Source organism: Paramormyrops kingsleyae, unplaced genomic scaffold, assembly GCF_048594095.1.
Source record: "Paramormyrops kingsleyae isolate MSU_618 unplaced genomic scaffold, PKINGS_0.4 ups71, whole genome shotgun sequence".
Lineage (NCBI taxonomy): Eukaryota > Metazoa > Chordata > Actinopteri > Osteoglossiformes > Mormyridae > Paramormyrops > Paramormyrops kingsleyae.
In genome coordinates, this window is record NW_027326009.1 from 24,012 (window position 1) to 96,100 (window position 72,089).

The following is a 72,089-nucleotide window of genomic DNA, read 5'->3' on the forward strand; positions in this document are numbered from 1 at the left end:
GCTTCTCCATGCCATACAGAATAGGGAAGCACTGGAGGCAGTGTGTGGCTCAGTGGGTTAAGCCTCTGTGGCTGTGATTGGAAAGTCACTGGTTCAAGCCCAACCTCAGCATGTCTGTGGCTGCTTTAAATGAGGCCCTTAACCCCCAGCTTCCTGGGCACTGCCATGGGTGGCTGCCCTTCACAGCCAGGTTCCCCTTTGCCTAAGGAGAGCAGTTTGGGGGAAGGATAAAGAGAATCTTTCCACAGGCATCAATGAAGTATCTATTGTTAGAGGCTCCTTTTCTATCTGAGCATATCCTTGCTCAGTTTGCATGAGTGCTCTGCTCCCAAAAGCCACTGGTTTCCTGCATTGTATCACAGCTGCACCCAAACTGGTGTCTGAAGCATCACACTGGAGAATCAAGTCTTCCTTGGGATCATAATATTTCAGTACCGGTGCATTCACAATGGACTCTCTGATTTTGGAGAATGCAGCATCCTGAATGTCTGTCCACTCCCACAAACTGCCTTCATGGGTCAATTGTCGCAGAGGCTCACACTGGTCTGAACGGTGGCTGCAAAACTTGGCTAAGAAATTTACCATTTTTAGGAGTCTTTGCCCCCCTGCTTTGGGCATCTGCTGGATTGCTTTGCCTTTTTCTGGATCAATTTGAAGTCCATCCACTGTCAGTAAATATCCTATGAATGGAACAGCGTCTGTCTCAGTCTTAGTTTACATTTAGCTTGATGTTTTCCTCAGTACATCTGTCTATAAATTACGTCAGTGTTCTGTCACGATCTTTCTCTGCCAGTTCCATTGTGTCTCCCTCACCTGTGATTGAAATGCCATCTGTAATCACATGAACTCCCTCCAAGCCGTTCCAGGGCTCAGTCATCTTTGGAAAATCTCTGGAGCAGTGCTGATGCCCATAGGTATGCACAGCCACCTGTACCTGCCACAAGGGGGCGAGAAAGTGGTCGGGTAGCTGAAGTTTTCCTCCAGCTTGACATGCCAACAGCCATTTCTGATGTCACACACTGAAAAGCTTCTTTAGATCTAGCAAGATGTCATCAATGGTAGGGAGAGGAAAATGGTTCCTCTTCAGTGCTTTATTCAGTGGTTTAGGGTCTGTACACACGCTGAGCTCACCGTTTCGCTTCTTTGTGAATTCTGCTCTAAAATAGCTGTTAATTACTACAGGAATTTTGGTGGTAATGTCTATTAAAGAATGTTTACAAATATCATAAATTGGATTAAAGAAGTAACTGGAGCAGTTGAATAGTTCTGCAGTCTCTGTCATTCAATTCAATTCAATTTTATTTATATAGCGCATTATCACAACATTACATTGTCTCAATGATCTTTACATTTCTGCCTCGTAAGGACCCCCCATTGAGTAAGCCAAAGGCAATGGTGGCAAGGAAAAACTCCCTAAGAGGAAGAAACCTTGGGAGGAACCAGACCCAAAGGGGGAGCCCATCCTCCAGGGGCCAGCAGATGAGTCAAACAAACAAGATGAAATGACTAAGCTAATACAGACAAGATGAAATGACTAAGCTAATACAGGGGTTGAAATATATGTCTCAATGCAGCGGCCGACCGGTGCAGGCACGTGGTGCTTGATGCACGATGGCAGGATTAATAGACACACAGCCGCAGGGTGGATGGCGAGGCATCGTGTTGAGCCAAGGGCAGGCAGGTTGGAGGGTAGGTGCCGGAGGTGGAGGTAGTTGTCTTGCAGGCCGCAGAGGCATAAACTCTTCAACGACATTGTGCTCCATGGAGCACACCCCAGAAGGGGTGAGGGAGGAAGTAAGAATAATTGTGTATTAGCCAGAGTTGAGGAAACCAGAGGCAGTGCAAGCAAAACGATCGAGTGCAATATTCGTCTAGGCTCCGGCAGATCTGGGTATAGCAGCATGAGAAATAGGGAGAGACAGGCGGGAACACAGGCATGGGGACTCCCTGAACATCAGCACTCTAGTGTAGAGCCAGAGTGACAGCACTGACGCCTCAGTTTATCCAAAGCCAATGACACCGATCCCCACCCAGCTCTTCACCTCATACTGTTAGTCTGACTGGGAGTGAGAGACTAGCTGGAACCAGAACTAGGTTTCCTATACGCTAAGCTATACAAGTGCGTTTTTAATCTAGACTTGAAAAGCGAGAGTGTGCCTGAATCCCGCACATCCGCCGGGAGACCATTCCACAGCTGCGGAGCTCTGTAAGAGAATGCTCTGCAGCCTGCCGTAGCCCTGTCTACTTCAGGAACTAATAGATATCCTGCTCCTTGTGAACGAAGCAGGCGAGGAGGGTTGTAAGGGACCAGAAGATCATTGAGATATTGTGGTGCAAGGCCATTCAGAGTTTTGTAAGTCAATAGTAATAATTTGTAGTCAATCCTAAACTTGACCGGTAGCCAGTGCAGGGAAGTATGTAACTGGGGGGAAACGGAAAGCCCCAAAAAATCATATTATAAGTAGGCACTGTAATAGGCCTACCCTTTGTTGTCTGTATTTAAACGCCAGGAGTATTAGGAATAAAATTCATGATTTAGAGGCTCTTATCTCATCAGACTCTTATGATATTATAGCAATAACTGAAACGTGGTTGAGTGATAAGGATGGACAAGAATATAATATGGATGGTTACACATTGTTCCGTAAAGACCGTATAGGTAAGAAGGGAGGTGGTGTTGCAGTATATGTAAAGGAAAACTTGCAGGCAAGGGAGCTTACTGATATAAGTAAAAGTACGGAAGCTATATGGGTAAAATTAGATGCTACAAACTCAAATAGCCTAATTGTCGGTGTTTGTTACAGAGCACCCAATGTAGCTGTTGAGGAAAGCAGATTGTTATACAGTGATATTAGGATTATGAGCAATAAAAATGATGTGGTAGTTATGGGTGATTTTAATCTACCGGGGATGCAGTGGGACATTGTTGCTGGCTCTTCTGAAAATGAACTTGACATGGTGGGATTAGTACAGGATTGTTTTTTTACTCAGTTTGTTAACACCCCTACCAGGGGAGATGCCATTCTTGATCTTGTTTTGTCTAATAACCAGGACAGGATTGGTAAATTAGATGTTTTAGAACCACTTGACAGTAGCGATCATAACATGGTTAAATTTGAGGTTAAGTTTAGTGCCCGAAGAGCAAAGTCCAAATCAAAAATATATAATGTTAGGAAGGCTAACTTCAATTGTATGAGATTAAAACTAGAAACTGTGAACTGGATGGAGTTAATTAACAAAACTGTTGAAGAGGCATGGGGATTTTTTAAAAGCACATTATTGCAAGTACAAGAGGACTTCATACCTGTTTCTAACAAGAATAAATCAAGGAAATTGCAACCTAGGTGGTTTAATAGGGACATAAAGTATAAAGTAAGGAGGAAAAGGGCTTTGTTCCAGAGATGGAAAATAACTGATGATGACATAATAAAGCAAGAGTATCTAAATCTACAGGCTGAGTTAAAAAATGACATTAGACGAGCTAAAAGGAATGTCGAAAGGAAGATCGCATTGGAGGCTAAGGATGACGTTAAAAGTTTCTTCCAGTATTTTAACTCTAAAAGAGCTCTAAAAGCTGAAATCACTAATCTGCAGGATAGTAAGGGTCTTATAATTGAAAACGACATTGACATAGTAAATGAGTTCAATGATAGTTTTGCACGGGTATTCACTGTTGAGGACACTAGTAACTTACCAGTTCTTATTACTAATCCAACATCGTCTATAACTAATATATATATAACTGAAGCTGATGTTTTGCAAAGCCTAGCTAAGCTCAAAATAAATAAATCACAGGGCCCTGATGGCATCTTACCTATAGTGTTAAAAGAGATGAGGGATATTATTTGCCAACCCTTAACATTACTGTTTCAAAAATCCTTATCTGAAGGTGTGGTACCTTCTGATTGGAAGCATGCCAACATACTGTCACGCCCATTTTCAAAAAAGGGGATAGAAGTAATTTGTCAAACTATAGGCCAATCAGTCTAACTTGTATAACTGGTAAAGTTATGGAGGCTATAATCAAAGAGAAAATGGTAGATTACCTGGACTCAAATAACATTTTGAGGGATAGCCAGCATGGATTTAGGAGAGGTAGATCCTGTTTAACAAATCTGTTGGAGTTTTTTGAGGAAGCTACTCAGGAAGTTGATGATAAGAAGGCCTATGATGTCATCTATTTAGATTTCCAAAAGGCTTTTGATGTTGTTCCCCACAAGAGGCTCTCACTTAAACTCAAAGCGACAGGTATTTTAGGAACTGTAGCGACTTGGATTGATAACTGGTTAACGGATAGGAAGCAGCGAGTAGTTATAAGAGGCTCGATGTCACAGTGGGCCTGCGTTCATAGTGGGGTACCGCAGGGTTCAATTTTAGGACCACTTTTGTTCCTTATTTACATAAATGATATAGACACCAATATATACAGTAAACTGGTGAAATTTGCAGATGACACCAAGGTGGGTGGTGTAGCAGATACTGAACTAGCGGCTCAGCAGCTACAGCGGGATCTTAATTTAATTAGTGACTGGGCTGACACCTGGCAGATGAAATTTAACATAGACAAATGTAAGGTACTCCATGTAGGGAGCAGAAATATAAAGTACAGGTATTTTATGGGACCTACTGAAATAAAGGTAGCTGATTATGAGAAAGACCTTGGTGTGTATGTAGATGCTTCCATGTCTCATTCTCGCCAGTGCGGGGAAGCAATAAAAAAGGCCAATAGGATGTTGGGGTATATCTCCAGGTGTGTGGAGTTTAAGTCAAGGGAGGTAATGCTAAGATTATACAATTCCTTGGTGAGACCTCACCTAGAATATTGTGTACAGGTTTGGTCACCATATCTTAAAAAGGACATAGCGGCCTTAGAAAAGGTGCAGCGTAGGGCCACAAGAATGATTCCTGGTCTTAGAGGAATGTCATACGAGGAAAGGTTATTTGAGCTAAATCTGTTCAGCCTCAAGCAAAGGAGACTGAGGGGGGACATGATTCAGGTCTATAAGATTCTAACAGGTTTGGATGCTGTTCAACCGAATAGTTACTTCAGCATTAGTTCAAATACAAGAACTCGTGGCCATAGGTGGAAATTAGCGGGAGAACATTTCAAACTGGATTTAAGGAAACACTTCTTTACACAGCGTGTAGTCAGAGTATGGAATAGTCTTCCTGATAACGTAGTGCAAGCTGAATCCTTGGGTTCCTTTAAATCAGAGCTAGATAAGATTTTAACAACTCTGAGCTATTAGTTAAGTTCTCCCCAAGCGAGCTCGATGGGCCGAATGGCCTCCTCTCGTTTGTATATTTCTTATGTTCTTATGTTCTTATGTTCTTAAGACAGGATAGGGCTAATGTGATCAAATTTTTTAGTTTTTGTTAGAACTCTGGCAGCTGCATTTTGTACTAACTGAAGTTTATGTAGGGATCCAGATGGACAACCCGAAAGGAGGGCATTGCAGTAGTCCAATCTAGAAGTTATAAAGGCATGTATTAGTTTTTCTGCATCTTGAAAGGACAGCAACTTCCGAAGCTTGGCTATGTTCCGTAGATGATAAAATGCCGTACTGGTAATGCTATTTATGTGAGCACTGAAGCAGAGGTCGGAGTCTACCAGGACACCAAGATTTCTGACCACTGTTTTAAATTGAGTAGGGAGGCCGCTAGGGTTGGGGTTTACAAACTTATTGCGGGCCTCCTTAGGACCGATTAAAAGAACCTCAGTTTTTTCAGTATTTAACATGAGGAAATTCCTTGCCATCCAACAACGGATGTCTAGCAGACAGTCGGCTAAAGAAGAGAGCTGGGATGCGTCACTAGGTTTAACAGATATATACAATTGTGTATCATCAGCATAACAATGAAAATTAACACTGTAATTTCTAATTATGTTACCAAGCGGTAGCATATATAGATTGAACAGTAGGGGGCCCAGCACTGATCCCTGCGGGACACCATATCTTACTTTAGTGGCTATGAATGACTCATTTTTTACATGGACAAACTGGTAACGATCAGTGAAATACGAACGAAACCACAGTAGTGCTATCCCTTTAATGTCAATCAATGTTTCCAACCGGTCCAAAAGAATATTATGGTCTACAGTATCGAATGCTGCAGTTAGATCCAGTAAGAATAATAGCGATATACAGCCACGGTCGGAAGCCATAAGCAAGTCGTTTATCACTTTGACTAAGGCCGTTTCTGTGCTATGATTGGGTCTGAAACCAGACTGATATAGCTCGTTAGCATTATTATCTTGAAGAAAGGAGGACAGCTGGTGAGCAACAACTTTCTCAAGAATTTTAGAAATGAAGGGAAGATTTGAGATGGGTCTATAGTTTCCTAAGTCACTAGGTTCAAGATTTGGTTTCTTTAGGATAGGTCTAATAACAGCCATTTTAAAAGATTTAGGAACATATCCAAGACTAAGAGATGAGTTTAACAAGTTTAACAATGTAGTGCTAATCAGTGGTGCAATTTCCTTAAGTCGATTGGTGGGTATTGGGTCATCAAGGCTAGTAGTGGGTTTGCAAGAGGAAATTAACTGAAGGAGTTCTGTCTGCACTACAGGAGTGAAACATTCAAAGATGTTATCATTAGTACTAATAACACTAGCACTAGCAGAGGATTGGTGGTTGTGTGCAACCGTGGGCGTGCTCGTGATGGTATGTCTAATCGTGGTTATTTTATTATTAAAAAACGCAATAAAGGCATCACTACCAAGAGCTTCTGGGACATGTGAGTTTAACATTGAACGATTCTTTGTTAACCTAGATACAGTTTCAAATAGGAATTTAGGATTGGTTTTGTTATTTTCTATTAGTTTAGAGAGATACATAGACCTAGCAGTCATTAGTGCATGTCTATACTTAGACAGGCTCTCTTTCCAGGCAAATCTAAAAACTTCTAATTTTGTTGACCGCCATTTGCGTTCTAGCTTTCGTGAAGCTTGTTTAAGTTCACGTGTACGGTTAGAGTACCAGGGGGCAGGTTTCTTATCCCTATGTTTTATTTTCTTGAGTGGTGCTACATGATCAAGAGTGGTACGAAATGATTCTACCATGTTCACGGTTACCTGTTCAAGTTCATTTACACATGACACTTCAGAGGTTAGGTTAAAGGACTGTGGGAGCTGTTCCAGAAAAGTTGCAGCGGATAATGAGGCTATGGAACGTCTAGTATCGTACCTCTGGTCTGGGGCCTTAGGGGAGTTATGTTGTATTTGAAATGTTAAAAGGTAATGATCTGAAAGTAGAGGATTCTGAGGGATAATTGATATGTGTTCTACCAGGACACCATGACTAAGAATCAGGTCTAGGGTGTGGTTACAGGCATGAGTTGGCCCAGTTACATTCTGATGTACACCGACAGAGTCAAGAATGGCAGTAAATGCTTTTGTTACTGGATCACTTTCATTTTCCATATGAATATTAAAATCACCAACAATCAAGGCCTTGTCGGTAGTAACCACCAAGCTTGTTAGCTTGTCATTGCCACGCCATGACAGAATGACTCCCTAAGCAGGATGATCCCCAGACTCTGTGACACCCCGTCTGTTGGGATTCGTGTCCTTTGCTCCTGCAGGTGACCCAGTGGTGATGGGGTCAGAGCCCCAGTCCTTGGTATCTGTTTTGGTCCCAGCACCCAGCCTCCTGCCTTGGCCCAAGCCACTGGCCTACGTACCTCAGTGGATCGTCAACAGTCCACTAATTGATCCATGGAGCGATAGTGACTGGAGGAGCCCAAGGAAGAGGAAGACCTTACTGGGCTTCTTGTAGTGACGCAGACAACCTGCCCTTACTGCTCCCTCTTGTTGCCCAGAAGGTCCGGCTCCCTGGAACTCAGCCATGGAAGGCCACTCAACACATCACTTCTCTGCGACATGGTGCCTCAAAACTCTCCACAAATTCTTCCATTGACTCCCCAAAGTGCACAGCTGCTTTGCTCGCTTTCTCTGGACATTGAAATAGGAGATGGCGGAAGGCAGCTGACCTGATATCACTAAACCCAGTTCAGGTAGTGTCCAGTCCCAGTGAAATCACTGCAGCTTCGCCCTGTGGAAGAATAATTAGTTAAAATTTGTCTATTACTATTACTAATAAACTGGTCTTTGTTCATTACTGAAAATGTAATCGAAGTTCCCTTCAAATGACTCAATATTTCTTGTAGGTGATTGTGTAATCACCTGGGTTACCCCCTTAGATACTACATCCCATAATTATCGTCATCCTGACCTTCTGTAGGCATTAATCCCATGTCAGAGTGTGTCTGCACAGCTATTTCCTTCCATTCTCTCACACAAAGTGCATCACAAAGCCTCTTTTGTTCAAACCATGGCTCCCTTGTTTAATACTACAAATTCTATTGTCATCATAAGCAAATATACATGCCTTGTGCATAGTAAATCTTTTAGTGTCCAAGCAGCATAAAGAAAAATTATGATGCATTTTATTATGAGTTTTATGCTGCATATAGTAATAATAATAGAATGACTTGCTGAAGTATTTGGTGCTAAACATTCAACCGTGTGGTTTTGTCACTTCCTGTTTAAAGTGTCCACTCCCCTTTCACTCTGCCTGCTGTGTGTGAGAATAGAAACGACAGAGATAGTGAAAGTACAGAGGATGAGGAAGTGAGGGTCAGTCTCCACAGATCTGGGCTCAGTGACACACACACACATATGGATCCTCTGATGCTCCTGTTTCTTCTCATTGCTGGGCTCACAGGTGAGTGTCTCTCATTACAGTGGTACTGAGTAGAGATCTCTCTCCTGCTGCTCACACACTGTCAGCTGCAGTTTGGAGATCATGATGTCAGTTGTGAATTATGGCAGTCTTAATAAAAACATCTTTGTCTTGGAAATTGGAAATACATATTATATTCTTAGAAATGTACCCTGAATCAGGTAATTGAAACTATATACATAATATCTAAATATACTGCATGATATATATAAAGACTGTCAGTGCAGATAAACTGCTCCTGCCTCTTGTACCCTTTGGTTTTCTATGAGGCCTGTGATTGATCTTACTGGTGTCATTTCAGCAGCACAGGTGGTTATGTGAGCAGACAGCCGGGATGCCATCAGTCATTTCTGTGTGTACAGACAGAGGGGTCTAAACACCCAGCTTCATGTATTACTGCAGAAGGTCTCAGTGCTTATCAGGGGGCAAGATCAGTGTTAGGGGTCAAGGCTAAACCTGGTTGTCTTTCACTCTGCAGCAGATTTGGAGAGCTAGTTACCCTCTAGCTGGTAGAGACTGGGGGCAGCGTGGGGGCCTCACACCTCCAGGCTTGTGGTTTCGGTATCTGGCCCAGCTTTCTGTGGGCAGTTTGCATGGTCTTCCTGTATCTATGCTGGTTTCCTCTCAGTTCTCCGGTTTCCTCCCACAGGTCAATGTCTTTCCATGTAAAGGGCAGCCAATAGCGACATTTTTGCCTCTCTAGACGGCACTTCAGTGCATTCAGTCGTGCTACATGACACCTTTCTTGATGGTGAACTGTGTGCAGGTAGGTAGGTTGGTCTATCTCTCTAATCATGTCTAATCATGCAATATCAAAGAAAAGGACAGCCCCAGACAATTGATTTAATTATTGTGATAACTCAAAAAGTATTTGACAGATCTTTGGATAATAGAGGATCCGTGACTGATTTAATTTTGTGACGAAGCGCTCCAGAATTGAAGCGGTGTCACGTAGTGATGGCACATGAAAGGACAGCCATAGGTGTAGATTCAGTGAACCTGGTTACATTGAGACAAGTCGCCCAGTGTTGGGCTTTTAATAACAATGATTGTTGCATAGGTGGGAGGAGTGTGTGGGGGATACAGGTTGTTAAGGGTAGGGGTGTGTGAGTAGAGTGGGGACATTGAGTTGGATTTTCATGCCTTATAGTCAGAAGCCCATGTCTTCTGTTGCCCTTGCCGTGGTTCCCCAAAATCTCTCTGTCTCTTTAGTTTATACAGATATTAGATATCTGACTCATACCCCTGCCATCTCAGCACTGCTGACTGTTGGCTTTGAATGTGACCATGACTGCGTCTGTGTGCAGTTTGCAGGCTTCCTCTGTTCACATTGCATTTCTCCAGCTTCCAGTGCCCTGCAATGGATTGACATGCTGTTGAAGGTTTACCTCACTTTACACTGTGTGCTTCCTGCATTAGGACCTAAATAATTATACTAATGATTAAACAGCTATGGTGAAACATACGACTCTTTCAGGCGACAGTGATACCCAACTAATGTATAGCGTTTGTTTTTAAAATGAAATGAGAACAGATTAAAAGAGAGCTGAGCATCTCGATTGACTAACATTCCCACAGTGCCTCTTCAGGAGTCCTTTTAGACACCAAGTTCTGTGGTTCCAATTAGCACCATGAAGGTGCACAATGATATTCATGGGTATCATGGTCTGCAGCCAAATCACAATTATTTAACACTTTTTCTAGATTTTACATGTCTGCAGTGTTGGAACACACAATACACACAATATATATGCGGTGGGGCAACTTTTGCCCCCACTGTCTAAAAATGGGGGCATTTGCAATATTTGGGGTCACACTTTAAAAATTGTACTTAGAGCACAAAGTTTATGTTTTATGAGAGAAGAGCCCAGATTAAAATGCATACAGTAATCAGCTCCTTGTGCCAACATGAGTAAATAAGAATAATATTCCTATCAGGGGTTTTGCGAGGATGAGACTGAAGCTTTACCCTTTGTTTCTGCTGAGAGACATGCGGCGTGACTCATTTCTCTGCGCGTACAAGTTATCTTTGATCAGCGTTCATGGTTTGAGATTCAGATCGAGCTTTAGGTAATTATTTTCGAACTGGTTGGTTGGACTTCTAAGAAATTCGAGTTCTAATGAGTTCGAGAACTGAGGTACCACTGTACTAACAAATAGAAAACACAAAATACTGTACATGTATGACGTAATTGCCAGTTTATTGGTAAAATATTTTTGTTAAAGCTTTTTAAAAATTACATAATAATATAAGTGATATAAAAACCAGTGAGAATCCAAATACTATCTACAACTTCATAGAGTATTATACTCAATGCAGCCTCTGCAAATGTTTCCGGAATGTAGCCATAGCAATTTCTTCTGATGTAGCAGCAGATCTCCATCATGATCTCCAAACTGCAGCTGACAGTCTGTGAGGAGCAGGAGAGAGATCTCTACTCAGTACCACTGTAATGAGAGACACTCACCTGTGAGCCCAGCAATGAGAAGAAACAGGAGCATCAGAGGATCCATACATGTGTGTGTCACTGAGCCCAGATCTGAGGAGACTGACAATCACTTCCTCATCCTCTGTACCTTCACTGTCATGGTCGTTTCTATTCTCACACACAGCAGGCAGAGTGATGGGGGAGTGGACACTTTAAACAGGAAGTGACAAAACCACAAGGCTGAATGTTTAGCACTTCAGCAAGACATAACATCCAACCATCCATCCATCCATCTTCTATAGCTGCTTATTCTGTGCAGGATCCTGATGGCCCACAGTCTGGGCAGCAACCACTCGCAGGGAAAACACACCATTCACACACACATGCACACCTATGGTAACTCCAATAAACCTCAGCATGTTTTTGGGCTGTGGGGGGAAACAGGAGAACCCAGAGGAAACCCCACACTGACACGGGGAGAACATGCAAGTGCAGGGGGGACAATAAAACAAAATTAAAGTCTTCAGCTTGCTTGGTTTCTTGTGTCATTCATGTGACTCACAGCTGTTTTCTACAGATACACATATAAAGTGTGAAATGAAGAGCTGAGAGGGAGAGACACTGCAGAAAGCAGTGAAAGCCAGTACATACTGTCAGAGGTTACAATCTTTACGGTGTGTGTTTCTGCGTATTTCTTATCAATTGCAGGAAAACATTTTTCATGTTGCCTTTGTCCTGCAGTTTGCAGGAATAAATATTGTAATAATATTAGGAATTTTACAAATTTGGCAATATCAAATACAGTGATACCTCGGTATACGTCCTTAACCCTCAATGGTTCCTTGGGGTGCGTTCTGCACCCCCTGCCCATTTCTATGGCTACTACCATGTTGTTATTAAAATTACAGCAGTTATCCTCTAGGACATTGTAAGTGCACCAGTTTTACATACGGTCATGCAGAAAATTATAGAAAAAGTGTTGACGTCAATTATCGCTGGCATACTTTCTTCGGGGGTGCAAAATGCACCCCAAAAAAAACTTAATTTATGACAGATGTCTGTGGAGATTCTCAGTTATCCAGGTCATGGTTATCCTAAAAAATGGGTTATGCAATAGCAACTGGACTTTGTTTTTCATAGAAGAAGTTTTGCACTCCATCCAGAGTGCTTTCTCAATTCTGACTGACTGGTTGGCATAGCAGGTTGATGAACCCTGTAGAATCCTCAAGTCGTTAGCACTAGATGGTCACCTGTGGGTTGTTGTTGTTCCCCCTGGCTTTCATGTGTTTCACTGATACCACCTGAGGCTGAGCGTGAACGACTGTGGAAGCGTTGGGCAAAGTTGAAAGAACTGCATTGTAGGTAGGTGATAGACGTCTTAGGCCACCTCCTCTGTTCAACGACGGTCGTTCATTTGAAGCAGTTGTCCTCCCGGTCCACCTACAATGCAGTTCTTTCAACTTTGCCAAGACGCTTCCAAAGTCGTTCACGCTCGGCCTCAGGTGGTATCAGTGAAACACATGAAAGCCAGGAGGAACAACAACAACCCACAGGTGACCATCTAGTGCTAACAACTTGAGGATTCCACAGGGTTCATCAACCTGCTATGCCAGTCAGTCAGAATAGAGAAAGCACTCTGGATGGAGTGCAAAACGTCTTCTATGAAAAACAAAGTCCAGTTGCTATTACATAACCCTTTTTAGGGTTAATTTATGACATTGATATGATCGACAAATTCAGTTAATTAGTGATAATTGCTACTATAATTTTTTATGTTATTATATTCTAGAACATTTTCGGATATTAAAAAAAGTCAGCCATTTTGTTTTGTTTACATTTCAACTGTTAGAAAAGATATAACACCATGGCTAGGTATTCCACAGCTGAAGCTCTTTGACACATTCTGCAAGAGGATACAGTCGGAATGTGCATTATTTGACCAGTCCCCTCTGCTGCCCCCCCCAACGCCCGCAACCCCTTTAACTGCACTATCTCACTGCATAAGCTGTGCAAGCATCATGCAGTTAACTAATAAATGTATCTTAACTTTAGTTAATTGAATTTGAGCTTGGTACCATTGAATTATATATGCCAATGAATAGGGGTGCAACTTGAACCCCAAGGACCTGGAACGTAACTTTCTGACAAGGACCCATTGAGGGTTAATCTGTTCCAGATCCTTGGACTTATACCAAACAGGATGTATACCAAACAAATTTTTCCCATAAGAAATATAAGGAAAATGATTAATCCGTTCCCATGAAAAAAAAATCCTATTGTTATTGGCATATTATATATTGATGGGGTTGTATAAAATAACTTAAACATTGCTTAATACTAAAATACATAAATATAAAAGCAATTAGATGAAACAAATGAAAAGAGAGTTATAGCGCGGGTTGTTCACTGAATGGTAGCAACTGGCGTACTGACGCTGGTGGGCAGTCGTGGCTTTGTCTTGAGAGGTAAACAAGGGAAGCGCGTGGTGTCCTGACTCATTATGACCCATACAAGTTCTAGCACATGAGTCGTATTCCAAACAAAGGCCATATACCAAACAAAATTTTCCGTGTCCAAGCAGGACGTATATCAAGTTGGACTTATTCCAAAGTGGACGTATACTGAGGTACCACTGTAATGGATAGTTGAACTTTACAAAGAATCATTGTAGCTCACTGGGTATAGAAATACATGTAAATGAAGCATGTAAGTTGATGTTATTAATGAGCTGTGTAACTTCCTTCTTTCTCACACATGAACATAAGCAGCTAAGATATTTTCAGACAGACACTTATTCTGAAAAGCAGAAATGTCGTCATACAGGATGTGAGGGTGAGACTCTGCAGAAACACTGTGTGCTGCATACAGAGGGTCTGACCTCAGGCCTTTGTTTCAGTCTTTGTTATGTTTTATACAGTTTGTTAAGTTCCACTGCAGTAGGTCCTTTTAATCTCAGTGGATCAGTAGGAAACAAGAGGCCCATTAGGATCGTGTTTCTGTGTGTGTACTCACACTTGGCCCAGTAGCCTCGCACCATGCCTGAGCAGGATTATCCCTCCTCCCACTCCCCGCTGGTCTGCGGTCACATTGCACTTAACATTTCGGGCCCCACCGCACTTGCGTCATCTTTGTATAACTTTTTGTGTTGAAGTGAAAATAGGAAACGCGCAATCGTACAGCACAGTGGAGTTTATGACTAATGTCCTTATATTGTGGCTTATTTGGGGTTGTTTTGGGCATGATGACAAACAGCCCTCATATAGATTTATCGAGTATGTAATGCAGCTATTTTTACTTATACGTGCTGCATGTATAAGAAAACAGTCCCACGTTTTACTAAATATCTAAGATTTTTGTGTTTTGCATCCAGCTGTTCCTAGACACTCTCATCAGCAGAAATTTCCAGCAAACACTGCACCTCTGCTGCAGACTAAATTGCCAGTTGCATCCTTGATGTGTCTCTAACACTGTGATGTGTATGAGTATGTGTATGAGTATGAGCATTGGTGCCTGTAATGCTGTGATGTGTAAAGGTACAGTATGTGTATGAGTATGCCTATTGGTGTCTGTAACGCTGTGATCTGTATAGGTACAGTATGTGTATGAGTATGCCTATTGGTGCCTGTAATGCTGTGATGTGTATAGGTACAGTATGTATATGAGTATGCCTATTGGTGCCTGTATCGCTGTGATGTGTATAGGTACAGTATGTATATGAGTATGCCTATTGGTGCCTGTAACACTGTGATGTGTATGGGTACAGTATGTATATGAGTATGCCTATTGGTGCCTGTAACGCTGTGATGTGTATAGGTACAGTATGTGTATGAGTATGCCTATTGGTGCCTGTAACGCTGTGAAGTGTATAGGTACAGTATGTGTATGATTATGCCTATTGGTGCCTGTAACGCTGTGATGTGTATAGGTACAGTATGTATATGAGTATGCCTATTGGTGCCTGTAACGCTGTGATGTGTATAGGTACAGTATGTGTATGAGTATGCCTATTGGTGCCTGTAATGCTGTGATGTGTATAGGTACAGTATGTGTATGATTATGCCTATTGGTGCCTGTAACGCTGTGATGTGTATAGGTACAGTATGTGTATGATTATGCCTATTGGTGCCTGTAACGCTGTGATGTGTATAGGTACAGTATGTATATGAGTATGCCTATTGGTGCCTGTAACGCTGTGATGTGTTTAGGTACAGTATGTATATGAGTATGCCTATTGGTGCCTGTAACGCTGTGATGTGTATAGGTACAGTATGTGTATGATTATGCCTATTGGTGCCTGTAACGCTGTGATGTGAATGGGTACAGTATGTGTATGAGTATGCCTATTGGTGCCTGTAACGCTGTGATGTGTATAGGTACAGTATGTGTATGAGTATGCCTATTGGTGCCTGTAACGCTGTGATGTGTATGGGTACAGTATGTGTATGAGTATGTCTATTGGTGTCTGTAACACTGTGATGTGTATAGGTACAGTATGTATATGAGTATGCCTATTGGTGCCTGTAACGCTGTGATGTGTATAGGTACAGTGTGTATATGAGTATGCCTATTGGTGCCTGTAACGCTGTGATGTGTATAGGTACAGTATGTGTATGAGTATGCCTATTGGTGCCTGTAATGCTGTGATGTGTATGGGTACAGTATGTATATGAGTATGCCTATTGGTGCCTGTAACGCTGTGATGTGTATAGGTACAGTATGTATATGAGTATGCCTATTGGTGCCTGTAACGCTGTGATGTGTATAGGTACAGTATGTATATGAGTATGCCTATTGGTGCCTGTAACGCTGTGATGTGTATAGGTACAGTATGTATATGAGTATGCCTATTGGTGCCTGTAATGCTGTGATGTGTATAGGTACAGTATGTATATGAGTATGCCTATTGGTGCCTGTATCGCTGTGATGTGTTTAGGTACAGTATGTATATGAGTATGCCTATTGCTGTCTCTAATCCAGACCCTAATGGTGTCTAGGGGGGCAGCGTGTGGCTCAGTGGCACTGAGTGTGCAGCTCAGAGGCAGACATCCCTCCTTCATCAGCTTGAGGCCTGAGGTCAGTCTCACCTTCTGTGTCATATTTTGGTTTTATTTTATCTGTATCCATTCCTCACTGGAATACCAGGGTCTCTCTCTGCTGTGCTTTCCTTACAACTTTGCTATTTGTTTTTGTAGCACTCAATATATTAGCCCCACAATACAGTTCAGATCTGCTATTCCCAAATTAATTTAATTTTAACATAACTTTTTAAATGTGTTGCTTATTGTACATTTCAATTATTTTTTATTATCTTATTTCTTGTATGCATGTTTCCATGTAATTTTATTTATATACTTTACTGTGAATGGAGAACTTGCTAATCAGTTCTCTCTAGCCTGGAAAGCACTTTGGGTCAATTCCTGTTGATTTTAAATACGCTCTACAAATAAATGACTTGCATATGGCTGCCCTCTAATGGATAAACAAAATTCAGCTACTCAAGTCAATATTAATACATTTAACCTTAGTATGTTTTATGGCATTACTGTGAGGCTTGACTGTATTTCCCTCCTCAATGATCAGTTTAATCTAGCTGGTGAAGCTGAAGGCAGAGATGGAAATTAGTTTAGTCGTGACTTCAGAAGTTACCCTGACAAGGGATTCTGTAAAATCAGAGATAGAGCTGATGGTTGGGCTGGTCATCGCCTGCTCCTTCTGACTGATGTAGGTCTGAATGTAAAGTTTCAAACTGATTAATAGGTATTAATCTGTTTTCTAATGTTCACACAAAAATAGCTTTTACAATGTGATTCTGCATTTGATTCCTCCTTGACTGGGGGGTAAAGAGAAATAACTAGCAAGAGAGACAGAGAGAAACTTTTCAAAGTTGAACTGATTGTCCAAAGCCTTTTTGTTGTCAAATTTTAAATCATCTATTACTCACTGTAATCCTTTCTATACCCACCTCTGTATGACTTCACAGAGCATCACTGCCAAAGAGTATTCTTAAATAAACTTCAGCTGGTACAAAATGCGGCAGCCAGAGTTCTCACAAACACTAAAAAATTTGATCACATCACCCTAGTCTTGTGGGGAAGATGGTGGCGCAGGAGGTAGTGCTATCGTTCGGCAACTGAAAGGTTGCAGGTTCGAGCCCTGGTTCCTCCTGACCCCATCAAAGTGTCCTTGAGCAAGACACTGAACCCCAAATTGCTCCCGGTGTGCAGGTTGGCACCTTGCATGGCAGCCTCTGCCACCGGTGTATGAATGTGTGTATGGATGGGTGAATGTGAGGCATAAATTGTAAAGTGCTTTGAGTACTCGTAAGAGTAGAAAAGCGCTATATAAATGCATTCCATTTACCAACAAAATAAGAGGGTTGCAGGTGAAAAAATTGAATGTAAAATTTGACAATTCAGGTTTTCAGCACCATGGACAGCAGCCTACTGTTGCTTAAAAGGCATTATTATGCTCACTTTCAGTTTATAATTTTATATTTATGATCTACTAGAATAGAGTATGCATGCTTCAGTGTTCAGAAAGCACATATTGTTTTCTCATAATGCACATCTCTATTCACCCTCTGTCTAATCCCTCCCCCAATGAGTCCAGTATGGTTTGATTGGTCGGTTTACCCTTCATTCCCCTGTCTTTCAGTCTGCAGACAGATCCTTGCAGGTAGGCAGACAATAAGGATTGTGTTATGAGGTGACCTCATCATGTCATGGAAGTAAGGGCTGGAATTACAATGAGGTGTTTTAGGCAGATGAGAGATGAGTGGTTTCTGTGCTGAGAGTTACTCCCTTTGCTATGTACTTTGCATCTAAAGACTTTGCAGACCGTTTACATGCAGCTGAAGCCATATAACACACTAATAGAAAGGGAAAAGCATAATAGGTCCCATTTACTGAGTGTTACAGCAATATGCAATATATTATTTTATATATAAATTTCTTTTGATGTTGACCAGAAGTTATGTGATACCTCCCCCCCCAACTTATCAGATAAGTAAGAGCTGCTGTCAGCTGAGACAAGCTGGTGTGATTCGTTTCAATTCAATATTATTCGTGTCGCGCATTTTCACAACATTACATTGTCTCAAAGCACTTTACCTTATCCCTGCCCAAAGCCCACAGAGAGCAAGCCAGTGGCAAGGAAAATCTCCCTAGAAGGAAGAAACCTTGGGAGGAACCAGATTCAAAGGGGAAGTCCATCCTGCAAGTGCTGGCAGAGGAAGTGATATGAGCAAAATGGCAAAGTCCCAGTTCACACTGTCCATATTTTAAGATTAAAATGAGTAAAAAGTGGGCGGTCCTGATTTCGTGTCTTACATCACACTGCAAGATGGTCACTGATTGGTGGGCTCTGAGAGGAAGCTGTGATCTGAAAACCACAAACCATTTACATTTCATTTTGAAATATTTAAAAAATATTAATTCAATCAGAATATTTATTAAATAAAAATAATTACGAAAATACATTAAATATATATTTAAGAATTAATAAGCAACGCAATAAGACTTTTACTTTCACTAATTAATAAACCAATATTAAACTTTGACCAGCAGGTGGCAGCAAAGCACGTGTGAAGAAGAGGCCATCAGCGGTACAAAGCACTGGCTGTACAGGTTCCAACACTGCAGACAAACCTCCCTGTTTAACTGACTCCTATGGTATGACTAGACAGATTGAGCAGGGCCGCATGAGAGAGGTCTCACTGCAGTTAGTGTAACCATTTATTTTACAACTCATCTGTCTCATTCTGCTTCATAAAGGTCACACCCCACTTCCAGCTTCCTCTGACGCAAGGAGATTCGTGCACAAATGGCTACAGCTTAAACTGAAACAATAATGATATATAAAAAGACATTTCATACAAACACAGCATAACCTTGCTGATAAAGCCTTGCGGTTTGTGCATTTATTTACACTAATAGTGGGTGTATGCTAATTATATTAACAGGATTAATAAGCGTGTATACTTAATCAGAATTCCCTAAGACCCGTGCTTTGTATCGGCCCCTCCCATTTTGACAACAACAAACTACATGTCACTGCAGGGCTTTAGAGACTAACTACTCCAATAATTGCGTAGTGATATTGAAGATAGTCATCGACTACGCCCACTAATCATGGCAGCCTTAATACATATATCAACAAAAGTTTTAATACGTATTGTCTCTGTTTACGTGATAACGAAGACCTAAATATATATTTGCTTTAAATATGTGACTCATGTTACAGAAAATATAAGTAAACCATGAGGACAGAAAAGTCGCGGAATAACAGGAATGACCGACATATAGTGCCAAACAGACAAGGTGCAAAGACTGTACTCATAGTACAAACAAAGTAAACGTAGTGCACTATGTAGGGTAAGTTGTACATTTGTTTGCACTTTGCAGCTTACCTTGCGTTGACTCTTTGTAGTACGGTCCCCACGACGGTGGTGGAAATATAAGGGGCTGGTTATCAGAGGGCATGGATTTTGTGGCAGTTTCTATATTGGCGTTGCTGGTGGAGGGAGCTGCATTTGAGGGTTTGTATTCAGCAATGGCTTGAATGCCCTGTGTATTAAGGCGAACTCGCGGACGATTACATCTCTCACACAGCATAGAATTAATAAGACTTGTTCACTGTCCTCCAGTTACTGTAATATTCTGGGAAGTTGTGATTGTTCAACTCCACTGCGCACAGTTAGGAGCAACTCCAACTCCACCTAGCAAACATACGTACGAGGTGATTGAGGTATGGAATGATTCTGACCCTGTATGGACGAATCATCCCCAAATTCTATTGCGTCCATGATTCACCCATATCATTGTGCCAAGGTTGAGCAGCACAACATGTTTTTCTAAGCCTCAGATCACAAGACCAGAGGATAGTGAGGATAGCTGAGAAGATCATTAGAGTCTCTCTTCCCTCCGTCATGGACATTCACATCACACGCTCCATCCGCAAAGCCACCAACATTGTGGATGACCCCACCCACCCCTCACATTATCTTTTCACCCTCCTAGCGTCTGGAAAAGCATTCAGGCCTTCACACCCAGACTCAGAAACATGGAGTCAGACTACTGAACTCTCAGGGACTGATCTGATACCACACACACACACACACAAACAGGTCTGTAATTATATCTTCGTGGGGACTCACCATTCATTTCTATGGGGAAAACTGTAATCCCAACATGACAACCTTAACCTCTACCCAGCCCTAACCTTAACCATAAGTAACCAAACCAAATACAAGACTTCTGGCATCTTTAGTTTTTTATTGTATTGACAGATCTTTGTGGGGACCTGAAAAATACCCCCAAAGCATCAAAATAACAGGTTTTTATCACATTGCGGGGGACATTTGGTCCCCACCATGTAATATAAACCTAATCCACACACACAAACAGACACACACACACACATGTGCGTGCACACACACACACACACAGATTAGGTATCTGAGTCTTTGTGGGGATTCTCCATTCATTTTTATGGGCATAACCCCAATCCTAACTATGGCAATCTTAATCCTTAATCCCTACAGTAGTAAGCAAGAAGTAACAGTAAGTAACCAAACAAAATACAAGACTTTTGGAATTATTATTCCTTTGATTGCATTCACAGAATTTTATAAAACTGAGTCAGTTTTTTCTTTTGGGGACCAAAAACATGTCCCTACAAAGTCAAATTAACGTGTTTTTATAACACTGTGGGGACATTTGGTCCCCACAACATAATATATACAGTACATGACCACCCACCCAAACACACATAGACACACACACACACACACACACACACAGAGACTGGCTTACCTATATAATCTATAGATTCTTGAATGAAATATCTGCAAAGCAGCTATTATGGCATGGCCTTAGGTTTGAACATGCAGTTTTTAAGGACACTGCACTAACTATAAACGAAACACTGCACTAATTCTAAAATGGTTTTATGTGAACTTTATTTAACATAGAATAAAAAAGAAATCAAACCAAAATTTAGTCTCTCGAAAAACTTGTATATGACATATCTTCGAAATTTAAAATACCAGGATACAGAATTTGAATAACAAGAACTATAGTCTTCCTTCTCAAAAGCGTGAACAACTATCTGAAGACCTACTAGTTCCTGAATTGTTGATGTTGCCTATGAAATTCGCTGAGAGTTGACGTCGCCCTACCAAAGTCGCAAAAATGCTAATTGCGTCAACCAGCTATGGAAATACAGCGGCGGTACACCCCCAATACAGTGGTATTACGCATTACCGTAATGCTGCCTAGCAAAAACATAATGTCATAAAAAAAATTACAGACAGACATTATAGACAGAGCTGCGTGGTTTCCTATTGACAAGTAGATATATGATTTGGGGACTGAAAGGCGGCTAGATATCCAATCACGCCCAGCTACAGTAAGCACAAACTGAAGATACTACTCCTGATTGGACTAGCTTCAAATTCGTCCCGCCCTGACAAAAAATTCTTTGTTTTCATTCGTTGAACATAATGTCAATACATATCTTCATACTATTCGACCAATTAAAACTCTCGGTGGTTTCCATAGAAACAAAATAATTGCAGTTTAAAGACAAACTTTCTGACAGAGAGATGGCGCAGAGGTGAGCAGCATCTCTTCTTATGTTTCTTGCTATTTCTTCAGATTATGTTTTGTTAGCATATTTAATTCTATATTTATTTTTATGTCCTGATATAGTACATGCAAATTTTGCGGCACAATATCGTTGAAATATATATATAATTAGTTGTTTAAACTGTAGATGCTGTGGCCATTATTCTAAATATGGTTGTTTACATTTAAATGGTAAGAGAATATATTTGTGTTAAACTTAAAAACAATAAGTCTTATGGTTGATATGATTGGTTATACTCATCCGGCCTGTGATAATGCATTTCATCTGAAGATGTTATTCTGAAAAGATCGCCTATACGTTTACTTTTTAAATGTCCCATGTTCTTGAAGTAAGATTAACTTTTTGCTAGGTTCGGTATCATGGTGATGTTATAGCGTATCGAAGCAGCGTCATAATTTCGCAAGCTTTACTGTATTGTGAAGCAGTTTTAGCAATTCGGTCGTTACTGCCGGAGTAGCCTCGACGCCACGAGCAGCTAATGAAGGCTCCATCTCTTTCCATAGGCATTCTTGATGAATAGCATTTAGGAAAGAAGTTGAAAAAATACCGTGCCTAGTTTGGCTTTGCGAGTATCACATATGGCTAGTTAATTATTAGTTCTTATTTATTCACCAGAATGAGAATTGCGAGAGCTGTTTCCTGGACCAACGACCAGTACTGGGGAGCCTGGGACCTGTGGGACGAGGTGATCGACTGGGGAGATAAGGAAGGTTTGGAGGAGTACTCACCAGCGACACCCCCCACTGTCCAGACTGGGGAGGTTATGGGGGGACTGGGAGGTGTGACTGACTGGTGTAAGGGAGGGGAGGGTATGAGCATGAAAGGCTCTGAGACTCTTCAGAGCAATTACGGCCTGACATCTGAAGAGTGGGAAATTTATAAGACGTACTACCTTCAGAAAAAGAAGAAGGTCAGGAAGAATAGGAGCACTCAGGGGATAGATGAGGTAAAGGGTGCGATTAGTGGGGAAAAGGTGGAGCTGGCAGAGAGGGAAAAACATGTGGGGGTGACCTCCAGTGTACAGGTGGAGGCCGCAGACCTGAATGTAGGCATTAATAAAATGCAAAATGGAAGCAAGGGGAAGCAAGGTGAGGTGGGGGTGAATGTGAAGGTGGTTAAGGTGGAGGGGGGGATAATTTCCCTGAAGGCAGAGGATACGAAAGGAAATGTGAAGGTGGAGGCTGTGCAAGTCCAAGTGTGTGAGTTTGGGCTTGCAGAAGTAAATTCTGGGGATGTAAATGTTGAGATTGTGGGGGTAGAAGTAGGGGAGGTAATTATTGAGGGTGCGGACATGGTGAGTGATGTAACCATATTGGAAATTATAGTAAATGATGTACTAGTTGAGATTATAAATAGAGAAGGAGGTCAGGAGGAAACTGGCGGTGTAGAGATAGATGTGGGTCAGGTAGAGATAGAAGAGGTAGAAGTGGTGGGGAATTAATATAAAAGTTGAGCGTGTAGAGCTCATTACATAGAGAAGAGCCAAAATACGAAAAAGATGAAGTTGTGGTTCTGCTGCTGCTGTTTAGGAAACATTAAATAATTGAAACAGTATCTAAGATAATAAATCAAGTATGATAAATTTTGAGATATGTGGAATGTTTCATAATAATGTTTAACGTTTATTAAGAAAAAAATGTATATTTCTAAGTAGATTTGTAAACTGCTCTTTAAAGTATTAATTTTCAGAATTCCAGAATTTCCAAAATCTCCAGGTAATTTAATTTGATTTCATTTTGTTTAAACTGCACACACATAAAAATGATTAGCCCTGTTATGTATTTGTGTTTTATTTATTGTTTATTTATTAAGCACCCTATCCCTCATGGATGGCATGTTGTACAGGTCACCTGTGTTCCCATAAACTTTAACTTGTCTTGCAGTCTTGTTCCCCCCACACCCTCTGCTTTTTCCCTTCCTCTGTTTCTATCTTCACTCCAGGTCCAAGACGTTTCCAGCCCACTGTCCTTGGGAAAAGCCACCATCCGTGGCCACCGCTCCGGTTTCTCTGGTTCCTGTTCCTGCCCCCGTCCATGTCCTTGCCCTGCAGGTTCCCCTTCACCCTCAGGTCCCAGGCTTGTGGTACCGACGGTGTCCCTCCCCGCCCTATGGTCCCGACAGCGCCCCACTGCCTTACCATCCTGGCGATGCCCACAGTGCCTCTCGGCCCCAACCCTGCCTTCCCCTTGGCTCGATCTGGCCCTACTGGCCTCCCGAGACCCAGCAGGGGCTCGTGTCCCAGGGTCAACGCCCTGCTTTCTGGGGACCAGCAGACCCCCTAGCTCAGTCCTGTCCCCTCCTGCCTCAGATAAGTTTTTGCCCCAAGGTCCTGTCCCACCTTTGTTCTCCCAAAGCCCATTTCCAGCTCACCCTGTAGCGCCCCCATGTTTGTTCGCTTACCCTGCCTCAGTTCCTGCCCCAGTGCCCTGTCCCACCTTGACTCCTCCTGGGCCCATGGTTCTCCCTTGTCTGTCTGTTCTTCAGCTGTCCACCCTGTGTTAGTCTGTGTGTCAGTTGTGCCCTGCGTTCCCTGTCTTTTCTGGTTTCTTGCCCGTGTTTGGTTCCTGTTAGTGCGGTGCCCCTGTCTGAGCATCATGTTTGCCCTGCTGTGTACCCAGTGTGTCTCTATGGTGTTCTGTTGTGTTTTCGTCTTGGTCCTAGTTCTCTCTTACCCGATCGTGATCCATTTCTTTACTCCTGCGTGGTCTTGTCCTGTCGGGTCAGCAGTCCATATGGCCCTTTGCCCCGCTTGTGTCCTCTATCTGGCCCCGTTAACGGCCGTTCTCGTCTTCCCCGGCTCCTGTAATCCACACGAAATGTTTCTTGTCCCGTGTTATCACTCGTCTGTGGACCTGTCCTGCTGTGTGATGTACGTTCTATCATCCTGGTTGTCCCTAGTCTGTCCCCAGTTCTCCTAGTGGTGTCCCATCTTGCCCCCAGAGTGCCCTGTGCTGGTGTTGCCCCTGCCTATCCTGGTCTGTCTCGTCCCCTAATGGTGTTCGGTCTCTGCGCCCTTGTCCCGCAGCAGTGCCCATCTGGTGTCTTGTCCTGCCCTCTTCCACTGTGTCTCCCATCTTAGTGTACGTATAGCCTGCTGTCTTCCCCGCTGTCCCATCTGCTCCCTCACATGTCCTGTAAAAAGTGTCCTTCAGTCCTGCGATCCTCAGTCCAGTCATTGATGTTGCTGCCTGCATGTGCTCCCCAGTGTGTCCTGTGTCTAGTGTTCTTGCCTGATCCTCCCTACCCTGTTTGGACCCCTTGTGGTCTGTTTCCTTTGCCCTTCCTGTAGTGTAGTTTTCTTTAATAAAGCCCCTTTTGCTTTTCCTCCATGCCTGTCTTAGCCTCTGTCCTTGCCCTCGACGTGACACCATTACAGTGTGACCAGGTAAATGCTGCTAGCTGGACACCATACTATTGTAAATGCTGCTGAAGGCTTACCTCAGTTTATCATTATTGTCATCGTCTTGAGAACAGCAGCAAAAAGTGGGAAAATGATTAAAAAGTAAAGAACACTGTTCTTCTTAAGGTAAAGTCATTATTGGAACTGAAATTAGAATAATGAAATACATTCAACAGAATGGTTGTCCATCCATCCATCTTCTGAAACTACTTTATCCCAACCAAGGTCACAGGGAGTCTATCCCAGGAACAATGGGCACAGACAGGGACCAACCCTGGGCAGTTGCCAACACACCTCAGGGCACACGCACACACAACTACAGGGCCAGTTTAGACTAATCAATCAACCTATCCTGCACACTTTTGGACCGTGGGAGGAAACTGGAGCCCCCAGTGAAAACTCACACGAACAGCGTGCAAACTCTACACAGATAGGACCCAGGACCAAACCCAGGACCTTCTCGCTGTGAGGCAGCAGCACTAACCACCGCGCCACCCTGTTGAAATGGTCGTTTGTAAAATAATACATTCAGGTTATGTTATTGTAGATCTGGAACGTGGTGTTAAAATATAGTGGTGAACTTAAGACTGCCCATTCAGTATCGCTGTTCTCCTAATGTTAGACACAACAATTTATATTAAATATTTTATATAAGACATCCGGAGGCTGCAGGGCATCGTCCAAGCAGCAGAGAAGCTCATTGGCTGCAGCCTCAACCTCAGTGATTCACTATCTGCCCCAAGAACAAAAAGGCGACCTGGCGAGATCATGCCGACCCCTCCCACCTCAGCCATAATCTCTTCCAAATTTTCTTTTATTCCCCTCAAAACTGCATTGTGGAAAAAAGGGATGAGTACAGATTGGGCAGCAACAAATATTTAACAGACATGGTGACAATGAGTGACTTTGCTATACAGCAGAGGGACAGTGTTTGCTGGAAATTTGGGCTGACAAGAGTATCCAGGAAAAACTTGATGCAACTCACAAAAACTCAAAAAAAAAAAAATATTTGGTAAAATATGGGTCTATCTTCTTATATGTGTAGCACGAATAAATAAAAATGCCTGTGTGGCATACTAGCATGGCTCTATATGATGGCCATGTGTCTGCGTGCCCAAAATGACTCCAAATCAGCCATAAAATTAGGACAGTAATCATGAGCTCCATTGTGCTGTGCAATAGCACTTTTCTTCCTTCATTTTTTTCAAAACAAAACATTGCACAGTGATGATGAAAGCATGCTCAGACCTGGAACGTTAAGCGCAATGTGGGCACAGGCGAGTTGGGGAGTGTGGAGGGGGGAACAATCATGCTCAGGCATGATATAAGGCAACCGGGCCAAATGTGAGTACACCCTAACACTGACCATTTGTCAGGCTGAGCTCTACCTGGGAGGGTCCTGGAGCAGCTACTGGAAGAGGTGGTGCAACTCTACTCACCTCATCCACCTGACAGACAACCTCAGTGCCTCAATACCTACACTGGAAGAGCAGCGTGCAAGGGAACAGCAGGCCATGAGATACAGACACCATCACGAACGGCTACATAGCCAAAGACTCCACTCGCTCACAGAGAGCGTCGCTTGTGATGAAACCCAGGGCTTCATGACGAAGCATTTGTGTTATTTGTGATTATAGCATTATGTGATGTTTCCTCTGTTTATGTTAAAGTTCAGTGGTCAGTTTAACAGATAAACCACACACAGTTCCTTAATAACTATATTTTATTCTTCAAAACAAATATAAAAATGATTATGAAAAAATATATATTCTGTGAGCTTGCTGGAAAACAGTTTGTCCAGCATGAGCCAGCCTCATCCAGAGGGCTACTCTCCTGCTGTCAGTCATCCATTGCCATGTCAGAGCCAGCCTCGTCCTGAGGGCTGCTCTCCTGCTGTCTGTCACCTTTTTCCAGCATGAGCCAGCCTCATCTAGAGGGCTGCTCTCCTGCTGTCCGTCATCCATTGCCATGTCTGAGCCTGCCTCGTCCAGAGGGCTGCTCTCCTGCTGTCCATCATCTAGTTCCAGGTCTGAGCCAGCCTCGTCCAGAGGGCTGCTCTCCTGCTGTCCGTCGTCTAGTTCCAGGTCTGAGCCAGCCTCGTCCAGAGGGCTGCTCTCCTGCTGTCCGTCGTCTAGTTCCAGGTCTGAGCCAGCCTCGTCCAGAGGGCTGCTCTCCTGCTGTCCGTCGTCTAGTTCCAGGTCTGAGCCAGCCTCGTCCAGAGGGCTGCTCTCCTGCTGTCCGTCGTCTAGTTCCAGGTCTGAGCCAGCCTCGTCCAGAGGGCTGCTCTCCTGCTGTCCGTCGTCTAGTTCCAGGTCTGAGCCAGCCTCGTCCAGAGGGCTGCTCTCCTGCTGTCTGTCATCCATTGCCATGTCTGAGCCTGCCTCGTCCAGAGGGCTGCTCTCCTGCTTTCTGTCATCCATTGCCATGTCTGAGCCAGCCTTGTCAAGTGGGCTGCTCTCCTGCTGTACGTTACCATCTTGTTTGGCAGCAGGGCAATCACTAGCCATCTCAATGCCGCCTTCAGCCATGGTAGCAGTGTCTGTATCTCTTGGCGTAGTCCTCCTCAGCTTCTTCCAGAACCTGAGAAGAGTGCCTTTCTTTTTTGGGCCCTGAACATTTTTTTGTTTAGGGCCCTGCACCTTTGTGCAACTTAAACCCATAATGAAATTATGCAAACGATATAGCTTAGATTCTCTTTCACCAGTGCTTCCTTTGAGAGAGTCTCTAAGAATGAAATGTGAAGGTGCAATTGCTTCTTATATAGAAAAATCTTCCTTCGATGACATCACTGACCAGTTCCGGAATTCTGTTCTGTTGACATCACAGAGGGCCCTCCATATAAGGCATTTGTCATTTCATTGTTTATACCAGTATAGGGTATGCTGATTGATTAAAAAAATAATATAAAATTATTATTTAAAAAAAAAATACCTGTGTGTTTAGAAAAATAATACCTGTGTGCGTGTGTGTGTTTTCCCTTATCCTACCAATACTATCCACATTATTACTTAAAAGCTTGTTTGACATCCTTTAATGCTGGTAGTTTTCAGTAACTTCAATTAAACATGAATTGTGTTAATATGATGAAACTAATATGGGGTCATTTTGACCCCAATATAATATAATTGAAATTATCACATGGTCATTTAAACTTCAACACTTTTAAGTATGTATTGACTTGAAAGTAGGGTGTCATGGAGGCTTAGCTGGTGGCCCTGTTGTCTGTCACCGATGGGTTTGGGGCTTTGAATCTCATCACTCCTTGGCAGGGGTGCCGTAATGGCAGGGGAAAGTTACAATGATTCCAAGGGCCCCTGAATGACAGGCGGCCTAAAAAATTGGGAGAATAGCTGGATTGGTCTGGACTGGGGGGCCCAATATGATATGCCTTCATGGGGCCCACAATCTCTAGCAATGCCCCTGCTGCTCGGTGTATGCATGAATGTTTTCCTGCAGACATTGTTTAGGCTAATTGGTGCATCTACAATTTCCCATAGTGTATGAGTGTGTGTGTATATGACCTGTGATGGACTAGCATCCTGCCCAGGATGTACCCCAGCCTTGTGCCCTGTGCTGCTTGGCACGAGCCCCAGGTGACTCTGCCCAGTACAAACAAACTGATGGTTGGGTGATTTTTCGGGTCTGGACGGCACAGAGGCTCAGGACACATAAGTTACATCACACCTTTGGGGGCTGGGAGTCAAAGATCACTTTTGCTCTGTGTGTGAGGTTTGCATGTTCTCCTAGTGTTATATGAATTTTCTCTGGATCCTCTGTTTTACTCCCAAGATTGAAAGAGGTGTACTTAGGTAAATTAGTGTCTCTAAATTGGCTTGTGTGTGTGGGCGTGTGTGCGCCCGGTAATGATCTTTGCGGTAATGATGCCGGTCCTTGTTTTTGCTGCTCCAAGCTCCCTCGCAGACAGAACATCATCTTACCGTAGGAACAGCAGTATCTCAAGTTGTTGACGGAGCACATGTGGAAATCTGTGGCTGCTGCATCTGTGTCTTCAAATTTAGTCCTTGATTCTGTGTGATACTTTAAATTAGGACCCTAGAAAACATTAATTGAACAAATAGTTCCATTTATTACAGTAGCATAAGTGGAAATTTGTGTTTTTAAAAGCACTAATCAAACCAGAAATAGCAAACAATGATGCGACATTATGAGGAATAAATTGACATACTCATAAAAAATTGGAATGATAAAAAAAAAAAAACACCAGATAGAGTGACAAAAATCCTCTCATTCAAGGCAGTAGGATGAGGGATTTACACACACACACACACACACACACACATACATATTGTACTGCCATTGTAATGAGATAATCAATTTATTTATTTATTTATTTACTTTATTTTTTACATATTTTGCATATTCACTTGCCAGTGCTTTTAATGTTGATCAGTGTGTGTGTGTCGGTGTCTGTTTGGCTTTGCACAGATCACATTTGTTGATCAAAATGTCCCCAAAGTTTGGTAAAACTCGAAACTTACTTTTGGTTAAGGTTAGAGCTGGGTGGGGGTTATGTGTCCCGTCAATAGGATTAGAGTCTTTTTTCACCCATAGAAATGAATGGAAGGTCCCCATTTAGATAGGTACACCAATATGTGTGTGTGTGTGTCTGCGTGTTTGTGTGTGTGAGCAGGTATACCTTACCTTATCGGGACACAATGTCCCCACAACATGATGATTACCTGTTTTTTTCCCTTATGGGGACCAATTTCCTGGTCCCCATCAGGAAAAACTCAATTTAATAAAAATCTATGACTCCAATGAGAAAAAAAAAATTCAACAACTGTAGTATTTTGCTTGGTTACTTATTTAGCATTTTTCCCATAAAAATGAATGAGCAGTGCCCAAAAACATATGATTACATGACTGTGTGTGTGTGTGTGTGTGTGTGTGGGACTGCATAGCCTTGGAAAGCCAACCTACTCTCAGGAGAGTCTAAGCCCAACTTTTTCACAGAGTTACTGGTTTAAAATATTCAGAAAAATTGAGGAAGCAAAAACTTCCAAATGGTGAACAATGTGGGAAGCTGTGGGCAGCTAAAACTGTCTGCAGGGGTCCATATATCACAGGAATCATCGGCACGACTCTGGAGCTGTGACATTTTAAAATGAGACCGTTATAGTCCCCCTTTTCTTAAAAAGCATTACGGAAAATCAGATCAGTGAGATTTTAAACAAGAACCCAGTGTCAAAGCTGCGGGAAATCAAAAGCCAGGCCTATGGCCACCGCTGATTGTGAATAGGACTTGGCTTCAGTAGACTTTCAAATATTTCTGCGTTTTTGAAGTTTTTCAAAATTAGTGAAATAGTATTTTATAATATTCTTTTCACTATCAAGTGTGAAGAATACTTCAGTTTGATCCGAAACGGTGAGTACAGTCCAGCTTGAGAAGTAATTCTTTTAGAGAAGCAGATTAATATGGTCAATAATTTTTTGAATATTACTTAAATATACTACGCTTCACTAACTGTATATATTGTGCGTAATTAATATGCAAAATATGAATGGCATATGAAAGGTGTATTGGCTCACTGGATGGCTTCATACCTCCACTCTGCATGTTTGCAGTTTGCACACTCATTTGTGAGGGAGCCTAATTGGGAGAGTCTTCGGTTTAAGACAGGTCATAAACGGCTGCTTGTCTTGTACCCTCAGATTCATAATGGATGTGAAAACGTGCATTGATTTCTTGGAGGAAAGACGAGAGGAGAAACTGAGGGAGATGGTGGATTTTATATTGCATGAATTAGAAGATTTAGAAAATTCAGCTTCTGAGCTGGAAATGGAAATCAAGGGGTTTTTGAGTAAGTGTACAGAAGAGATTGTTGCCATGAGAGAGAAAGAGAAGAAAGACAAGGCAGAGGAAGGAAGTGTGAAAGAAAACGAGAACATGAATGGAAGGATGAGGAGCATGGAGCCTAGGCAAAGGAGAGAGGAGAAGAAGAGGTGTAAAATAGGAGAACAGACAGAGATGGAGAGTGAGGAGGTCCACTCAAAAAAGAGGAAGGGATCAATGGAATTCCCATTGATAGTGACTAGAGGAGGAAAAAATGATGAGGAAGGGGATCAGCATATTGAAGGATGTCGTATTTCTTTATGTGTCACACTAACAAGGACATTTTTATTTCTGCTTTTCAGAGCTCTTCACCCTGGAAGCCATATAAACATGGTGCCTGTGGTTTCTGACCCACCTCCTCAAAGCGACGGCCTCTCTCCTGAGCCCTTAAATGATTTTTGTTTTTTACTTGTATTTAAATATATACATAATAAAACTTGCACCTCTGTGTTCTATGCTTCCTTGCTCACAGCCTTAACACGCTCTAAATAATCCTAAACTATATTTCAATGTTTAATTGGATTCAGCATGAACAGCCTCTACCATCCAGGCGCAAACAAATATGTAAAACATAGTATAGTGTGAACTTCTCCAACTTTCTTGATAAGAAACATGGTTCTTGTGGGAGTAACGCAAGTTTGCTGGGAGTGGTTGACCTAGTGAATAAATATAATGCAACAGCAAATAAATCGATGTGTAATTTACCTACAAAACATTCACTTATGTGCAATCAAACCAAATTAGTCGTAATAATGAAAACAGGCACAGCACTGTAATGTTAACATTACAACACAGAATAAATGGCTTAACGTAACAGGACAATATTAAGATAGCAAAAATGTATACAATAATATATGATGAATAATAAGCCAGCGATTTACTGTATGCTTTTACTTACCCGAGAATACACCAAGATACTTTGCCCACACTTTCCCCTCTACAGTTCATACCACAATGTTTATTATATTTTAGAGTAAAAATAAACAAAATATTAACACAAGCCAGATGCCATCCAAATTTCATCAAATTTTATCAACAAAGTTTAAAAAAACATAACAAAAATGTTAAGTACCCAGACAGAGTGATGGAATGAAATGAATCTGCACGTGGTGAAAGGTCATGTGACTGTATCGCAATAATTATAATATCAGATTAAACAGACAATTATGCAATTATTATTAATCTGAATAACTTTTAGTTTTGCTGATTTCACCATGATATGTTGCTATTTAGTACGGTTAAATGGAGTTTTAAACCCCTCTAAGGTACGAAATGACCCCAAAGAGTGTTTTAGGGTACTGCTTACTACAAAGTGTGCAAGAGTGTGTTCCAAGAGTGAGCAGAGCACTGCATCATGAGTCAAAGATCTGTTCACACCACTGCCTTGTTCTGTTCACATGCAGCTTTTGTTGTAGCTGCCAAATATCTGCACTAGCCCACATTGAAGGATTTGGTAACAGGTGTGGCTTCCCAAGTTATTCTTACCTTGCACCCAATCCCTCACTGTACACTAAGTGGGTATATAAAAATAAACAGATGAGTCTGAAACTCTTGCAGAAAATAATGTTAAAGCATTCATCGGTTTGTGTTTGTATAGTAATGTAAAACCTGTTATTTTGACAATGTGCGGACCACTTTATCAGTCCCCACAAGGGGAAACTAAGTTTTATAAAAATCCATGACTGCAATCAAAAAACTTTTCCTGTAGAAATGACATGAAAGTCCACACAAAGATATGAATACAAATGTGTGTGTGTGTTTTTTATTTCAAATTTCATAAAATGATGCCTTCCTTTGGCAGTATGTTTAAATAATCTGTCCCTTTTCAATAACTGAAGTTCATGCAAAATCCACTGAGAACCACACAGCCCTGTTTGAGCACCTGCCCTTTAGACCGTGTGAGTACCTCACTAGCAGAAGGACATGTAGAGAATGGCAACAAGTAGAAGCTTATGGCATAAAAAGCAAGAGTATATTGGTCGTCCAAGATTAAAGCCATCAGTGCTGCTCCTCAAGCAGTAATAACACTTTACATTAAAGGAGCCCCCCTCTCAACATTTCATTTGGACTATAGACAAATATATTTTAAGAGGTGCTTCTCATTGAATGAAGGTAAAGCTCAGTTTTCAGGGATTTTATTCACAGGCCACACTGAAGGAAGGTGACCCAGCTATATACACCCAGTATGCACTGGGCCACCTGCCTACTGTAGAGCCCTGTCCTTTTGTGCTCTTCCTTCCCGTGCTCAGATGACCTCCTGCCAGAGCAGAGCCCATCACAACCACAACACTTCACTCAGGTGTCCTACTCTGTGTCTGAACTCCAAGAAGCATGGGGACACTTGAGACGGAATGGAAGTCCATCTCACATACTGTAGGCTATTTACAGACACGGGTTCTCCTACCTGCTTGCTGAACCAAGCCAAAGCTAATGTTACCATCTTTTAATCAGCAGGAGTTTTCACCACAAGGGGCGCTAAAAGAACATAGAATGCTTGTGTGGTGCATTTGCTAGTGATTAACACTGCGAGCCATTCACTATTAGTAGAAGTCATAAAATTACGATTTTGCCATCATTTCTGTAATGCAATTCCCAGTAGGCACTTCTCCATAATCTGGACCCAGGATTCATTTTAAAAATGGAATTTAGAAAGCAGCACTTCACTTTGATGTAAATATAGCACTACGTGAATGCTGATTTAATAAACAAGGATGTTGATCAGAAGAGGAACAGAAGGGATAAATAAACTCACCTAGTACTTCAGTATCCCTGTCACTCACATGCAGTCCATTCAGCCAGGGATAATTCTCCTCTTCTATGTTCATTGTTGTCATAAGATCTCTTTCATTCTATCATCTGTATGATCGTGGAGGTCCTCTGTACATGTTTGTGTGCTTTGTTGAATTCTTATTTTTATACATAGTATTCTGTGAAGTGTTTCTCCTTTAATATTATGTACTTCATGTTTGGCATTGGACCACAAACAATTCTGGTATGTTGGTACATAATGGCAGTAAAGTTCTGATTCTGATTATCCTATGAACAGATGAAATATACACTGCTGGTTGTGGGATTACCCCAGGAACAATCAGAATACACATCACAGATCCTGGGATTAGAGATTATCCCATGTAGAGGTAGAATACATATAATGCTTACTGGGATTAGAGATTATCCCATGTAGAGGTAGAATACACATTAGATTAGATTAGATTAGATTAGAGATTACCCCATGAACAGGCAGAATATACATCACAGTACCTAGGTTTACAGATTATGAAAAGGCAGATATAGTGCTGATATATGGGAATCACCGCCAGTAGTGGGTAAAATTAGGACACGCAACAAGTGTACAGAAACAAGTCCTGATTTTCAGAAGCAAAGCGGGGCTCGTGAAGATGCATGACAGTCTGTCTCCTCCCTGTCTTTAATCACTTGAACACCCCTCCCCCACAAACCTGTTTGATGTATGGCTCATTAGAACATGTGACCAGGAGCAGATGGCCAAAGGGTGTCATAATGGGGGAAACGTGACCAAACAAACTGTTCCATATGGATGGTGTGACACGGAGCCAACACTAACATTTCAGCAAAGGCACCTGCTGACCTGTAACTGTTGACCTGTGAGGTTAGTTGACAATCGTCTCATTCAAAGTGGAAGTACATCTCTGCCAGGGTGATCAGGGGTATGGGAAGCCAGGGGACAGAAAGCAACCTGCCTGGGGGGGTGGAGTGGGATGCAGGTAGCATGGGCAGACACACAGAAATCTCACAGCGGCAAACATACAGCTTTCCTGCCCCATTGGAGCATGATGGATTTATTCATTAAAGTTATGCTGTCCGGATCAGTGACAGGAAATTAACAGAGGACAGCCCAGTGATACAGGCTTCTGAACACATAAACTAAATAAACAGTAGTAGAGTGAACCAAGACAGCATATGTGACATGTTTGTATTCACATCTTTGTGGGGACCCTCCATTCAACAGGAGGATTATGAACCAAGGCGGTGTCTTGGACTGTGACAGCACAGTAACAACTCAATGACACAGAATTCTGAACAGACAAACTTTATAAAAAGTAGGATATTCAACTAAGAGAATGAATCACTGTCTGAGACACTAACATCACAATGACATCACAGGCTTCAGATCACACATTAAATAAACATGGATATTCAAGAGAATGAATCACTGTCGGTGACAGCGACAGCACAGTAACATTAGAGGCTTCTGAACACAAGAACCAAATACAGCCTGGAACCTGCACAGTGGGGTGATTTGGGTTTCACTCCAGAAGGCAGATGCGTGCAGGGATGCTAATTCAAATGTTAGCCTGCTTGTCCTCAGCTCAGTGTCGTGCAGCAGGGCTCTGTGAAGGGACCTTATTCTCCAGAGTGGTTTTAAAGGGGACCGTGCTTCAGAAACTGTTCCCACCTGTCATTAAGGGACTGCAATCCTTACAGTCTCAAGCCAGATGCCTGGCAGTTTGTTGGAATTTTTATATTATTTTAATATCAGTTTGTACCTGGGAAGTAATTTGTAAGAAATTTAAAACCAAATAATCAGAATGTCAAACAAATAAAGAAAAGTAGCTAACAAGCTGTTGCTGCTGTTAAACACTCTAGAGATAGACTTATAGATACAGGCTGGGAGATACACTTAGACCGACAGACACAGGTTGAGAGATGCACTTGATTGATGGATTCTGGCTGGGAGATACACTTAGACCGACAGACACAGGTTGAGAGATGCACTTGATTGATGGATTCTGGCTGGGAGATACACTTAGACTGACAGACACAGGTTGAGAGATGCACTTGATTGATGGATTCTGGCTGGGAGATACACTTAGACTGACAGACACAGGTTGAGAGATGCACTTGATTGATGGATTCTGGCTGGGAGATACACTTAGACTGACAGACACAGGTTGAGAGATGCACTTGATTGATGGACTCTGGCTGGGAGATACACTTAGACTGACAGAAAACAGGTTGAGAGATGCACTTGATTGAAGGATTCTGGCTGGGAGATACACTTAGAGTGACAGACACAGGTTGAGAGATGCACTTAAATTAACAGTGACACAGAGATATTGAGGGGATCCACTCTTCAAACAGGATCTCTGTGCTCCAGTTGGGATCTATGGCCTCCAAGCACTCCGCTCTTACTGCAGCTCAGCCAGGCTGGGCTGGGCCCGGCGAGGGTGGCGGGGGCCACTCGCACTCGGCCTTCTGTATGAGGGAGATCTGAGTGATGTGGGGCCTCTGACAGCCGTTCTCTGTGTCCTGCTGTCCTGCCCGCCGGCAGCGTGTGTGACGGTAAAAGACCTGTTACAGCTAGTATGCATGGAGTGGGTCCTTGCTGAACCACAGGCAGGCCAGGCCTCGTTCCACATCAGTGTTGTGTGCAGACCTCCCTGTGAGCAAAAACAAATGGCTAATTTAACATGCGCTCTGACAGGCTCCTGAGGGCCAGTGGGCCCAGGGTTTGCTTGTCCTCCTCACAAGCTGGAACAGCCGGGAGCCCGATCTGGATGGGCCCACTGCCAGGCCTACAAGAGCCGGCACGCTCAGCCACAGGTGTGCGCCGTGGCACTAGCTACCTAACGGACCCAAACCTTCATCTATCAGCACCAAACTGAGGGCATCGGTGACCCAAAACACATCAGAACCATATATTCTGGGGAAGTCGGTATGCGAGGAAACGTACTGGACCAGTGAACACTCATCATCTCATCAGAGATCGATCAACCATGCTCTTCATGTGACACTATCATCAGTACATGTGGCAAAAAAATCCCAGGTGCCATTGTGGGTGTGGGCACTGCCCCCTGGTGTTCAGTGAGTGTGGGCTCGACATACCGACAGGCATGTTTGAGAGTCTGCCTAAATGAATTAATTTCCTCCTTTTTCAACAAAATCAACTCAATTAATTTGCTTAAGGAGCAAAACAGTTTTGAAAGGGTTCGATAATTTTACCTGGATAATGAAATATTTACCTGGATAATGAGAGAACAGCCAGGGAGGAACTCTGGTTGTCTACGATACATCTGTCCACATGGACGTAGATCCTAGCCAGATCACAGACTCCCTCTACAGCACTCAGCCAGGGGACCGCTCTTCCAGGGAATGCTGAGAACATGAGACCCAAGAGGCGTGTTTTGGACAGAACAGGAGCAGTCAGTCACTGGGTATAATCAGTGAGATTGATGTGCACACCCACCAGGGATATGCACACAGCACTGTGTGTTCCTGTGGAGGGCTGTCATTTCGGGCTCTGCTATTGTGAGTTCCTGTGTGGAAGAAGAGAAGCCTTCCAAAGCAACACAGCACGGCTCTGTGAGTCACTGAAGGCAGTGTTACCCAAGCACACTGCAGCTCAGCGGCTCCACACGTGTCTCCAGCCCAGAGCATGCTGGGACTGCATGCAGACGACTCATGCATAGAATCAGCCCTCAATTTCTGGCACAGGGGCTCCATTACCATCACGCCTTAGGGTGTTCTGGGAGAGTGAAACACAGGGTCGACAGGGTCAAACAATGCATCGCCAGTGCTGGACCCAACACCATATTCAGTGTTGCTGGCGTGCCACAGGTTTCTGCTGGACCAGCAGTCTCCGCATGAGCAGCTCTCCATCCCAGCAGCATGGTGGGAAAACCGGCTGTGAGTGGCACCTTCACTCTGTACACAAACAAAGGCACAGACACTCACAGTCTATGGCTCACAGCAGATTTTTGGAGCCCTCTGGCATCCATTCCTGGGAAAGACAACATTCCATTTGCTGGGCTGCTTGGCCCGTCAGTGTTTTGATGAGCTCTCAGAGACTCGGCACTGAGGCTCGAAGTCCTGGTGCCTTTGTCTGAAGTTGCAATAGCGGCACCTTCACCAGCATTCACCAATGCTTCCCCGCACTTCCCCATGCATCCTGCTTTGGGACAGGTGGGGGGAGTCAGGGCGTGAGCGGTGTTTAGCACTGCTCTTAGTCCATCATCCAACGAGGTCAAGCTTCTTTCATTCACTTGGCAAAGGTGATTTACTGTCTGGCACTTTCTATAAATGTTAAGCTGACAGGCTGGAAGATTGAAACTAGACCCCTTTAGCACCATCCTCCCATTTTTATTTATTATTTTTCAGATTAAAAATGTATTTATTTGTTCTGACAGAAGTTTTATAAAGTTTCAGCTGGCTATTATGTATATGAATTTCCTGATCTAAATGACTGGTTTGAAAAACCTTCAGGGTAGATCTTAAATGTCTCCTATTCCTATTTTAATCCCTGCTAATCAGTATTGTTTGTATCCAAGCCATGCAACAACAGATAGCAAAACTAAGATCTTTCCTCTTCTATAGCAACACAATAACTTATGTACGTCCCTCCTCAGCGTTCGTCCTACCAGCTGGGATTCCACCAATCAGGCCTCAAGTTTAGTGAGACATCATGGAGATCAGTTCTCAACTGAGGGCAACTCTGGTGGTGAAAAGGTAGGACCACATAGTACTCCCTGGGGGGCATCTGGGGTCAAACGGTCAGGAGAAACACGCACAACGGATTCTGCCTGCGGCTGTCAACTTCAGCCTGAGCAGTGCCTATGGGTGTCAACTGGACCAGAGATGGATTAGGTCTGTCCAGAGATGCAGGGGCTCCGTAGCTCAGGCAAAATTGGTTTAGATCTGTCATTGACCTGCTGACAGAGGTGCATACTGGGAAGGCCACATATGAATCCATTCTGAGGGTGTGCTTGTCTTTTATACTTCCTGTTAGTGGTCAGACAGATGAAATTGCAGAATGTGGTCTGCAGTCTGTTGAACAGTTCAGGTTAACGGAATATTGATCCAGAGCATGGATCCCAATGGAAGCTGACTCCCAGCACAGCAGAGGCATTAAATATAAGGAAAGAAATGAATATTGCTGAATGACAGTTATGAAGAAAAGTGGGCCTAGTGGAGTATAACATATACCTAGCCAGCTCTCACCAAGGCATAATGACTCGGTTCATTCACATTGAAAGGTATGACATGAAGCACTTCAGCGATTTCTACAGACACCGGGAAAACATTAAAAGAATTCACAGACATCTGAAAGCACCAAATATACCTATAGCCACTGGTATTAATGTCAGTTTTTCTATGATATATGGGTTAAACGGAGGGTTTTAAAAAGTGGCGTACTGCAGAGTAGACTTTGGTACAATCCAGAGGGATGGTCTCCTTTGTACTGAAGCCATTTAAAACTAATGTCTACTTAGGAGACATTACTCTATAAAGAGCAAGTTGAGGGAGGCGTAAAGACAATTTCTCCACAGGTATTAATAAAGTATCAGTTATTCTAATTATTTAAAATGACTTTACCTTAAGAAGCTTACTAACAGAACAGTGTTCTTTATTTTTTAAATCATTTTCCCACTTTTTGCTGCTGTTCTCTTTCAAGACGAAGGGAATAATGATAAACTGAGGTAAGCCTTCAGTAGCATTTACAGTAGTGTGGTGTCCAGCTAGCAGCATTTACCTGGTCACACTGTAATGGTGTCACGTCGAGGGCAAGGACAGAGGCGAAGACAGGGATGGAGGAAAACCAAAAGGGGCTTTATTAAAGAAAACTACACTACAGGAAGGGCGAAGGAAACAGACCACAAGGGGTCCAAACAGGGTAGGGAGGATCAGGCAAGAACACTAGACACAGGACACACTGGGGAGCACATGCAGGCAGCAACATCAATGACTGGACTGAGGATCGCAGGACTGAAGGACACTTTTTACAGGGCATGTGAGGGAGCAGATGGGACAGCGGGGAAGACAGCAGGCTATACGTACACTAAGATGGGAGACACAGTGGAAGAGGGCAGGGCAAGACACCAGATGGGCACTGCTGCGGGACAAGGGCGCAGAGACCGAACACCATTAGGGGACGAGACAGACCAGGGTAGGCAGGGGCAACACCAGCACAGGGCACTCTGGGGGCAAGACGGGACACCACTAGGAGAACTTATATATTGTCTTATTGTTATTGTCTTATTGTTTTTAAGTTTAACACAAATATTTTCTCTTACCATTTAAATATAAACAACCATATTTAGAATAATGGCCACAGCATCTACAGTTTAAACAACTAATTATAAATATATTTCAATTGTGCCGCAAAATTTGCATGTACTATATCAGTGTCACGATCCGCTCCGTCCGATCCCGATGTGTGCCACGCCCCCTCATTACCTTGTGTTCATTCCTGTTTGTGATCATCTGTGTCCTGTTTCATTTGATTAGTCCTGTGTATATTAGACCGCGTCTCCCCATGTATGCCAGATTCGGCATTGTATTGTCCGTGGATGTCTCTGCGTGCTTGTCATTTGCCAATTAAACCCCGTTACCTGACTTCCTGGCTGCTGTCGCCTGCTTCCCGGCTCGCCTCCGTTGCCGAACGTGACAATCAGAACATAAAAATAAATATAGAATTAAGTATGCTAACAAAACATAATCTGAAGAAATAGCAAGAAACATACGAAGAGATGCTGCTCACCTCTGCGCCATCTCTCTGTCAGAAAGTTTTTGTTCAACCTGCAATTATTTTGTTAGAACTATTGAAACCACCGAGATTTTTAATTGGTCGAAAAGTATGAAGATATGTATTGTCATTATTTTCAACGAATGAAAACAAAGAATTTATTGTCAGGGAGGGACGAATTTGTAGCTGGTCCAATCAGGAGTAGTATCTTTAGTTTGTGCATACTGTAGCTGGGCGTGATTGGATATCTAGCCGCCTTTCAAGCCCCCGAATCATGTATCTACTTGTCAATAGGAAACCACGCAGCTCTGTCTATAATGTCTGTCTGTAATTTTTTTTATGACATTATGTTTTTGCTAGGCAGCATTACGGTAATGCGTAATACCGCTGTATTGGGGGTGTACCACCGCTGTATTTCCATAGCTTGTTGACGCAATTAGCATTTTAGCGACGTTGGTAGGGCGACGTCAACTCTCAGCGAATTTCATAGGCAACATCTACAATTCAGGAACTAGTAGGTCTTCAGATAGCTGTTCACGCTTTTGAGAAAGAAGACTATAGTTCTTGTTATTCAAATTCTGTATCCTGGTATTTTTAATTTCGAAGATATGTAATATACAAGTTTTTTGATAGACTAAATTTTGGTTTGATTTCTATTTTATTTTATGTTAAATAACGTTCATATAAAATCATTTTAGAATTAGTGCAGTGTTTCGTTTAAAATTAGTGCAGTGTCCTTAAAAACTGCATGTTCAAACCTAACGCCATGCCATAACTGCTTTGCAGATATTTCATTCAGGAATCTATAGAGGATATACGTAAGCCAGTCTGTGTATGTTTGTGTCTATGTGTGTTTGGGTGGGTGGTCATGTATATATTATGTTGTGGGGACCAAATGTCCCCACAGTGTTATAAAAACATGTTATTTTGACTTTGTAGGGACATGTTTTTGGTCCCCAAAAGAAAAAACTGACTCAGTTTTATAAAATTCTGTTAATGCAATCAAAGGAATAATAATTCCAAAAGTCTTGTATTTTGTTTGGTTACTTACTGTTACTTCTTGCTTACTACTGCAGGGATTTTGGATTAAGGTTGCCATAATTAGGATTGGGGTTATGCCCATACAAATGAATGGAGAATCCCCACAAAGACTCAGATACCTAATCTGTGTGTGTGTGTGCGCGCACACGTGTGTGTGTGTCTGTTTGTGTGTGTGGATTAGGTTTATATTACATGGTGGGGACCAAATGTCCCCCGCAATGTGATAAAAACCTGTTATTTTGATGCTTTGGGGGTGTTTTTCAGGTCCCCACAAAGATCTGTCAATACTAATAAAAAACTAAAGATGCCAGAAGTCTTGTATTTGGTTTGGTTACTTATGGTTAACGTTAGGGCTGGGTAGGGGTTAAGGTTGTCATGTTGGATTACAGTTTTCCTCATAGAAATGAATGGAGAGTCCCCACGAAGATATAATTATAACCCTATGTGTGTGTGTGTGTGTGTGTGTGTGTGTGTGTGTTGTGTGTGTGGTATCAGATCAGTTCCTGAGAGTTCAGTAGTCTGACGCCATGTTTCTGAGTCTGGGTGTGAAGGCCTGAATGCTTTTCCAGATGCTAGGAGGGTGAAAAGATAATGTGAGGGGTGGGTGGGGTCATCCACAATGTTGGTGGCTTTGCGGATGGAATGTGTGATGTGAATGTGCATGATGGATGGGAGAGAGACTCTAATGATCTTCTCAGCTATCCTCACTATCTGCTGGTCTTGTGATCTGAGGCTTGGAAAAACATGTTGTGCTGCTCAACCTTAGCACAATGATATGGGTGAATCATGGACGCAATAGAATTTGGGGATGATTAGTCCATACAGGGACAGAATCATTCCATACCTCAATCACCTCGTACGTATGTCTGCTAGGTGGAGTTGGAGTTGCTCCTAACTGTGCACAGTGGAGTTGAACAATCACAACTTCCCAGAATTTTACAGTAACAGGAGGACAGTGAACAACTCTTATTAATTCTATGCTGTGTGGACGATGTAATCGCCCACGAGTTTGCCTTAATACACAGGACATTCAAGCCATTGCAGAATACAAACCACAAATGCAGCTCCCTCCACCAGCAACGCCAATGTAGAAACTGCCACAAAATCCATGCCCCCTGATAACCAGCCCCTTATATTTTCACTACCGTCGTGGGGACCGTACTACAAAGAGTCAACGCAAGGTAAGCTGCAAAGTGCAAACAAATTTACAACTCACCATACATAGTGCACTACGTTTACTTTGTTTGTACTATGTGTACAGTCTTTGCACCTTGTCTGTTTGGCACTATATGTCGGTCATTCCTGTTATTCAGTGACTTTTCTGTCCTCATGGTTTACTTATATTTTCTCTAACATGAGTCACATATTTAAAACAAATATATATTTAGGTCTTCGTTATCACGTAAACAGAGACAATACGTATTAAAACTTTTATTGATATATGTATTAAGGCTGCCGTGATTAGTGGGCGTAGTCGATGACATGTTCTTCATGAATATCACTACGCAATTATTGGAGTAGTTATTCTCTAAAGCCCTGCAGTGACATGTAGTTTGTTGTTGTCAAAATGGGAGGGGCCAATACAAAGCACGGGTCTTAGGGAATTCTGATTAAATATACAGGCTTATTAATCCTGTTAATATAATTAGCATATGACCACTATTACTGTAAATAAATTCACAAACCGCAAAACTAACACCAATTGTCTGTCTACCTGCAAGGATCTGTCTGCAGACTGAAAAACTGGGGAATGAAGTGTAAACCGACCAATCAAACCACAATGGACTCGTTGGGGGAGGGATTAGACAGAGGGTGAATAGAGATGTGCATCATGAGAAAACAATATGTTCTTTTCGAACACTGAAGCATGCATACTCTATTCTAGTAGATCATAAATATAATATTATAAACTGAAAGTGAGCAAAATAATGCCCTTTAAGCAACAGTAGGCTGCTGTCCATGGTGCTGAAAACCTGGATTGTCAAATTTTACATTCAATTTTTTCACCTACTTTAACTGTAACCCTCTTATTTTGTTGGCAGTGATGCTCTGTGAAGTCTACAGAGGTGGGTATAGAAAGGATTAAAGTGGGTAATATGTGATTTAGATTAACTATTTTAAACCTGCATTGTAAAATAAAATGTGAACAGATGAAACACCAATACATTCAATCAATTAGTCCTTGTCTGAAATGGTCAAATTTTCCTTTTAAACAAGAGATCTTTTTTTTTTTCAGAACAGTCTGGGTGCATCTTCTGTCCTACCAGACCGGGGTCGTGGTAAGAGCACTTCTTCTTAAGAAGTGGTTCTCAGTGGTTGGCTCACCATCTCCTTCGACAAGGAGAGAATTCAAATCATGTGGTTCTTCTGGATCTTCAAAAAAACCCAATCAAGACTCCAACTTAGCAACACCTGCAGTTTGTTGTTGCAAATAATAAAGTATTTGAGTGACTAGAGGGGATACCTGACTACCTAAGAGAGAAGCGGATTTATCCAGGACTGGGTCATGGACAACTTTGGCATCTGTTCCTGTAATGAGCTCATAATCATGGAGTTTAAGGATATGGCTAGATAGGTCCAGGAAGAATGAGCTTTGTGGGGGTGGGGGCATAAGCAGCAGCCAAACAGATCTTACTTCCCCCAACTCAGACAGGATACAGCAGAACCTGTGGTGAGCATCAGCCCCAGAATCGAGAGTGAAAATTTGAGGGGCAGGTTGGACATTTAATTAAACAACAGCAACAATGTAACAGTCATGCAATTTTGTGATTAATAACTGGGGTGGAGACAGCAACTCCTGGATGGGCAAACAAAGCAATCAGAGCTGCTACAGGGAAGCACATTGCACAGCAGCCATAGCGATCATGGTGACCTGCAGGAATTGGCCGGCGAACTCGGTGCAGTTCAATGGCGTTAAATAGGGAGAGTTCCAAGATACTGGAAGTCATCCATGGTAATATTCACATCCTCAGGAGTATCATATAAAACTTGTGTAAGCCTCAACTCCTTCAATGCCCTGATCGGGGCATTCATCGCTTTCCTATCTGCAGCTGTTTTAGCACTAAAATATTGGTAAAAAAAGAGATTCTCCTACAAAAAGTCAGAAAAGTCAAAGTGCATGATAATAGGAGGGGGACGTGAAGAGTTTTCTGACGGCCGTACAGCCTATGAGCACAGCGAATGGCTGACTGAAAGGCAGAGAGCTGAGGGAAAGTAGGGGCCTGAGTTACTGTATCACACCCAGCCAGGGCGTTGAGGGTGTCCGGCTTGGTGACCTCAGGATTAGGTCTCTGCCTTTTGCAGATGATGAGGTCCTGTTGGCCTCATCGGACCGTGACCTTCAGCTCTCGCTGCGACAGTTCGCAGCCAAGTGTGAAGCGGTTGGGATGAGAATCAGCACCTCCAAATCCGAGACCATGGTCCTCAGCCGGAAAAGGGTAGAATGCTCTCTCTGGGTCGGGGATGGGGTCCTTCCCCAAGTGGAGGAGTTTAAGTATCTCGGGGTCTTGTTCACGAGTGGGGGGACGATGGAGCGGGAGATCTACAGGCGGATCGGTGCGGTGTCCACAGTGATGCGGGCGCTGCATCGGTCTGTCAAGGTAAAGAAGGAGCTGAGCCAAAAGGCGAAGCTCTCGATTTACCAGTCGATCTACGTTCCTACCCTCACCTATGGTCACGAGCTGTGGGTAGTGACCGAAAGAACGAGATCGCGAGTGCAAGCGGCCAAAATGAGTTTCCTCCGCAGGGTGGCTGAGCTCTCCCTTAGAGATAGGGTGAGGAGCTCGGTCATTCGGGAGAGACTCAGAGTAGAGTCGCTACTCCTCCGCATCGAGAGGAGCCATCTGGTCAGGATGCCTCCTGGACGCCTCCCTGGAGGTGTTCCGGGCATGTCCCACTGGGAGGAGGCCCCGGGGAAGACCCAGGACATGCTGGAGGGACTATGTCTCTCGGCTGGCCTGGGAACGCCTCGGGATTCCCCCAGAGGATCTGGATGAAGTGGCCGGGGAGAGGGAAGTCTGGGTTTCCCTGCTGAGACTGCTGCCCCCGCGACCCGACCTCGGATAAGCGGATGGATATTCTTGTACTGTCCACTTTCTCCCGTGACAATGCAAATTTCCCACTTGTGGGACTAATAAAGGAGTATCTTATCTTATCTTATCTTATCTTATCATCTTAATTAGGGAATCTCCAGTGTGTGACTGCCCTCTAGTGGATAAACAAAATTCAACTACATAAGTCAATATTATAGTGTTTTCCAATCATTTTCACACTTGTCTCAATACCATGTCCACTTTTTCAAAACACTTCACACTGTGAACTTTACAAACATGCACCTGAGCATATCAGTTAACTTTCGGTGCAATATGCACTAAAACCACCAGAACACTTCACACTTCACCCAAAAGTGACACACGCTGCCAAACCTATAGCACACGCACTCTCTCACAAGATGACTTTGTCACACAAAGAACAATGCATGAAAAAACACAAACAACTTGAAGCGCTGCAAAATGCATATATATGATGTGTTGTTGTATCCTATATTTTCACACGTTTATTGCAAAGTAAAAGAAAAACGTATGCCATTTCTTACAGTAAACATTGTAATACAAACAAATAATACAGTAAATAAATTCAGCTGCGCAATACACTGGAAAAGAAAAATACATTACAGCCACCTACTGAAAGTACATTACATTCAATACAGAAAAAAACAAAACAAACATAGCCAAATAGCAAAGTTTGACTGTATACAGTTAAGTATACTGTTGTCCTGGACTAATCCATTTGGTCCCTTGCATTTGGCCATAAATTTTCATCGACATCACACTGAATATTTTCTCTTGCAATACACCAAGGAAAAAATCTCTTTGAGTGTCTTATCCAGCTCTGGATGTCCTCCACATGGATGTCCACACACCCAGCAGCCATTGCATCTAAAAGCGACATCTGATCATGTGGGCGATGGTCATATACCTTCCATCCCCATGCAGAAAAAAATCCTTCAGTCGGGTTGAGGAATGGAGAGTATGGTGGCAAGAATAATGACATCATCCAGGGATGGGCTATAAACCACTCTGTGACTTGGCGGGAATGATGAAAGGCCACATTGTCCCACACAATCACAGATACCAGTAAATTCTTCCTCTCCCTCCTGTGGGAGGTAAATGCTAAATCCTACAGTAGTGGGTTACAGTAAAGACAAACGTGCATCGATGCATCAGTTTTTTCCTGGAGACTTCCCTCAAATCACACCACTACAGTAATATATACACCAATCAAATGCCTTCAGTCAGAATGCTCTACATAGTGTATAGTACCTGTTGCTTTGCCTGAAAATCCTGACAATTGATGCCTCTGTGGATCTAGGCAGGTGGAGTGGAACTCTTAGACCCACTTTCCTCAGGGACAGACCATGATTTCCAACATGGTCAAATACTGTGGCTCTGATTTCATCAGTAGCCAAGATTCTTCCTCTTCCTCTCCGTTTGTGTCTTCTTGCTCTTCCTCTGCCTCTTACTGCATCCATTTTTCACTAGCTAAAGAAAAATGGCAATGGAAAATGCCAATCCAAAGATTTGCACATATGGCAAATTGGCACTAACCTCACAAATTACTAGATAGGTGCTTAGCTGAAATTATAGGCAGGTATGTGTTTTCATTCAGCTTTCCAGCTTCAAGCATTGTAAAGTGCTGTAGTTGTACAAAGTTTTGCTGGTGGCAAACACTGACTGAGAGAAGTATTCATGAAATTTGGGGGAAGTGGTGATTGAATGCATATTGTGTCAAAGCAATGCAAAAGCATACATAGTTTAGCTCACATAGTCCAATTTTATGGTGCATGTGTTAAGTGGACAAGGTAAAAAGTGGACATGGTATTGAGACACGCGTCAAAATGATTGGAAAAAAGTGTAATACATTTAACCCCCGTATGTTTTATGGCTTCACTGTGAGGCTTGACTTATTTCCCTCCTCAATGATCAGTTTAACCCTCAATGGTTCCTTGGGGTGCGTTCTGCACCCCCTGCCCATTTCTATGGCTACTACCATGTTGTTATTAAAATTACAGCAGTTATCCTCTAGGACATTGTAAGTGCACCAGTTTTACATACGGTCATGCAGAAAATGATAGAAAAAGTGTTGACGTCAATTATCGCTGGCATACTTTCTTCGGGGGTGCAAAATGCACCCCAAAAAAAACTTAATTTATGACAGATGTCTGTGGAGATTCTCAGTTATCCAGGTCATGGTTATCCTAAAAAAGGGTTATGCAATAGCAACTGGACTTAGTTTTTCATAGAAGACGTGTTGCACTCCATCCAGAGTGCTTTCTCAATTCTGACTGACTGGTTGGCATAGCAGGTTGATGAACCCTGTAGAATCCTCAAGTCTTTAGCACTAGATGGTCACCTGTGGGTTGTTGTTGTTCCCCCTGGCTTTCATGTGTTTCACTGATACCACCTGAGGCTGAGCGTGAACGACTGTGGAAGCGTTGGGCAAAGTTGAAAGAACTGCATTGTAGGTAGGTGATAGACGTCTTAGGCCACCTCCTCTGTTCAACGACGGTCGTTCATTTGAAGCAGTTGTCCTCCCGGTCCACCTACAATGCAGTTCTTTCAACTTTGCCAAGACGCTTCCAAAGTCGTTCACGCTCGGCCTCAGGTGGTATCAGTGAAACACATGAAAGCCAGGAGGAACGACAAAAACCCACAGGTGACCATCTAGTGCTAACAACTTGAGGATTCCACAGGGTTCATCAACCTGCTATGCCAGTCAGTCAGAATTGAGAAAGCACTCTGGATGGAGTGCAAAACGTCTTCTATGAAAAACAAAGTCCAGTTGCTATTACATAACCCTTTTTAGGGTTAATTTATGACATTGATATGATCGACAAATTCAGTTAATTAGTGATAATTGCTACTATAATTTTTTATGTTATTATATTCTAGAACATTTTCGGATATTAAAAAAAGTCAGCCATTTTGTTTTGTTTACATTTCAACTGTTAGAAAAGATATAACACCATGGCTAGGTATTCCACAGCTGAAGCTCTTCGACACATTCTGCAAGAGGATACAGTCGGAATGTGCATTATATGACCAGTCCCCTCTGCTGCCCCCCCCCCCCCCCCAACGCCCGCAACCCCTTTAACTGCACTATCTCACTGCGTAAGCTGTGCAAGCATCATGCAGTTAACTAATAAATGTATCTTAACTTTAGTTAATTGAATTTGAGCTTGGTACCATTGAATTATATATGCCAATGGATAGGGGTGCAACTTGAACCCCAAGGACCTGGAACGTAACTTTCTGACAAGGACCCATTGAGGGTTAATATAACTGGTGAAGCTGTAAATTAGTTTAGTCATGACTTCAGAAGTTACCCTGACAAGGGATTCTGTACAATCAGAGATGGAGCTGCTGGTTGGGCTGGTCATCGCCTGCTTTTTCTGACTGATGTAGGTCTGAATGTAAAGTTTCAAACTGCTTAATATGTATTAATCTGTTTTATAATGTTCACACAAAAACAGCTTTTAATGTGTGTTGCACCTTACATCTCCTACTGTACAATGTGCTTCTGCATTTGATTCCTCCTTGACTGGGGGGTAAAGAGAAATAACTAGCAAGAAAGACAGAGAGAAACTTTTCGGAGGTGCTATTGTACAAAGTTGAACTGATTGTCCAAAGACTTCTTGCTGTCAAATTTAAATGTGATTTTTGTGTCTCTTTCAGTAAATTATCTTGAAATACATTGATATCTGAAGTTAACTGAGGCCCTTGCTATTCATTGTGTCCGACTCTCCAATCCTTACCTCTCCCTACAAACCTAGACACTGGTCCACTGTAATCTACCTGCATGATCGGGTCGCTCCTGTTGGTAGCAGGTTACATGTCAGACCACTGTAGATGCAGCAGTATGCATTGCAGCCTCTTATGTGCACGCAATGAAGGTACACTGGTGAAGCTTCTCCATGCCATACAGAATAGGGAAGCACTGGAGGCAGTGTGTGGCTCAGTGGGTTAAGCCTCTGTGGCTGTGATTGGAAAGTCACTGGTTCAAGCCCAACCTCAGCATGTCTGTGGCTGCTTTAAATGAGGCCCTTAACCCCCAGCTTCCTGGGCACTGCCATGGGTGGCTGCCCTTCACAGCCAGGTTCCCCTTTGCCTAAGGAGAGCAGTTTGGGGGAAGGATAAAGAGAATCTTTCCACAGGCATCAATGAAGTATCTATTGTTAGAGGCTCCTTTTCTATCTGAGCATATCCTTGCTCAGTTTGCATGAGTGCTCTGCTCCCAAAAGCCACTGGTTTCCTGCATTGTATCACAGCTGCACCCAAACTGGTGTCTGAAGCATCACACTGGAGAATCAAGTCTTCCTTGGGATCATAATATTTCAGTACCGGTGCATTCACAATGGACTCTCTGATTTTGGAGAATGCAGCATCCTGAATGTCTGTCCACTCCCACAAACTGCCTTCATGGGTCAATTGTCGCAGAGGCTCACACTGGTCTGAACGGTGGCTGCAAAACTTGGCTAAGAAATTTACCATTTTTAGGAGTCTTTGCCCCCCTGCTTTGGGCATCTGCTGGATTGCTTTGCCTTTTTCTGGATCAATTTGAAGTCCATCCACTGTCAGTAAATATCCTATGAATGGAACAGCGTCTGTCTCAGTCTTAGTTTACATTTAGCTTGATGTTTTCCTCAGTACATCTGTCTATAAATTACGTCAGTGTTCTGTCACGATCTTTCTCTGCCAGTTCCATTGTGTCTCCCTCACCTGTGATTGAAATGCCATCTGTAATCACATGAACTCCCTCCAAGCCGTTCCAGGGCTCAGTCATCTTTGGAAAATCTCTGGAGCAGTGCTGATGCCCATAGGTATGCACAGCCACCTGTACCTGCCACAAGGGGGCGAGAAAGTGGTCGGGTAGCTGAAGTTTTCCTCCAGCTTGACATGCCAACAGCCATTTCTGATGTCACACACTGAAAAGCTTCTTTAGATCTAGCAAGATGTCATCAATGGTAGGGAGAGGAAAATGGTTCCTCTTCAGTGCTTTATTCAGTGGTTTAGGGTCTGTACACACGCTGAGCTCACCGTTTCGCTTCTTTGTGAATTCTGCTCTAAAATAGCTGTTAATTACTACAGGAATTTTGGTGGTAATGTCTATTAAAGAATGTTTACAAATATCATAAATTGGATTAAAGAAGTAACTGGAGCAGTTGAATAGTTCTGCAGTCTCTGTCATTCAATTCAATTCAATTTTATTTATATAGCGCATTATCACAACATTACATTGTCTCAATGATCTTTACATTTCTGCCTCGTAAGGACCCCCCATTGAGTAAGCCAAAGGCAATGGTGGCAAGGAAAAACTCCCTAAGAGGAAGAAACCTTGGGAGGAACCAGACCCAAAGGGGGAGCCCATCCTCCAGGGGCCAGCAGATGAGTCAAACAAACAAGATGAAATGACTAAGCTAATACAGACAAGATGAAATGACTAAGCTAATACAGGGGTTGAAATATATGTCTCAATGCAGCGGCCGACCGGTGCAGGCACGTGGTGCTTGATGCACGATGGCAGGATTAATAGACACACAGCCGCAGGGTGGATGGCGAGGCATCGTGTTGAGCCAAGGGCAGGCAGGTTGGAGGGTAGGTGCCGGAGGTGGAGGTAGTTGTCTTGCAGGCCGCAGAGGCATAAACTCTTCAACGACATTGTGCTCCAGGGAGCACACCCCAGAAGGGGTGAGGGAGGAAGTAAGAATAATTGTGTATTAGCCAGAGTTGAGGAAACCAGAGGCAGTGCAAGCAAAACGATCGAGTGCAATATTCGTCTAGGCTCCGGCAGATCTGGGTATAGCAGCATGAGAAATAGGGAGAGACAGGCGGGAACACAGGCATGGGGACTCCCTGAACATCAGCACTCTAGTGTAGAGCCAGAGTGACAGCACTGACGCCTCAGTTTATCCAAAGCCAATGACACCGATCCCCACCCAGCTCTTCACCTCATACTGTTAGTCTGACTGGGAGTGAGCGACTAGCTGGAACCAGAACTAGGTTTCCTATACGCTAAGCTATACAAGTGCGTTTTTAATCTAGACTTGAAAAGCGAGAGTGTGCCTGAATCCCGCACATCCGCCGGGAGACCATTCCACAGCTGCGGAGCTCTGTAAGAGAATGCTCTGCAGCCTGCCGTAGCCCTGTCTACTTCAGGAACTAATAGATATCCTGCTCCTTGTGAACGAAGCAGGCGAGGAGGGTTGTAAGGGACCAGAAGATCATTGAGATATTGTGGTGCAAGGCCATTCAGAGTTTTGTAAGTCAATAGTAATAATTTGTAGTCAATCCTAAACTTGACCGGTAGCCAGTGCAGGGAAGTATGTAACTGGGGGGAAACGGAAAGCCCCAAAAAATCATATTATAAGTAGGCACTGTAATAGGCCTACCCTTTGTTGTCTGTATTTAAACGCCAGGAGTATTAGGAATAAAATTCATGATTTAGAGGCTCTTATCTCATCAGACTCTTATGATATTATAGCAATAACTGAAACGTGGTTGAGTGATAAGGATGGAGAAGAATATAATATGGATGGTTACACATTGTTCCGTAAAGACCGTATAGGTAAGAAGGGAGGTGGTGTTGCAGTATATGTAAAGGAAAACTTGCAGGCAAGGGAGCTTACTGATATAAGTAAAAGTACGGAAGCTATATGGGTAAAATTAGATGCTACAAACTCAAATAGCCTAATTGTCGGTGTTTGTTACAGAGCACCCAATGTAGCTGTTGAGGAAAGCAGATTGTTATACAGTGATATTAGGATTATGAGCAATAAAAATGATGTGGTAGTTATGGGTGATTTTAATCTACCGGGGATGCAGTGGGACATTGTTGCTGGCTCTTCTGAAAATGAACTTGACATGGTGGGATTAGTACAGGATTGTTATTTGTACTCAGTTTGTTAACACCCCTACCAGGGGAGATGCCATTCTTGATCTTGTTTTGTCTAATAACCAGGACAGGATTGGTAAATTAGATGTTTTAGAACCACTTGACAGTAGCGATCATAACATGGTTAAATTTGAGGTTAAGTTTAGTGCCCGAAGAGCAAAGTCCAAATCAAAAATATATAATGTTAGGAAGGCTAACTTCAATTGTATGAGATTAAAACTAGAAACTGTGAACTGGATGGAGTTAATTAACAAAACTGTTGAAGAGGCATGGGGATTTTTTAAAAGCACATTATTGCAAGTACAAGAGGACTTCATACCTGTTTCTAACAAGAATAAATCAAGGAAATTGCAACCTAGGTGGTTTAATAGGGACATAAAGTATAAAGTAAGGAGGAAAAGGGCTTTGTTCCAGAGATGGAAAATAACTGATGATGACATAATAAAGCAAGAGTATCTAAATCTACAGGCTGAGTTAAAAAATGACATTAGACGAGCTAAAAGGAATGTCGAAAGGAAGATCGCATTGGAGGCTAAGGATGACGTTAAAAGTTTCTTCCAGTATTTTAACTCTAAAAGAGCTCTAAAAGCTGAAATCACTAATCTGCAGGATAGTAAGGGTCTTATAATTGAAAACGACATTGACATAGTAAATGAGTTCAATGATAGTTTTGCACGGGTATTCACTGTTGAGGACACTAGTAACTTACCAGTTCTTATTACTAATCCAACATCGTCTATAACTAATATATATATAACTGAAGCTGATGTTTTGCAAAGCCTAGCTAAGCTCAAAATAAATAAATCACAGGGCCCTGATGGCATCTTACCTATAGTGTTAAAAGAGATGAGGGATATTATTTGCCAACCCTTAACATTACTGTTTCAAAAATCCTTATCTGAAGGTGTGGTACCTTCTGATTGGAAGCATGCCAACATAACGCCCATTTTCAAAAAAGGGGATAGAAGTAATTTGTCAAACTATAGGCCAATCAGTCTAACTTGTATAACTGGTAAAGTTATGGAGGCTATAATCAAAGAGAAAATGGTAGATTACCTGGACTCAAATAACATTTTGAGGGATAGCCAGCATGGATTTAGGAGAGGTAGATCCTGTTTAACAAATCTGTTGGAGTTTTTTGAGGAAGCTACTCAGGAAGTTGATGATAAGAAGGCCTATGATGTCATCTATTTAGATTTCCAAAAGGCTTTTGATGTTGTTCCCCACAAGAGGCTCTCACTTAAACTCAAAGCGACAGGTATTTTAGGAACTGTAGCGACTTGGATTGATAACTGGTTAACGGATAGGAAGCAGCGAGTAGTTATAAGAGGCTCGATGTCACAGTGGGCCTGCGTTCATAGTGGGGTACCGCAGGGTTCAATTTTAGGACCACTTTTGTTCCTTATTTACATAAATGATATAGACACCAATATATACAGTAAACTGGTGAAATTTGCAGATGACACCAAGGTGGGTGGTGTAGCAGATACTGAACTAGCGGCTCAGCAGCTACAGCGGGATCTTAATTTAATTAGTGACTGGGCTGACACCTGGCAGATGAAATTTAACATAGACAAATGTAAGGTACTCCATGTAGGGAGCAGAAATATAAAGTACAGGTATTTTATGGGACCTACTGAAATAAAGGTAGCTGATTATGAGAAAGACCTTGGTGTGTATGTAGATGCTTCCATGTCTCATTCTCGCCAGTGCGGGGAAGCAATAAAAAAGGCCAATAGGATGTTGGGGTATATCTCCAGGTGTGTGGAGTTTAAGTCAAGGGAGGTAATGCTAAGATTATACAATTCCTTGGTGAGACCTCACCTAGAATATTGTGTACAGGTTTGGTCACCATATCTTAAAAAGGACATAGCGGCCTTAGAAAAGGTGCAGCGTAGGGCCACAAGAATGATTCCTGGTCTTAGAGGAATGTCATACGAGGAAAGGTTATTTGAGCTAAATCTGTTCAGCCTCAAGCAAAGGAGACTGAGGGGGGACATGATTCAGGTCTATAAGATTCTAACAGGTTTGGATGCTGTTCAACCGAATAGTTACTTCAGCATTAGTTCAAATACAAGAACTCGTGGCCATAGGTGGAAATTAGCGGGAGAACATTTCAAACTGGATTTAAGGAAACACTTCTTTACACAGCGTGTAGTCAGAGTATGGAATAGTCTTCCTGATAACGTAGTGCAAGCTGAATCCTTGGGTTCCTTTAAATCAGAGCTAGATAAGATTTTAACAACTCTGAGCTATTAGTTAAGTTCTCCCCAAGCGAGCTCGATGGGCCGAATGGCCTCCTCTCGTTTGTATATTTCTTATGTTCTTATGTTCTTATGTTCTTAAGACAGGATAGGGCTAATGTGATCAAATTTTTTAGTTTTTGTTAGAACTCTGGCAGCTGCATTTTGTACTAACTGAAGTTTATGTAGGGATCCAGATGGACAACCCGAAAGGAGGGCATTGCAGTAGTCCAATCTAGAAGTTATAAAGGCATGTATTAGTTTTTCTGCATCTTGAAAGGACAGCAACTTCCGAAGCTTGGCTATGTTCCGTAGATGATAAAATGCCGTACTGGTAATGCTATTTATGTGAGCACTGAAGCAGAGGTCGGAGTCTACCAGGACACCAAGATTTCTGACCACTGTTTTAAATTGAGTAGGGAGGCCGCTAGGGTTGGGGTTTACAAACTTATTGCGGGCCTCCTTAGGACCGATTAAAAGAACCTCAGTTTTTTCAGTATTTAACATGAGGAAATTCCTTGCCATCCAACAACGGATGTCTAGCAGACAGTCGGCTAAAGAAGAGAGCTGGGATGCGTCACTAGGTTTAACAGATATATACAATTGTGTATCATCAGCATAACAATGAAAATTAACACTGTAATTTCTAATTATGTTACCAAGCGGTAGCATATATAGATTGAACAGTAGGGGGCCCAGCACTGATCCCTGCGGGACACCATATCTTACTTTAGTGGCTATGAATGACTCATTTTTTACATGGACAAACTGGTAACGATCAGTGAAATACGAACGAAACCACAGTAGTGCTATCCCTTTAATGTCAATCAATGTTTCCAACCGGTCCAAAAGAATATTATGGTCTACAGTATCGAATGCTGCAGTTAGATCCAGTAAGAATAATAGCGATATACAGCCACGGTCGGAAGCCATAAGCAAGTCGTTTATCACTTTGACTAAGGCCGTTTCTGTGCTATGATTGGGTCTGAAACCAGACTGATATAGCTCGTTAGCATTATTATCTTGAAGAAAGGAGGACAGCTGGTGAGCAACAACTTTCTCAAGAATTTTAGAAATGAAGGGAAGATTTGAGATGGGTCTATAGTTTCCTAAGTCACTAGGTTCAAGATTTGGTTTCTTTAGGATAGGTCTAATAACAGCCATTTTAAAAGATTTAGGAACATATCCAAGACTAAGAGATGAGTTTAACAAGTTTAACAATGTAGTGCTAATCAGTGGTGCAATTTCCTTAAGTCGATTGGTGGGTATTGGGTCATCAAGGCTAGTAGTGGGTTTGCAAGAGGAAATTAACTGAAGGAGTTCTGTCTGCACTACAGGAGTGAAACATTCAAAGATGTTATCATTAGTACTAATAACACTAGCACTAGCAGAGGATTGGTGGTTGTGTGCAACCGTGGGCGTGCTCGTGATGGTATGTCTAATCGTGGTTATTTTATTATTAAAAAACGCAATAAAGGCATCACTACCAAGAGCTTCTGGGACATGTGAGTTTAACATTGAACGATTCTTTGTTAACCTAGATACAGTTTCAAATAGGAATTTAGGATTGGTTTTGTTATTTTCTATTAGTTTAGAGAGATACATAGACCTAGCAGTCATTAGTGCATGTCTATACTTAGACAGGCTCTCTTTCCAGGCAAATCTAAAAACTTCTAATTTTGTTGACCGCCATTTGCGTTCTAGCTTTCGTGAAGCTTGTTTAAGTTCACGTGTACGGTTAGAGTACCAGGGGGCAGGTTTCTTATCCCTATGTTTTATTTTCTTGAGTGGTGCTACATGATCAAGAGTGGTACGAAATGATTCTACCATGTTCACGGTTACCTGTTCAAGTTCATTTACACATGACACTTCAGAGGTTAGGTTAAAGGACTGTGGGAGCTGTTCCAGAAAAGTTGCAGCGGATAATGAGGCTATGGAACGTCTAGTATCGTACCTCTGGTCTGGGGCCTTAGGGGAGTTATGTTGTATTTGAAATGTTAAAAGGTAATGATCTGAAAGTAGAGGATTCTGAGGGATAATTGATATGTGTTCTACCAGGACACCATGACTAAGAATCAGGTCTAGGGTGTGGTTACAGGCATGAGTTGGCCCAGTTACATTCTGATGTACACCGACAGAGTCAAGAATGGCAGTAAATGCTTTTGTTACTGGATCACTTTCATTTTCCATATGAATATTAAAATCACCAACAATCAAGGCCTTGTCGGTAGTAACCACCAAGCTTGTTAGCTTGTCATTGCCACGCCATGACAGAATGACTCCCTAAGCAGGATGATCCCCAGACTCTGTGACACCCCGTCTGTTGGGATTCGTGTCCTTTGCTCCTGCAGGTGACCCAGTGGTGATGGGGTCAGAGCCCCAGTCCTTGGTATCTGTTTTGGTCCCAGCACCCAGCCTCCTGCCTTGGCCCAAGCCACTGGCCTACGTACCTCAGTGGATCGTCAACAGTCCACTAATTGATCCATGGAGCGATAGTGACTGGAGGAGCCCAAGGAAGAGGAAGACCTTACTGGGCTTCTTGTAGTGACGCAGACAACCTGCCCTTACTGCTCCCTCTTGTTGCCCAGAAGGTCCGGCTCCCTGGAACTCAGCCATGGAAGGCCACTCAACACATCACTTCTCTGCGACATGGTGCCTCAAAACTCTCCACAAATTCTTCCATTGACTCCCCAAAGTGCACAGCTGCTTTGCTCGCTTTCTCTGGACATTGAAATAGGAGATGGCGGAAGGCAGCTGACCTGATATCACTAAACCCAGTTCAGGTAGTGTCCAGTCCCAGTGAAATCACTGCAGCTTCGCCCTGTGGAAGAATAATTAGTTAAAATTTGTCTATTACTATTACTAATAAACTGGTCTTTGTTCATTACTGAAAATGTAATCGAAGTTCCCTTCAAATGACTCAATATTTCTTGTAGGTGATTGTGTAATCACCTGGGTTACCCCCTTAGATACTACATCCCATAATTATCGTCATCCTGACCTTCTGTAGGCATTAATCCCATGTCAGAGTGTGTCTGCACAGCTATTTCCTTCCATTCTCTCACACAAAGTGCATCACAAAGCCTCTTTTGTTCAAACCATGGCTCCCTTGTTTAATACTACAAATTCTATTGTCATCATAAGCAAATATACATGCCTTGTGCATAGTAAATCTTTTAGTGTCCAAGCAGCATAAAGAAAAATTATGATGCATTTTATTATGAGTTTTATGCTGCATATAGTAATAATAATAGAATGACTTGCTGAAGTATTTGGTGCTAAACATTCAACCGTGTGGTTTTGTCACTTCCTGTTTAAAGTGTCCACTCCCCTTTCACTCTGCCTGCTGTGTGTGAGAATAGAAACGACAGAGATAGTGAAAGTACAGAGGATGAGGAAGTGAGGGTCAGTCTCCACAGATCTGGGCTCAGTGACACACACACACATATGGATCCTCTGATGCTCCTGTTTCTTCTCATTGCTGGGCTCACAGGTGAGTGTCTCTCATTACAGTGGTACTGAGTAGAGATCTCTCTCCTGCTGCTCACACACTGTCAGCTGCAGTTTGGAGATCATGATGTCAGTTGTGAATTATGGCAGTCTTAATAAAAACATCTTTGTCTTGGAAATTGGAAATACATATTATATTCTTAGAAATGTACCCTGAATCAGGTAATTGAAACTATATACATAATATCTAAATATACTGCATGATATATATAAAGACTGTCAGTGCAGATAAACTGCTCCTGCCTCTTGTACCCTTTGGTTTTCTATGAGGCCTGTGATTGATCTTACTGGTGTCATTTCAGCAGCACAGGTGGTTATGTGAGCAGACAGCCGGGATGCCATCAGTCATTTCTGTGTGTACAGACAGAGGGGTCTAAACACCCAGCTTCATGTATTACTGCAGAAGGTCTCAGTGCTTATCAGGGGGCAAGATCAGTGTTAGGGGTCAAGGCTAAACCTGGTTGTCTTTCACTCTGCAGCAGATTTGGAGAGCTAGTTACCCTCTAGCTGGTAGAGACTGGGGGCAGCGTGGGGGCCTCACACCTCCAGGCTTGTGGTTTCGGTATCTGGCCCAGCTTTCTGTGGGCAGTTTGCATGGTCTTCCTGTATCTATGCTGGTTTCCTCTCAGTTCTCCGGTTTCCTCCCACAGGTCAATGTCTTTCCATGTAAAGGGCAGCCAATAGCGACATTTTTGCCTCTCTAGACGGCACTTCAGTGCATTCAGTCGTGCTACATGACACCTTTCTTGATGGTGAACTGTGTGCAGGTAGGTAGGTTGGTCTATCTCTCTAATCATGTCTAATCATGCAATATCAAAGAAAAGGACAGCCCCAGACAATTGATTTAATTATTGTGATAACTCAAAAAGTATTTGACAGATCTTTGGATAATAGAGGATCCGTGACTGATTTAATTTTGTGACGAAGCGCTCCAGAATTGAAGCGGTGTCACGTAGTGATGGCACATGAAAGGACAGCCATAGGTGTAGATTCAGTGAACCTGGTTACATTGAGACAAGTCGCCCAGTGTTGGGCTTTTAATAACAATGATTGTTGCATAGGTGGGAGGAGTGTGTGGGGGATACAGGTTGTTAAGGGTAGGGGTGTGTGAGTAGAGTGGGGACATTGAGTTGGATTTTCATGCCTTATAGTCAGAAGCCCATGTCTTCTGTTGCCCTTGCCGTGGTTCCCCAAAATCTCTCTGTCTCTTTAGTTTATACAGATATTAGATATCTGACTCATACCCCTGCCATCTCAGCACTGCTGACTGTTGGCTTTGAATGTGACCATGACTGCGTCTGTGTGCAGTTTGCAGGCTTCCTCTGTTCACATTGCATTTCTCCAGCTTCCAGTGCCCTGCAATGGATTGACATGCTGTTGAAGGTTTACCTCACTTTACACTGTGTGCTTCCTGCATTAGGACCTAAATAATTATACTAATGATTAAACAGCTATGGTGAAACATACGACTCTTTCAGGCGACAGTGATACCCAACTAATGTATAGCGTTTGTTTTTAAAATGAAATGAGAACAGATTAAAAGAGAGCTGAGCATCTCGATTGACTAACATTCCCACAGTGCCTCTTCAGGAGTCCTTTTAGACACCAAGTTCTGTGGTTCCAATTAGCACCATGAAGGTGCACAATGATATTCATGGGTATCATGGTCTGCAGCCAAATCACAATTATTTAACACTTTTTCTAGATTTTACATGTCTGCAGTGTTGGAACACACAATACACACAATATATATGCGGTGGGGCAACTTTTGCCCCCACTGTCTAAAAATGGGGGCATTTGCAATATTTGGGGTCACACTTTAAAAATTGTACTTAGAGCACAAAGTTTATGTTTTATGAGAGAAGAGCCCAGATTAAAATGCATACAGTAATCAGCTCCTTGTGCCAACATGAGTAAATAAGAATAATATTCCTATCAGGGGTTTTGCGAGGATGAGACTGAAGCTTTACCCTTTGTTTCTGCTGAGAGACATGCGGCGTGACTCATTTCTCTGCGCGTACAAGTTATCTTTGATCAGCGTTCATGGTTTGAGATTCAGATCGAGCTTTAGGTAATTATTTTCGAACTGGTTGGTTGGACTTCTAAGAAATTCGAGTTCTAATGAGTTCGAGAACTGAGGTACCACTGTACTAACAAATAGAAAACACAAAATACTGTACATGTATGACGTAATTGCCAGTTTATTGGTAAAATATTTTTGTTAAAGCTTTTTAAAAATTACATAATAATATAAGTGATATAAAAACCAGTGAGAATCCAAATACTATCTACAACTTCATAGAGTATTATACTCAATGCAGCCTCTGCAAATGTTTCCGGAATGTAGCCATAGCAATTTCTTCTGATGTAGCAGCAGATCTCCATCATGATCTCCAAACTGCAGCTGACAGTCTGTGAGGAGCAGGAGAGAGATCTCTACTCAGTACCACTGTAATGAGAGACACTCACCTGTGAGCCCAGCAATGAGAAGAAACAGGAGCATCAGAGGATCCATACATGTGTGTGTCACTGAGCCCAGATCTGAGGAGACTGACAATCACTTCCTCATCCTCTGTACCTTCACTGTCATGGTCGTTTCTATTCTCACACACAGCAGGCAGAGTGATGGGGGAGTGGACACTTTAAACAGGAAGTGACAAAACCACAAGGCTGAATGTTTAGCACTTCAGCAAGACATAACATCCAACCATCCATCCATCCATCTTCTATAGCTGCTTATTCTGTGCAGGATCCTGATGGCCCACAGTCTGGGCAGCAACCACTCGCAGGGAAAACACACCATTCACACACACATGCACACCTATGGTAACTCCAATAAACCTCAGCATGTTTTTGGGCTGTGGGGGGAAACAGGAGAACCCAGAGGAAACCCCACACTGACACGGGGAGAACATGCAAGTGCAGGGGGGACAATAAAACAAAATTAAAGTCTTCAGCTTGCTTGGTTTCTTGTGTCATTCATGTGACTCACAGCTGTTTTCTACAGATACACATATAAAGTGTGAAATGAAGAGCTGAGAGGGAGAGACACTGCAGAAAGCAGTGAAAGCCAGTACATACTGTCAGAGGTTACAATCTTTACGGTGTGTGTTTCTGCGTATTTCTTATCAATTGCAGGAAAACATTTTTCATGTTGCCTTTGTCCTGCAGTTTGCAGGAATAAATATTGTAATAATATTAGGAATTTTACAAATTTGGCAATATCAAATACAGTGATACCTCGGTATACGTCCTTAATCTGTTCCAGATCCTTGGACTTATACCAAACAGGATGTATACCAAACAAATTTTTCCCATAAGAAATATAAGGAAAATGATTAATCCGTTCCCATGAAAAAAAAATCCTATTGTTATTGGCATATTATATATTGATGGGGTTGTATAAAATAACTTAAACATTGCTTAATACTAAAATACATAAATATAAAAGCAATTAGATGAAACAAATGAAAAGAGAGTTATAGCGCGGGTTGTTCACTGAATGGTAGCAACTGGCGTACTGACGCTGGTGGGCAGTCGTGGCTTTGTCTTGAGAGGTAAACAAGGGAAGCGCGTGGTGTCCTGACTCATTATGACCCATACAAGTTCTAGCACATGAGTCGTATTCCAAACAAAGGCCATATACCAAACAAAATTTTCCGTGTCCAAGCAGGACGTATATCAAGTTGGACTTATTCCAGAGTGGACGTATACTGAGGTACCACTGTAATGGATAGTTGAACTTTACAAAGAATCATTGTAGCTCACTGGGTATAGAAATACATGTAAATGAAGCATGTAAGTTGATGTTATTAATGAGCTGTGTAACTTCCTTCTTTCTCACACATGAACATAAGCAGCTAAGATATTTTCAGACAGACACTTATTCTGAAAAGCAGAAATGTCGTCATACAGGATGTGAGGGTGAGACTCTGCAGAAACACTGTGTGCTGCATACAGAGGGTCTGACCTCAGGCCTTTGTTTCAGTCTTTGTTATGTTTTATACAGTTTGTTAAGTTCCACTGCAGTAGGTCCTTTTAATCTCAGTGGATCAGTAGGAAACAAGAGGCCCATTAGGATCGTGTTTCTGTGTGTGTACTCACACTTGGCCCAGTAGCCTCGCACCATGCCTGAGCAGGATTATCCCTCCTCCCACTCCCCGCTGGTCTGCGGTCACATTGCACTTAACATTTCGGGCCCCACCGCACTTGCGTCATCTTTGTATAACTTTTTGTGTTGAAGTGAAAATAGGAAACGCGCAATCGTACAGCACAGTGGAGTTTATGACTAATGTCCTTATATTGTGGCTTATTTGGGGTTGTTTTGGGCATGATGACAAACAGCCCTCATATAGATTTATCGAGTATGTAATGCAGCTATTTTTACTTATACGTGCTGCATGTATAAGAAAACAGTCCCACGTTTTACTAAATATCTAAGATTTTTGTGTTTTGCATCCAGCTGTTCCTAGACACTCTCATCAGCAGAAATTTCCAGCAAACACTGCACCTCTGCTGCAGACTAAATTGCCAGTTGCATCCTTGATGTGTCTCTAACACTGTGATGTGTATGAGTATGTGTATGAGTATGAGCATTGGTGCCTGTAATGCTGTGATGTGTAAAGGTACAGTATGTGTATGAGTATGCCTATTGGTGTCTGTAACGCTGTGATCTGTATAGGTACAGTATGTGTATGAGTATGCCTATTGGTGCCTGTAATGCTGTGATGTGTATAGGTACAGTATGTATATCAGTATGCCTATTGGTGCCTGTATCGCTGTGATGTGTATAGGTACAGTATGTATATGAGTATGCCTATTGGTGCCTGTAACACTGTGATGTGTATGGGTACAGTATGTATATGAGTATGCCTATTGGTGCCTGTAACGCTGTGATGTGTATAGGTACAGTATGTGTATGAGTATGCCTATTGGTGCCTGTAACGCTGTGAAGTGTATAGGTACAGTATGTGTATGATTATGCCTATTGGTGCCTGTAACGCTGTGATGTGTATAGGTACAGTATGTATATGAGTATGCCTATTGGTGCCTGTAACGCTGTGATGTGTATAGGTACAGTATGTGTATGAGTATGCCTATTGGTGCCTGTAATGCTGTGATGTGTATAGGTACAGTATGTGTATGATTATGCCTATTGGTGCCTGTAACGCTGTGATGTGTATAGGTACAGTATGTGTATGATTATGCCTATTGGTGCCTGTAACGCTGTGATGTGTATAGGTACAGTATGTATATGAGTATGCCTATTGGTGCCTGTAACGCTGTGATGTGTTTAGGTACAGTATGTATATGAGTATGCCTATTGGTGCCTGTAACGCTGTGATGTGTATAGGTACAGTATGTGTATGATTATGCCTATTGGTGCCTGTAACGCTGTGATGTGAATGGGTACAGTATGTGTATGAGTATGCCTATTGGTGCCTGTAACGCTGTGATGTGTATAGGTACAGTATGTGTATGAGTATGCCTATTGGTGCCTGTAACGCTGTGATGTGTATGGGTACAGTATGTGTATGAGTATGTCTATTGGTGTCTGTAACACTGTGATGTGTATAGGTACAGTATGTATATGAGTATGCCTATTGGTGCCTGTAACGCTGTGATGTGTATAGGTACAGTGTGTATATGAGTATGCCTATTGGTGCCTGTAACGCTGTGATGTGTATAGGTACAGTATGTGTATGAGTATGCCTATTGGTGCCTGTAATGCTGTGATGTGTATGGGTACAGTATGTATATGAGTATGCCTATTGGTGCCTGTAACGCTGTGATGTGTATAGGTACAGTATGTATATGAGTATGCCTATTGGTGCCTGTAACGCTGTGATGTGTATAGGTACAGTATGTATATGAGTATGCCTATTGGTGCCTGTAACGCTGTGATGTGTATAGGTACAGTATGTATATGAGTATGCCTATTGGTGCCTGTAATGCTGTGATGTGTATAGGTACAGTATGTATATGAGTATGCCTATTGGTGCCTGTATCGCTGTGATGTGTTTAGGTACAGTATGTATATGAGTATGCCTATTGCTGTCTCTAATCCAGACCCTAATGGTGTCTAGGGGGGCAGCGTGTGGCTCAGTGGCACTGAGTGTGCAGCTCAGAGGCAGACATCCCTCCTTCATCAGCTTGAGGCCTGAGGTCAGTCTCACCTTCTGTGTCATATTTTGGTTTTATTTTATCTGTATCCATTCCTCACTGGAATACCAGGGTCTCTCTCTGCTGTGCTTTCCTTACAACTTTGCTATTTGTTTTTGTAGCACTCAATATATTAGCCCCACAATACAGTTCAGATCTGCTATTCCCAAATTAATTTAATTTTAACATAACTTTTTAAATGTGTTGCTTATTGTACATTTCAATTATTTTTTATTATCTTATTTCTTGTATGCATGTTTCCATGTAATTTTATTTATATACTTTACTGTGAATGGAGAACTTGCTAATCAGTTCTCTCTAGCCTGGAAAGCACTTTGGGTCAATTCCTGTTGATTTTAAATACGCTCTACAAATAAATGACTTGCATATGGCTGCCCTCTAATGGATAAACAAAATTCAGCTACTCAAGTCAATATTAATACATTTAACCTTAGTATGTTTTATGGCATTACTGTGAGGCTTGACTGTATTTCCCTCCTCAATGATCAGTTTAATCTAGCTGGTGAAGCTGAAGGCAGAGATGGAAATTAGTTTAGTCGTGACTTCAGAAGTTACCCTGACAAGGGATTCTGTAAAATCAGAGATAGAGCTGATGGTTGGGCTGGTCATCGCCTGCTCCTTCTGACTGATGTAGGTCTGAATGTAAAGTTTCAAACTGATTAATAGGTATTAATCTGTTTTCTAATGTTCACACAAAAAGAGCTTTTACAATGTGATTCTGCATTTGATTCCTCCTTGACTGGGGGGTAAAGAGAAATAACTAGCAAGAGAGACAGAGAGAAACTTTTCAAAGTTGAACTGATTGTCCAAAGCCTTTTTGTTGTCAAATTTTAAATCATCTATTACTCACTGTAATCCTTTCTATACCCACCTCTGTATGACTTCACAGAGCATCACTGCCAAAGAGTATTCTTAAATAAACTTCAGCTGGTACAAAATGCGGCAGCCAGAGTTCTCACAAACACTAAAAAATTTGATCACATCACCCTAGTCTTGTGGGGAAGATGGTGGCGCAGGAGGTAGTGCTATCGTTCGGCAACTGAAAGGTTGCAGGTTCGAGCCCTGGTTCCTCCTGACCCCATCAAAGTGTCCTTGAGCAAGACACTGAACCCCAAATTGCTCCCGGTGTGCAGGTTGGCACCTTGCATGGCAGCCTCTGCCACCGGTGTATGAATGTGTGTATGGATGGGTGAATGTGAGGCATAAATTGTAAAGTGCTTTGAGTACTCGTAAGAGTAGAAAAGCGCTATATAAATGCATTCCATTTACCAACAAAATAAGAGGGTTGCAGGTGAAAAAATTGAATGTAAAATTTGACAATTCAGGTTTTCAGCACCATGGACAGCAGCCTACTGTTGCTTAAAAGGCATTATTATGCTCACTTTCAGTTTATAATTTTATATTTATGATCTACTAGAATAGAGTATGCATGCTTCAGTGTTCAAAAAGCACATATTGTTTTCTCATAATGCACATCTCTATTCACCCTCTGTCTAATCCCTCCCCCAATGAGTCCAGTGTGGTTTGATTGGTCGGTTTACCCTTCATTCCCCTGTCTTTCAGTCTGCAGACAGATCCTTGCAGGTAGGCAGACAATAAGGATTGTGTTATGAGGTGACCTCATCATGTCATGGAAGTAAGGGCTGGAATTACAATGAGGTGTTTTAGGCAGATGAGAGATGAGTGGTTTCTGTGCTGAGAGTTACTCCCTTTGCTATGTACTTTGCATCTAAAGACTTTGCAGACCGTTTACATGCAGCTGAAGCCATATAACACACTAATAGAAAGGGAAAAGCATAATAGGTCCCATTTACTGAGTGTTACAGCAATATGCAATATATTATTTTATATATAAATTTCTTTTGATGTTGACCAGAAGTTATGTGATACCTCCCCCCCCAACTTATCAGATAAGTAAGAGCTGCTGTCAGCTGAGACAAGCTGGTGTGATTCGTTTCAATTCAATATTATTTGTGTCGCGCATTTTCACAACATTACATTGTCTCAAAGCACTTTACCTTATCCCTGCCCAAAGCCCACAGAGAGCAAGCCAGTGGCAAGGAAAATCTCCCTAGAAGGAAGAAACCTTGGGAGGAACCAGATTCAAAGGGGAAGTCCATCCTGCAAGTGCTGGCAGAGGAAGTGATATGAGCAAAATGGCAAAGTCCCAGTTCACACTGTCCATATTTTAAGATTAAAATGAGTAAAAAGTGGGCGGTCCTGATTTTGTGTCTTACATCACACTGCAAGATGGTCACTGATTGGTGGGCTCTGAGAGGAAGCTGTGATCTGAAAACCACAAACCATTTACATTTCATTTTGAAATATTTAAAAAATATTAATTCAATCAGAATATTTATTAAATAAAAATAATTACGAAAATACATTAAATATATATTTAAGAATTAATAAGCAACGCAATAAGACTTTTACTTTCACTAATTAATAAACCAATATTAAACTTTGACCAGCAGGTGGCAGCAAAGCACGTGTGAAGAAGAGGCCATCAGCGGTACGAAGCACTGGCTGTACAGGTTCCAACACTGCAGACAAACCTCCCTGTTTAACTGACTCCTATGGTATGACTAGACAGATTGAGCAGGGCCGCATGAGAGAGGTCTCACTGCAGTTAGTGTAACCATTTATTTTACAACTCATCTGTCTCATTCTGCTTCATAAAAGTCACACCCCACTTCCAGCTTCCTCTGACGCAAGGAGATTCGTGCACAAATGGCTACAGCTTAAACTGAAACAATAATGATATATAAAAAGACATTTCATACAAACACAGCATAACCTTGCTGATAAAGCCTTGCGGTTTGTGCATTTATTTACACTAATAGTGGGTGTATGCTAATTATATTAACAGGATTAATAAGCGTGTATACTTAATCAGAATTCCCTAAGACCCGTGCTTTGTATCGGCCCCTCCCATTTTGACAACAACAAACTACATGTCACTGCAGGGCTTTAGAGACTAACTACTCCAATAATTGCGTAGTGATATTGAAGATAGTCATCGACTACGCCCACTAATCATGGCAGCCTTAATACATATATCAACAAAAGTTTTAATACGTATTGTCTCTGTTTACGTGATAACGAAGACCTAAATATATATTTGCTTTAAATATGTGACTCATGTTACAGAAAATATAAGTAAACCATGAGGACAGAAAAGTCACGGAATAACAGGAATGACCGACATATAGTGCCAAACAGACAAGGTGCAAAGACTGTACTCATAGTACAAACAAAGTAAACGTAGTGCACTATGTAGGGTAAGTTGTACATTTGTTTGCACTTTGCAGCTTACCTTGCGTTGACTCTTTGTAGTACGGTCCCCACGACGGTGGTGGAAATATAAGGGGCTGGTTATCAGAGGGCATGGATTTTGTGGCAGTTTCTATATTGGCGTTGCTGGTGGAGGGAGCTGCATTTGAGGGTTTGTATTCAGCAATGGCTTGAATGCCCTGTGTATTAAGGCGAACTCGCGGACGATTACATCTCTCACACAGCATAGAATTAATAAGACTTGTTCACTGTCCTCCAGTTACTGTAATATTCTGGGAAGTTGTGATTGTTCAACTCCACTGCGCACAGTTAGGAGCAACTCCAACTCCACCTAGCAAACATACGTACGAGGTGATTGAGGTATGGAATGATTCTGACCCTGTATGGACGAATCATCCCCAAATTCTATTGCGTCCATGATTCACCCATATCATTGTGCCAAGGTTGAGCAGCACAACATGTTTTTCTAAGCCTCAGATCACAAGACCAGAGGATAGTGAGGATAGCTGAGAAGATCATTAGAGTCTCTCTTCCCTCCGTCATGGACATTCGCATCACACGCTCCATCCGCAAAGCCACCAACATTGTGGATGACCCCACCCACCCCTCACATTATCTTTTCACCCTCCTAGCGTCTGGAAAAGCATTCAGGCCTTCACACCCAGACTCAGAAACATGGAGTCAGACTACTGAACTCTCAGGGACTGATCTGATACCACACACACACACACACAAACAGGTCTGTAATTATATCTTCGTGGGGACTCACCATTCATTTCTATGGGGAAAACTGTAATCCCAACATGACAACCTTAACCTCTACCCAGCCCTAACCTTAACCATAAGTAACCAAACCAAATACAAGACTTCTGGCATCTTTAGTTTTTTATTGTATTGACAGATCTTTGTGGGGACCTGAAAAATACCCCCAAAGCATCAAAATAACAGGTTTTTATCACATTGCGGGGGACATTTGGTCCCCACCATGTAATATAAACCTAATCCACACACACAAACAGACACACACACACACATGTGCGTGCACACACACACACACAGATTAGGTATCTGAGTCTTTGTGGGGATTCTCCATTCATTTTTATGGGCATAACCCCAATCCTAACTATGGCAATCTTAATCCTTAATCCCTACAGTAGTAAGCAAGAAGTAACAGTAAGTAACCAAACAAAATACAAGACTTTTGGAATTATTATTCCTTTGATTGCATTCACAGAATTTTATAAAACTGAGTCAGTTTTTTCTTTTGGGGACCAAAAACATGTCCCTACAAAGTCAAATTAACGTGTTTTTATAACACTGTGGGGACATTTGGTCCCCACAACATAATATATACATGACCACCCACCCAAACACACATAGACACACACACACACACACACACACACACACACAGACTGGCTTACCTATATAATCTATAGATTCTTGAATGAAATATCTGCAAAGCAGCTATTATGGCATGGCCTTAGGTTTGAACATGCAGTTTTTAAGGACACTGCACTAACTATAAACGAAACACTGCACTAATTCTAAAATGGTTTTATGTGAACTTTATTTAACATAGAATAAAAAAGAAATCAAACCAAAATTTAGTCTCTCGAAAAACTTGTATATGACATATCTTCGAAATTTAAAATACCAGGATACAGAATTTGAATAACAAGAACTATAGTCTTCCTTCTCAAAAGCGTGAACAACTATCTGAAGACCTACTAGTTCCTGAATTGTTGATGTTGCCTATGAAATTCGCTGAGAGTTGACGTCGCCCTACCAAAGTCGCAAAAATGCTAATTGCGTCAACCAGCTATGGAAATACAGCGGCGGTACACCCCCAATACAGTGGTATTACGCATTACCGTAATGCTGCCTAGCAAAAACATAATGTCATAAAAAAAATTACAGACAGACATTATAGACAGAGCTGCGTGGTTTCCTATTGACAAGTAGATATATGATTTGGGGACTGAAAGGCGGCTAGATATCCAATCACGCCCAGCTACAGTAAGCACAAACTGAAGATACTACTCCTGATTGGACTAGCTTCAAATTCGTCCCGCCCTGACAAAAAATTCTTTGTTTTCATTCGTTGAACATAATGTCAATACATATCTTCATACTATTCGACCAATTAAAACTCTCGGTGGTTTCCATAGAAACAAAATAATTGCAGTTTAAAGACAAACTTTCTGACAGAGAGATGGCGCAGAGGTGAGCAGCATCTCTTCTTATGTTTCTTGCTATTTCTTCAGATTATGTTTTGTTAGCATATTTAATTCTATATTTATTTTTATGTCCTGATATAGTACATGCAAATTTTGCGGCACAATATCGTTGAAATATATATATAATTAGTTGTTTAAACTGTAGATGCTGTGGCCATTATTCTAAATATGGTTGTTTACATTTAAATGGTAAGAGAATATATTTGTGTTAAACTTAAAAACAATAAGTCTTATGGTTGATATGATTGGTTATACTCATCCGGCCTGTGATAATGCATTTCATCTGAAGATGTTATTCTGAAAAGATCGCCTATACGTTTACTTTTTAAATGTCCCATGTTCTTGAAGTAAGATTAACTTTTTGCTAGGTTCGGTATCATGGTGATGTTATAGCGTATCGAAGCAGCGTCATAATTTCGCAAGCTTTACTGTATTGTGAAGCAGTTTTAGCAATTCGGTCGTTACTGCCGGAGTAGCCTCGACGCCACGAGCAGCTAATGAAGGCTCCATCTCTTTCCATAGGCATTCTTGATGAATAGCATTTAGGAAAGAAGTTGAAAAAATACCGTGCCTAGTTTGGCTTTGCGAGTATCACATATGGCTAGTTAATTATTAGTTCTTATTTATTCACCAGAATGAGAATTGCGAGAGCTGTTTCCTGGACCAACGACCAGTACTGGGGAGCCTGGGACCTGTGGGACGAGGTGATCGACTGGGGAGATAAGGAAGGTTTGGAGGAGTACTCACCAGCGACACCCCCCACTGTCCAGACTGGGGAGGTTATGGGGGGACTGGGAGGTGTGACTGACTGGTGTAAGGGAGGGGAGGGTATGAGCATGAAAGGCTCTGAGACTCTTCAGAGCAATTACGGCCTGACATCTGAAGAGTGGGAAATTTATAAGACGTACTACCTTCAGAAAAAGAAGAAGGTCAGGAAGAATAGGAGCACTCAGGGGATAGATGAGGTAAAGGGTGCGATTAGTGGGGAAAAGGTGGAGCTGGCAGAGAGGGAAAAACATGTGGGGGTGACCTCCAGTGTACAGGTGGAGGCCACAGACCTGAATGTAGGCATTAATAAAATGCAAAATGGAAGCAAGGGGAAGCAAGGTGAGGTGGGGGTGAATGTGAAGGTGGTTAAGGTGGAGGGGGGGATAATTTCCCTGAAGGCAGAGGATACGAAAGGAAATGTGAAGGTGGAGGCTGTGCAAGTCCAAGTGTGTGAGTTTGGGCTTGCAGAAGTAAATTCTGGGGATGTAAATGTTGAGATTGTGGGGGTAGAAGTAGGGGAGGTAATTATTGAGGGTGCGGACATGGTGAGTGATGTAACCATATTGGAAATTATAGTAAATGATGTACTAGTTGAGATTATAAATAGAGAAGGAGGTCAGGAGGAAACTGGCGGTGTAGAGATAGATGTGGGTCAGGTAGAGATAGAAGAGGTAGAAGTGGTGGGGAATTAATATAAAAGTTGAGCGTGTAGAGCTCATTACATAGAGAAGAGCCAAAATACGAAAAAGATGAAGTTGTGGTTCTGCTGCTGCTGTTTAGGAAACATTAAATAATTGAAACAGTATCTAAGATAATAAATCAAGTATGATAAATTTTGAGATATGTGGAATGTTTCATAATAATGTTTAACGTTTATTAAGAAAAAAATGTATATTTCTAAGTAGATTTGTAAACTGCTCTTTAAAGTATTAATTTTCAGAATTCCAGAATTTCCAAAATCTCCAGGTAATTTAATTTGATTTCATTTTGTTTAAACTGCACACACATAAAAATGATTAGCCCTGTTATGTATTTGTGTTTTATTTATTGTTTATTTATTAAGCACCCTATCCCTCATGGATGGCATGTTGTACAGGTCAGCTGTGTTCCCATAAACTTTAACTTGTCTTGCAGTCTTGTTCCCCCCACACCCTCTGCTTTTTCTCTTCCTCTGTTTCTATCTTCACTCCAGGTCCAAGACGTTTCCAGCCCACTGTCCTTGGGAAAAGCCACCATCCGTGGCCACCGCTCCGGTTTCTCTGGGCCCTCCTGCCCTGCAGGCCC